Source organism: Mustela nivalis, assembly GCF_964662115.1.
Source record: "Mustela nivalis genome assembly, contig: HAP1_SCAFFOLD_643, whole genome shotgun sequence".
In the NCBI taxonomy this organism is placed as follows: domain Eukaryota; kingdom Metazoa; phylum Chordata; class Mammalia; order Carnivora; family Mustelidae; genus Mustela; species Mustela nivalis.
The window spans coordinates 364096-436184 of NW_028136020.1; positions in this window are offsets into that span (position 1 = coordinate 364096).

A 72089-nucleotide genomic window follows, 5' to 3' on the forward strand; every position below is an offset into this window, starting at 1 on the left:
TGGATTTTTAGTTGTCTTAAGTAGGAGTTTTTAGATCACCATTACTAGAAGCAACAACAAATATACATGAAAATATCTGCAGTAGTTTATCACATCTTTATGGCTTTGAACTTCCATAAGCTGAGGCATCCTTCTCTAATCACTTAGGCAAACTCCAATTTACCCTTTAATACAACCCAAGAATTGCTTCATTTAAGAACATGTTCAGGGATGACTCTTCCCCACTGTTCTTACCAACATTCCCACACACTCTTTGCTACCCACACCTTGTTTATGAACTTTCGTGAGGTATATCAGCGTGACCAGAATTTTGCTCTATTGTATTTTTGTCCTTTAGAGCTTTAATTAAATATGAATTCCATAGAAAGTCTGTCCCTTTTCTTTCAAACCTGGGTTAGTTATTTCTTCTCATTCTTTGTCAGAAGTTACTTTATTAGAGAAACTTATAGCTCTATTGTGACTTTGGAGCCTTTACAGTTTTTCAACTGGAAAAATCACCCATCCCTGAGATTTTTACGCAGCTTCCTAGCTGATATTATTCAGAAATCTGTTCAAAACAGACTTTTTCAGGGAGGCCCTTTCGGACCACTCAGTTAAAAAACCTCTTCTCAATCACTGCTCTTTTAAAAATGTGCTTATTTAGTTCAAATATGCATCTCTATTAAAGAAAAAGCAGTACGATTTTTTTTTTTAAAGTTGGCTTACCTATTATCTATCTCTCCCATTAAAATGATTCCTCTGGCCTGGGGTTTTGTTGTGCTCATTTTAGGCCAGGCACTCAATAAATTGTCTCTGAATGATTGAATTGTTTGACTCCCTTGCTAGATTCTCAACTTCATGAGGCCAAGGATTGTTCTATTCAGTCCTTCTTTATCCTCAATGTCTGTTATATTGCAGTCACTTACGTGACTAATGGGAAAAATCACAGAAAGAAAGAGTTAAAACTACAGAAAAACCCTGTAGGTTCAATAACACAAAGCTTTCTAAAGTTATTTAGCCCAGGAATTGAATACTGGCTTCACTTTTGATTTTTTTTAAATGGTATTGAATTTAATTTAAATGGAAATACTGGAATGGTAGAATAATAAAAAAATTATAAAAGCAACTTGCTCCTTAAAGTAAGAATTATATAGGGCATCTCTTCTAGAAGCAAAATTTTCAAATGTCAAACATCTGAAAGCATAGAAGGAGAAGTAAGAGTGTGAATTGTACTTCAATGCTCTTTTCTTTATATTCAGCAAACAGCTTCATTCACACACCTTTCCAATTTTTTCAACTCTTTTGACAAAGCCTTCAGAGGAGTTACTGCTGATGACAACCATCACAGCCTAACAGGAGAAATTTTATAAAGAAAAATAATAGCATGTTTTTCCCAAATTGTTAAGGATATGGTGAAGCTCTGTCGGATTCAAAGGAGGAATGTGCAATTCCATGCTATATATAATAATAACTTGTTTTAATAGTGGCTTTGCAATTTTTCAGATATATCCATTTACTGAAACCACTATCAAATAAACAAAAACAAACAAATGAACAGGGGTTCGAGACAGAAATTATCTAATCTAAAAATAGCACATGTTCACAGAATACACAACACATATCCCAAGTACTACTATAGGCTTCAAGTAATAGTCAAAACAATAGTAAAAATGATTCAGACCACACCAGTCAAATCATAAATGGGACCTTAACTGTAAATCCTTATCTTTAGATCAAAGCGGGTAATTGGGGGCTGAAGATACATTATAGAACTAATATGTTATAGAACTCCTCTGAAATGAGTCATTTATTCCGTCACTTTTCCTGCACAGCTGCTGACCCATGTTTTGGTTCCTGGAAATAGCTGCTACCCTGTCATACTTCTTAAAAGCACATATATTGATAACTCTACTCATTCCTCCATTCCTCTGTGACTGTCACTGTGTTAAAATGTGGAGTCAGCTGACTCACTTGTGATGGTAATAAAGTAGATGAGTTTGCAAAGTATTTTGTTATTTCTAAAAATGCAAAAACCAAATTACATTGAAATCATAAGGGGTGTTTCAGGGAGAGCTGTAGGATGTGGTTTCTTGTGTAATCCACAGAGATTAGCTCCAACACATATTTAAACTCTCCTCTAGGAGCAACCTTAGTGGTAAAGCAAGAAGATAAACAGATGTAAACACACCCTGGCACAAAATTATCACTTATGTTTGGCTTCCTAGTCTCCTCGTGTTACTTATTTATCTTAACTTCTCTCTGAAATCAGGGAACACAGAATCTCAATCAGTTGACATTTTTCTACTGAATTACCCAATAGTCTGATCATACCCCAAGACTTTTTTAAATTATTTCACTCATAATCCCAAATCTGCTTTGCTTCCTCATCTTAGTACACTGTAATTTGATTTCAAAATGAGGACAGTTGTCAGTAATGCCACATTCATTCATCTATTTTACAATTCCATGTGCTTATAACTATGAAGATATGTTAATAACATCCATTCCAATAAGCCACCCTAAATTTATTATCATGAAACAAGACCTCAAGAAAGAGAATTCAAAATCATCCATGTATTTGCAACTTATTGCAATAAAGACTTTATCAATAGACTTCCTGTGCACATGGTGGTCAAATTGCTGGTGAAAACCAGCCAGATCTATTACAAGCCTTCTCATGGCTTCTAGGTAACCCAAGTGAGCCTTTATTGATACTGGGAAGGGATAAAGCAGAGAAGGGATAAACAGTGCTGTAAGAATTGGCTAGACAAAAGTAATGACTCTCATTACAAAGTGAGTATTTTAAAGCAAAAGAGCCTGTTGGGAATATTGTTTTATAAAATAGTGGTTTTTTTTTATTAACTTTTTAAAATTCAATTAGGTAACATATAGTGTACCATTAGTTTCAAATGTAGATTTCAGTTATTCATCCATAGCATATAATAGCTAATGCTCAGTACTTACTGTGATAGCTTCTTGAAAGCAGAATTTTAACCCACTGAGCCACCCAGGCGCCCTTGAAAGCAGAATTTTAGATCACATTTTCTGATTACTTCCATGTCGTACAACACTTTCCTGCTAGCAACCTTCAAAACATACTGTTTGTTAGAGGAATTTCTTTAATAATAAATAAATAGAAATTTATTTAAATTTATAAATATATAAAATAAATAGGAATTTATTTAAATTTATTTAAATATTGCACACTGTTTCATTGTTCATAAATAAGGTGATGATATTATAGCCATTAGTTGATAGCACTGATATATCACTTTCTTTTTACTTCTCAGTGCATTCTCTTTACACAAAATAGATATATATTTTAAAAGAATCTGAATCTGTGGCAAACTTGTAAAAATCCCTATACAGTAAAGTTTATCATTTTAAGTAATCTCAATTATCTTCCTCAATTGTGATAGTATATCCTTCTATCTAGGCCAGATATTGTATAAGGGATTTGAAAAGACATACTTTTCTAAATTTCACTTTTCTCATCTGCAAAATGCTTATCATATCCTACAATAAAATACACTTACAATTTTTTGATGAAAATTTATTTATTTATTTTAAGATTTTATTTCTTTCTCAGAGAGAGTGGGCGAGAGAGCAAGCACAGGCAGACAGAATGGCAGGCAGAGGCAGAGGGAGAAGCAGGCTCCCGGCCGAGCAAGGAGCCCGATGCGGGACGCGATCCCAGGACGCTGGGATCATGACCTGAGCCAAAGGCAGCTGCTTAACCAACTGAGCCACCCAGGCGTCCCTTTTGATGAAAATTTAATCTGTATAAACAATATATTTGCTGTAATGCGTGGTTCATGGAAAACATCTTATTTAATTATAAGCAACAACAGTATTAGAAATTAAGTAAATGTGTCTATAATATTTAAAGTTTTAACACATAATTCCACTGCTTTGCCTTATTTTCTCAAATCCCTTTACCACTTTCACTGACAGAGTTAAATGTACTTTTTCTACTAGTAGCCAGCTCTTTGTCTTTTGTCAGAAAGATGCCCTTGTGAATTATTTATAATAGAGATATTAGCAATAATAATAATAATAATAATAAATAGCAATGAAAATGTTAAAAAAAAGTTTTCTTAACTAATTAGGGTTCTTAGACATCAATTAGAGGAACCACCTCGGGCAAGCAAATTAATCTGCAAGACATTCCCAGAATTAACAAGTCAGTCAGATACAGGGTTGTCCGTAGACTGAAAGGTGAAGCAAAAGGACTAGGTTTGGAAAATAGGTAAGGACAGTGAAAAAAGTGATCAAATTTTGGGGCAAAATAAATTCTTAGGTGTCCTTTCAATGGAGTCCTGTTCATTATGTAGCAGAAACTCTAGAGATTATCTCAATCCATTGGAGTCACCCTGTTTATTAGCTTGCTATTGACAAAGTTATTTACAAACTGTAGAGCAAGAGGTTATAATGGAGAAAACTGATGGTAATGCACAGGATTCTTGTTAACAATAATGCAAGTTAGTGATTTTTCATTAGAAAACATAAATTCTATAACCCAAATTATGGGCCCAGAGCACTTCTGCTGCACAACTCTGCTTATATCCCAAATAACCATGTGAACTAGTTTTAATATCTGCTTCTCTTATTAATTTTTGAATAAAAATTCTTGACACAAGTATTTTATAATTGTGTGATAACCATGCATTTAATTTCTTGGAGAACAAAACACACTTTAGCATAACTAGGTTCGTTCACAGAACCAGCCTTGATAACACACTTCTATATGTGAGAAATGATGTAATAAATGTAGAATATTGGGCACTTGTTTGGTATTCTTTGCCATGTTTTGCACTATCTAAAAAGAGATCAGTGAACTTGGACTGGAGTTAGTAGACATGGAAGAAAATAAAAAATTTCAGAGAAGAATACTCTGTGGTCCACAACCTAAACGGGCTGGGATTCCCATCATTTGGATCCCTGTAGCTTTACAAAAGTCAATTAAATTTTTGTATCTCCGATTAAAGTTGATTCCCCAGTACTTTTTCAAACATCTCTTGTAAAGTATTGTTTCCCAGAAAAAAAGGGATTTTGCACATGTATCTGCCTTTGTCTCTGGTCATGATCTCAGTCAGGATCCTGGGATCGAGCCCCATTTTGGGCTTCCTGCTCATTAGGGAGTATATTTCTCAGTCTCTCTCTGCAGCTACATCCCCCTGCCCCACTCATGCTCTCTCTCTCTCTCAAATAAATAAATACAATCTTTAATTTTTTAATTAAAAATAAGATAAATAAAATAAAATAAAAAGTCTGGTCTTACTGCCCCATTTAGCTCCTTTTGTTTTTTTGAGTTGTATTTAAAGCAGCATGAGAGAACATGAGGCTCTCAAACTTTAAAAAAAAAAGGGAAAATTGAGTTTTGTTAGGATTTAAGATCTTGTCTGCTAGACAAAAACGTTGGCTTTGTTAACATGTGAAAATCAACAAAAGAGAATAAGATCGAATTCTAATAATTTTTGTAGAAATTAAAAATTTCCTCCAACCCAATTACATACAGACCCATTAAGTAAATTCATTCCAATGTCCCAAACCAACCTTTTCTAATAGTAATGCATCTGTGTAAACAGGGTCAACCCAAGGAATAAATAAATATTATTATTTTTTTCCCTGTCTCTTCCACAGTCACATCTGGGTATATTGGTAGCATGCCAATTATCTATCTTATAAGACATGATATCATAAGGAAGGGTATTCTGTCCATTTGGAACAACTGAAAATCATTGTAATTTTATCTTGGTGCAGTAACTTGAGATGGCACAGTGTGGGTTATGAATATATTTTATTTTTTTTACTGGGAAGAAGAGATTATAGAGATATTGGTTATCCAAGAGAGACTGACAGGTGTTGATAGTTGCCAGGTCAATATCCATCTACTCTTTCCTTTAATATCAGAAAGCACTGAGGGATTGACAACAAGGAAACTTAAAACAACATCAAATATTTTATTGTCTCTTTTCTAGTTACATTGTAACCTTATGACAAAGTATCAGTCGTACAAGATATCATTCTCTTTTACCTCTATCTTTCTGCCAGAAATGTGGGCTTAATAGTGAGAACTCCAACAGCAATTTTTTCAACTGTGAATAAAAAGCCATGAAAACCTCTAAGATAGTTCACTTGACTTTCTTAAGACTCTGAACCAACACCAGAAAACACTCTCTGTAGTCTTCTTGTTAAATGAAAAATATGGTTAAACCACTTTTGACAGTCTACTACCTACAGCAAACTGTAAATCTTAATTGAAATATGTCCTCTCAGCTGTGCTTAAGCAACTGAGTCCTGAGCTTTTTAGGTTTTCAGTCTGAAAGAGTACACCTCGGGTGCTCTGAAAGGGAAGAGAAAGGACACCCTGTTCTCCATATAAATTAAAGAAGAGAAATCTGTGTATTTAAGTGGGCCATATAAAATTTATCAAGCAATTATCTCCTAACTCCTTCCTATCCAAATTACCTGATATGCTCTCCCTACTCCTTTATTCCACGTTACTGCCTTTTCCAGGATTCTGTATCACATCACAGCATGTCTTCTGTTATTTCCTTCTTGCAAGCTAGTTTTGTTTTCTCCATCTAAAAAAATCAACAATCATTGTGTATTTCAATTCCCATTTTCCTCAAATGCATTGATTCTTCTTATCTATTACTCTTTTCTCATACTCAGTGTCTTTGTCTTTATGGGGTTTGTACTTTGCTTTTCCCCATTCTTTACTGCCATTATATAATCAAATCTAATAACTTCTTAGAGAAAGTTAAAAATTCCTGCATAGCCACACGTGAACACAAAGTCACTGATTTTTAGCAAACCTATAAGATAGTCAGACATCCATTCAATTTCTTTTTAAGATTTTATTTATTTATTTGACAGAGAGGGATGAAAAGCAGGCAGAGAGGCAGGCAGAGAGAGAGAGGAGGAAGCAGGCTCCCTGCTGAGCAGAGAGCCTGATTTGGGGCTCGGTCCCAGGACCCTGGGATCATGACCTGAGCCGAAGGCAGCGGCTTAACCCACTGAGCCACCCAGGCGTCCCTCCATTCAATTTCTTAACTGAGTCCCAAATGCATCCTGACTTCTAACCTAAACCTAAGTTCTACTTCTTACACGTTGTTAATATGACCAAATTCTTTCAGTTCAGTATTTTGTAACATTTAAATATTAGTCAATTGATGCTTTGTTTGTGTATTTCTATGAAAATAATTTGAATACTGTAGATTTATTGTTATATTTATAGATTTATAATCAAAGTTTCATCAGTTGAAGTTTTTGGAAATTTCAGATATAATGATTAACCTAAAATGATACTGCCTCAAATCCCTCTGATATCAAGGCCCAACTCCTGATTATAGCCAAACCTGTGGTGGATAGTTCCATGGGAAATTGCAGTTACTTAACAGTGATAGCATCTCATGTTCTCTCTCTCATTTTAGAATGTCTCCAACACAACCCAAAAGTGTAGGAGAGTTAATGTCCTCTGAGGACAGCTCTCAGTGAAGTGGAAATAAGAACCATAGGTAAAATTGTCAGTTTTCAGGTCTTCATGAGGACAACTTAAAGAAGTTTCTCAGGACCTTTCAGTAAAAGCAAGCCTTCATTTTCTATCCACAACAATTATATCAACAATGTACCTCTTTGACAAAGTTGCTTCTTCACTGTATCACTTTCCCATTCTTTTCTACCTTGGATAATCTCCCAGATAAACTAACAGTACTCAAATCCTTTGTCCTACTCTTTGCTCTCAGGATAAATGGAGCCAAAAGACTTAGATTAATATCAAGTTCTGAATGGGATCTTAGAGCTATTTCTGTCCAGATTTTCATAAACATAGGGACCTTTGAATTATCAGGCTATAAATAAGTTCTAAATGGAGGGGGCAAAAGCAAAAAGTAGAAATTTTTATGTTTGATTTTTAATCATGATTAATTGACTTTATTGATTATTAAAAATACTAACATTATAAAAGTGTGGATCTTTGTAAAACAATGTCTTAATGTAAGAAAGAAGTTGCATAGTCCTTTTGAGAATATTAAACCAAGTGTTCAGGTGCCATCTAATTTCTTGTTTAATCCAGAACTTTGGTGTGCATCATCTTGAGGAATAGGATTTTGAAGTCCAGACAGACTAACAGAAAACTGATCCAAATGTGTGTGTTTATATTTCTGCTTTTGTTGTAAAAATCAAAGTGTGATTGCTGGTTTAAAATGGCAAAACTAATAATGTTCATGGACTCGATTATAAATTTTCTAATTGTATGGGAAGAATCCAACAAAGATAGAATTAATTGATTTGCAAATCCTCAAAGAGCTACAGGATCAGGTAGTGGTATGTTCTGATTCAACAGCATCATAATGCACCATTTTATATGTGTGGCTAATGGATATTTTCATGAATGTTTGCTAGCTAGTCAGCCAATACAGAGAAATATTAGGTAGCGTAATTACTCACAGTTGTGTTTAATAAAATGAGAGAAATTATCAAATGACACTAATAATAATAATCCTATAGCAGGCTAAATAATTCAATGATAATTTCAAGTATTAATCTAGCTTTCTTCCCTGATTATGACTCTTCTCTCCTTTATCATAATGGGAGTAGCAGATTGTCTGCAATGAATTGTGAAAACGCAGCAGTGACTTTGGCAGTGAAGGCCTCCCATCAATTTTGATAGGTTAAAATGATTCTGGTTGGTCTTGAGCAAATGTGTCAATTTTTTTTTTCTGTGTGTGTCATAAAAGAAAGAAGCAATAGTAAATTCTTGCTGTTATTCCATGGAGCCAATAAAATCATACTGCCAACAAGAGGCTGTTGACACCGTAAGTGTAGTTAACTGTCTTGAAATACTAGGCCTGGAAATAAAATCCCAATATTTCACATAACCTCTTTTTTATAAAAGAAAAAAACAAAACAAAACAAAACAACTATACTGCTTACATTTAGGGCCCTGCTGTTGTGTAACTATTTTTGAACATGTCTACTGTAAGTGTATATATATATATATATTTTCTGTGCAATAAATTCATTTAGAGATAAATTTTGATTGCAAATTATTTTGGGGGAGGCATGGTATTTGTGGCTAGTCTCACAAGTAAAAAGGACTAAAAGAAAGAAGAAAAACATTTTTTATTACAGCATATTTACATCTGTCCAAAGTACTTATTTACTATAATACTGACTAATGTATAATACTGTACACAAAGAAAGAAGTTAAATGAGTTATAATTCAGTCAATGTATAGCTGGCCATTTTAAAACTTACCACTGAATCTTTCTGGTATGAAATGTGATATCTGGCAATCTGGTCCAGTTCATTACATCAGGTCATTTGTATGTTCTTATTACCATTTTGATAGCATAGCACATTTTATAACCCAGACATTTTACAATGGAACTATGATGCATGTATTTTCAAAAGTATAGACATACATGAAGCTATGAGGTCAAAAAAGATGAATGTCCGTAGTACCATATAGACTCAACAAATAAAAGTGTCCAAGGGTCTGAGTGTGACTTATGAATATTGTATAAGATTAGGCCAACATGTGGTTTTGATATAAATAATCTGTTCTTAAATTAGAATTACAATCGTTGAGTACAGTGTTGAAAATGGCAGATAGATTTTAGCTATCTTTGCTCACTAGGGAAAATGGAAAAATGTTTAGTTTGGTCAGATTTTCACTTAACTTCTGAAAAATCTTACGTTTGAGAGAACCCTTCTGAAATAAGAATCCTTAAAGACATAACCCCTTTGGCACAAGTTTTCAAGAAACTTGTTTGATGTTGTAGACAATTCTATGGCACACGTACTGTTCTAGATGTTTCATGCCAATAATATGTAAGCCATACCAAGGCTACATATACATATAGAGATGTTCCTCAGCTTACAAGGGGGCTATGTACAGAGAAACACATAAAAAATTGAAAATGCATTTAATACCCCTAAACAATCAAATATCATAGCTTACCTTAAGCTTATTTAAACATACTCAGAACACTTACATTTGCCTGCATTTGGGCAAAATCATCTTAAGCAAAGCCTATTTTATAACAAAGTATCAAATATCACATGCAATTTATTAAATATTACACTAAAAAAAGAAGAATATATATATTCTATATATATATTCTATATATAGAATGCTTGTAAGAATATCAGGTGTTCACCCCTGTAATCTTCTAGCTGACTGGGAGCTGTGGCTCACTGCCGCTGCCCAGCATCACAAGATGGCACCATTTAGAACAAGAGTTTCAGGTGGTAGGTGTTGTAAATTTTACCCAAACTGACATTGGTCAAACTCGTTTTTGTCATCATATATATCAAGTAGTTTTCTCGGGTTTATTTTTAGAATATCCTTGTATAATGAATATTTACACTGATATCTAGTATAAAAATCTTGCAATTTAACATTAGAAACATTAAGATATTGAAAATCAATCTATTTCTTTAATTCATTGAAGACATTTTTGGCTTGTTTCCAGTACTTTCTTACTGGTTAAAAAGTGAATTTGAAGTAGTCTGGATTTCATTATTATATGGCACTTTCCCTTTGATGAATACAAAGACGATATTCTATATTAGCTATCTGAGAAGAATTTATTTTTTTAATTTTATTTATTTGTAAGAGAGAGAGTGAGAGAGAGCACAAGCAGGGGGAGCAGCAGGATGAGGGAGAAGCAAACTCCCGGCTAAGCAGGGAATCTGTTGCAGAACTGAGTCCCAGGACCCTAAGATCATGACCCGAGCTAAAGGCTCAGGCGTTTAACTGACTGAGCCACCCAGGTGTCCCAATCTGAGAAGAGTTCTGTATGCTATTCCTATTAATATGCAGTTTAAAGTCTAGGTAATTAACTTAATATTTTAGTGGCTATTGTATAGATAGCACTATGTTCCAGGCAGAGAGTAAGAAAGAAATATTAAATCAACCATATTCTATGCATTCTAAATGAAAATAATTAATCAATCATTATAAATACTTCTATTTATGGAATATCAACTTATAAGCTTTCCTCCATATGAACAATGCCAAATACCAGAATAAAGGGTCATCTAATACAAATAAAGGATAGAATTAAAGAATTCTGGTAAGCCATTTAATTTTGAAAAATGGTGTTCTATTGTTGCTGAGTTGTGGTTTTCCGTTACATAATATCTGATAAGTGTAGAAGTAACATGAGTGTTACGTGAGATGAGAAATGGTATATAATTAAGATATTTTTAAAAGTACAGATAAATACAAATTTGTAAACATAGCATTATGGAGGAGTAAAAATAAATGATAGCTACACACTCTAAAGTGAATAAAACTTGGAAAGCTAATAGAGAAGTAAAACAAGGACAGTGCAAAAAGTATGGTACATTTTTATAAAGTTCAAACAAATTCTGTGAAACCATAGATGGACTTAAAGATACTATTATGTATCAAATATTGTAAAAATTAAGCAAGGAAATAGCAAACATAAAACAACCAAAGCATACAAACTTGGGTAGATACAAGAGGTGTGATCATGTTCTACTTCATAAAGAGATGACTTAATAGATAAATACAAGTAACTAGACTTTTTAGAAGTTCATAAAACGTTGCCTGTTATTTCTTAGTAATATAAAATATATGGTTTTCTAACAAAAATGTTTATCTTAAAAATATTTAAAAATAAATTTCAGGCTACTCCTAAGGTTATATTTACTTTTCCACTGTGGGAAAAGCTGGTTGTTGTAGTTGTAGTTGTTTGTTTGTTTTAGTCTCCTCCTAGTTTTTATTATTATAATGTGGAATGAGGAATGTTAGATTGAAAAGTGAATTATTTTATAGACAAAAATCATTACTTGATTCACCTCCTGGTACAGCAGATGGAACTCCTGAAAATATGCCCTTTTGCCTTATGGAAGAGTAACAGTTATGCTTACTTCTGAAACATACTTGGTGGTGGCCCTAAATAGTGACACCATAGTAAACATTTTGAATATTTGCAATTAATTTTTATAGTCATAGGGCTCCAAAAGGCACTGCAGGTATCTTAGCAGGTATTTCAATAAGGCTAAAAGTTGCCTGACTGTTTAAAAATATTAGCAAGGCACAAAACATGGCAGAAGTATTGTCCTCAGATATTATTTTTTTCCATATGCTCCTGATTTCACACATGACAAGTTATTTTTTCAAATATTTATTATAAAAGTTTTTATTTATTTATTTGACAGAGATAACAATTAGGCAGAGTCAGGCAGAGAGAGAGAGGAGGAAGCAGGCTCCCTGCTGAGCTGAGAGCCCGATGTGGGCCTCGATCCAAGGATCCTAGGATCATGACCTGAGCCGAAGGCAGATGCTTTTACCTACTGAGCCACCCAGGCTCCCCCATGACAAGTTATTTTGATAGATGTATATACAGTGTATTTTCCAGTTATAAGAAAAATGGTTCTGCTATTTTTAACCTTTTTTTAAAATTAAATAATTTTTTTCATTGAAATTTTATTTTTTAATGTTTTACTTCTCTTTTCTTTTTTTTTTAAAGATTTTATATATTTATTTGAGAGACAGAGATCACAAGTAGGCAGAGAGGCAGGCAGAGAGAGGGGGGGGGAAGCAGGCTCCCTGTGGAGCAGAGAGCCAGATGCGGGGCTCAATCCAAGGACCCTGAGATCATGACCCGAGCTGAAGGCAGCAGCCCAACCCACTGCACCACCCAGGCGCCCCAATGTTTTACTTTTCAATATACTACTTAGAATATAAAACCTATTCCATTTTGTAAGATGTTTACCATTTAAAAAATGGTAATTTTCTCATTGTGTCTTCCCCTCACATTGCTTTATTTTGAATAAAAAATTTCACAATAAACATAACTGATGCTTTCCTTCTGATGGTCCCTCTGTTGGTCATATTGTATATGAGCCATGACAATTAGTTTTACAAAATTTACTGATGTTTGTTGATATGTTTTATCATAACTAATTTTCCCTCCCTTATCTAGATTCCCCAGCTTTCAGACAGGTGGACACTTCAATAAACCATACCCAAGGGATGTATCAAGTACTTCTTAGACATTCTCTCAGATCCTTGAGGTCTCATTTTGCCTAGGGATTTGCAATAGGTTCTGCCAGAGGCACCACTGTGACAACTGATGTCCATGGTCTATCTCCTGCTAAGCTCAAGAGGTCACTGGTTTCCAAGTTTATCTATACAATTAATGCATACCAGCAAGTTCTTTTTTTTTAATATTAACAAACTTATTTTAAAGTTTATATGGAGAGGCAAAGACTCACAATAGTAAACATAGTGTTGAAGGAGAACAAAGACTGAGGACTGACTTCAAAGTTTACCATAACGATTGGGCGCCTGGGTGGCTCAGTGGGTTAAGCCTCTGCCTTCCGGCTCAGGTCATGATCCCAGGGGCCAGGGATCGAGTCCCGCATTGGGTTCTCTGCTCAGCAGGGAGCCTGCTTCTCCTCATCTCTCTCTCTGGCTGTCTCTCTGCCCATTTGTGATCTCTCTCTCTGTCAAATAAATAAATAAAATCTTAAAAAAAAGTTTACCATAACGATAATTGTAAGCATGATATTGTAATACAACAGAAAGACTAGATTAAAGCAACAGAATATATATTATCAATTATATTTCATATATAATAGAAAAGCAAAAGCAATACAAGAGAGCAAAATACAATCTTTTAAACAAATGGTTCAGTAGCAATGGTGAAGCTAAATCTAAAAATATAAAATAAAATAAATCCAGGCAGATATCCTACACTCTTCACAAAAATGAACTCAGATTGGATTATAAACCTAAACATGAAACATGTAGAAGGTAATATAGAAGAAAATTTAAATGACCTTGGTTTTCGCAATAACTTTAGCTAAAAAACACAAGCACTGAATTTAAAAATGTCTACTCTGTGAAACACAATGCCAAGAGAATGAAAAGGCAAAGCACAGACTATGAAAAAAAATTTGCAAAATACACATCTGGCAAAGGACTGTTAATCAAAAATACACAAAGACCCCTTAAAACTCAACAATGGGGGAAAAACCTGATTAAAAATGAGCCAAAGACCTTAGCAGATACCTCACAAAAGAAAATATTACAGATGGCAAATAAGCATATAAAAAGATGCTTCACATCAAAGGTCATCAGGAAAATGCAAATTAAAACAAAAAAGAGACACCAGTACATACCCAGAATCCAGAGCACTGACAACAGAACATGAAATGTTGGTGAGGATGTGGAGCAACAGGAATGTTCTTCCATGTGTATTGAGAATAAAGAATGGAAAACAACTTGGCAGTTTCTTACAAAACTAAACATATTCTTGCCAGATGATTCAGCAGTAGCAGCTCTTGGTATTTATCCAAAGAAGATGAAATCTATACCCACAAAGATGTCTATAGTAGTTTTATTCATAACTGACAAAAGCTTGGAAGCAACCAAGATATCCTTCCATAAGTGAAAGGTCAAAGAAAGTGTAGTACATGCAAACAATGGAATATTATTTAATGCTAGAGAAATGAATTACCAAGCTATGAAAAGATATGGATATAAATATTTAATAAATATTTGATTTTAGGCTTCTACCAGTCTATCAATAGTATTAGTATATTTTAACAGTGAATGCTCAGCATTCATGAATTTACCTAATAAAACATTTTGGGTTCAATATTTTAAATACTTCAACCTCTATGATTATATTCCTAATAATTTTGAATTGGGGTAAATAAACCTTAATTTTTTGTAACTTGTTTCTTATTGCAAGAGAGCTCAATGAAATTTTAGAAAATAAAAATTTACAAAAAAAAAGTTTAGTTTACTATTGCCAAATAATTTAAAACTTTATCTTATATTCAAATACATATATTTTTCTAAATTGATTTATATGCTACTAAAACCAAAAACTTTTAGTTATACTAGATTTCATATCCTGCAATCAATGCCAGAAATCCATCTGGCAATGATTTGTCTTAAATAGAGTTAAGATGGGTGTTATTACAATGCAAGATGGAAACAAAGACAGTATAACAATTGGTGTTACATAACTTTTCCGTTTTGATCAAGTTACTAATCTACAAAAGGCTTTTATCAGTGACAGACTTGGGACTTTAACAAAACTTTTAAACTAGCATGTGCGACTCATTCCTAGAAAACAACACAATCAATAACACTTTATTTAGATTAAATCATGACTATTTCTCCATTTGAATAAAAAAGGTAGCAACCCCAATAAGTTTATTGAACATGAAAAGTTGAAATGCTATAATGCTCCTAAGGAATTAAATGATCCAGTCAAGAATAACAAAAAAAGGATATAAATTACCAAAGTGTTTGTATAATTGTAATGTACAACTGCCCATTATTGTTCCATAGTGTAGGCTTGTACAAGAACTCTATAAAAGAACTCCACTACTAACCTGTGGAAAATATGTTCCCTTTCCCCCTATATACAAATATTAAGCCATTCATTTAGCTTTTAAAATATCCACTTAATACAGGCTTTTTACACATTTGAACAGGCAGCAGGGCTCTATTCTTATCGCTTACATCTGAAGGATAGACTTCTAGCGTAAGAGGTAAAGCCCATAAAGGAGCCCAATAATAACAACAAAATACAGTTTAGTGAGCCCTTACAATCTGCCAGCTACCTTTCTGAGAATACTTCAATTAATAAAACATATAAAATACCTGACCACAAAGAGCTTACATTCTTTTGAAATATAATCGTGAAATAAACCAATAATAGAGGGGCACCTTGGTGGCTCAGTCCATTGAGTGACTGCCTTTGGCTTGGGTCATGATCTCAGGGTCCTGGGATGTAACTCCCCAGCAGGCTTTCTAGGCAGTGGGGTGTTTTCTTCTTCCTCTGCGCACCCTCCCAATTCTCTCTCTCTCTGTCTCAAATAAGAAAATAAACCAGTAATAGAATAATGATTGATGGTTGATAGTGATAAGTGATACAAAGAAATACAAGAAAGGTAAAAGCCATTGGAGAATGCTGGGATGAAAGTTAATTTTATTTTGTGTTGGGTGGTTATATCTCATTTATGAGATGTTATTTGCACAAAGACCCAGGAAGTGAAGGAGAGTGTTATACAAATATTAAAGGAAAAGATTGCTCTAGGCAGAGCAAGTAAGTATATAGACTTTGTGTGAACAGCTTGTCTGTTACTTTTGAGGAAAAGCAAGGAGGCCAATGAGGAGTTCATAGTGGTGGAGAGAGGAAGAACGTATTGATGTATGACCTTCTAGTACATTGAAACGCCTTCAGTTTTTATTTAATATGAAAGGGGAAGATACCAAAAGACCCTCAACAGCAGAATAAAATCATTTGACTTGATTTTTAGGTTAAATTGCTGTACCAAAATAAATTTGCAGGGAGAAAGGAGTGCAGTATGTGTGGAAGTGGGGTTATCAATCAAGTCAATAATTCAGGAACATATGATGGTGTTTTTAGCATGCTGGGTGGTAATAGAAGTGGTGAGGTATGGTTTTCATTGTGTATATATTTTGATGGTGAATATTCTGGTGAACAGGATGGGGTATGTGCAGGACAGACATCAACATTTATTTTACCTGCACAAACAGAAGGGTGGAGTCTTCATTCCCTGATATGGAGAGAACTCTGAGTTCAAATGTTCTTTCTCATTAAATGGCATAGTGATGATGAGGATTTAGTCAGACAGTGAAAGAGAGCAGTAAGCATAGTGTTAAGCGGTAAGACATTATAATACATTGGAACATCAAAAAACGTTGTGTTGGATCATCTGTTTATGTGAGTAAATAAATAAATAAAGCTTCCTGGGGTTCTGATAGAGGTAAAGAAGACTGTATATGATCCAAAGGGGCACGTGCACCAAATGTTTATAGCATTAATATCCACAATAGCCAAACTATGGAAAGAACATAGATGTCCATCAACAAATGAAATATATATATATATATATATATATATATATATATATATATATATGCACACACAATGGAATACTATTCAGCCATCAAAAGAAATGAAATCTTGCCATTTGCGTTGACATGGATGGAACTGGAGGGTATTATGCTTAGCAAAATAAGTCAACCAGAGAAAGGCACTATCATATGATCTCCCTGATATGAGGAAATGGAGGTGCAATGTGGGGGGTTTGGGGAACAGGAAAAGAGTAAATGAAACAAGATGGGATCGGGAGGGAGACAAACCATAAGAGACTCTTAATCTCACAAAACAAACTGAGAGTTGCCGGGGGGGGGGTGGGGAGGTTAGGGAGAGGGTGGTGGGGTTATGAACATTGGGGAGGGTATGTGAGTGCTGTGAAGTGTGTAAACCTGGTGATTCACAGACCTGTACCTCTGGGGCTAATAATACATTATATGTTAATGAAGAAGAAGAAGAAGAAGAAGAAGAAGAAGAAGAAGAAGAAGAAGAAGAAGACTACTATAAATCAAATGCTATGGTTTTCAGCATAGAGTGTGTAATCAGGCATATTTTATTAAAGTAACCAAGTAAAATGATGGTCGAAAACTGGAATAACAGAAAACATAACAATCAGAGATTTTAAAAAGAGATATGGGACAGTGTAGAGAATATAGTCAATGATATTATAATAGTGTTATATGGTGACAGATGGCGGCTATATTTGTAGTGATCATAGAATAATGTATGGAGATATTGAAAACCTGAAACCAATGTAACACTGACTATCAACTACACTCAAATAAAAAAATAGTAAAAATAAAACATTTTAATTTAAAAAGATAAAAAGAGGGACAAGAATTTGAAAAGTGAATTTCAAAAAGAGTAAAGATGAGGCTAAGACATACTCTGAACCTTGAGGAAAACACCATTTTGAAAATTCTTCCCATTTTGAGAAAACTCAAATGAATCAATACCATAAAAGAACCCATTTTAACTGAGAGATGTAATGAATGCTCAAGAAATAATTTTATGACAGGATAATTCTTCCCTATGAAACAGCATACAGAAACCCGGGGAAACACCTGGAAGCCAAATAAACTATACTGAAAATAAGAATTAGGAAAAAGATAAATGATGAAAGATAAGAAAATTAGACCTGCGACAGAGACCTAGTGAAGAGAATTTTTAGCTTGTGGTTTAATGTTTTTGAGGATAATCTAGAGTTCATAACTGCCTTGAGGCAGGCTGGTTGTAGGCAGTTTAGGCAGACCCCTAAGAGAGGCCTACTTTGGGCAAGTGGTGTTGGAGGAGGCCATTGGGCTGGACAAAGACAAATCCAACCATTTGACTAAAGTGTCTGTGAAGATGTTGAAGTCAGATGCAGAAGAGAAAGACCTGTCAAACCTAATCTCAGAAATGGAGATGATGAAGATGATTGGACAGCACAAGGACACCATCAACCTGCTGGGTCCTGCACACAGGATGGTCCTTCGTACACTATCATGGAATATGCCTCCAAAGACAACATACAGGAGTACCTGCAGGCCCAGAGGCCTCCTGACCTGGAGTACTGTTACAATATCAGCCACAATGCAGCAGAGCAACTCTCCTCCAAGCACCCGGTATCCTGTGCCTACCAGGTAGCCTGAGGCATGGAGTACCTTGCCTCCAAGAAGTGCATACACCAAGACCTGGCCACCAGGGAAGTGCTGGTGACAAAGGACAACATGATGAAGATCTCAGACTTCAGCCTTGCCAGAGATATCACCACATCAGTTACTATAAAATGAGAACCAACAGTGGACTGCCTGTGAAGTGGATGGTCCCTAAGGCCATGTTTGACCAGATCTACATCCACCAGAGTGACTTCTGGTCTTTTGGGGGTGATCCTGTGCAAAATTTTCACTCTGGAAGCCTCCCATATCCTGGAGTGCCTGTGGAGGTGGTTTTTAAGCTGCTGAAGGAGTCATTTGATGGATAAGCCAATAAGTGCACCAGAGAGTTATACACAATAATGAGGGGTGGCTGGCATGTGGTACCTTCAAGCTGCTGGTAGAAGACCTGGATCATACTGTGGCCTTGACCTCCAACCAGGAGTACCCGGACCTGTCCTTGGCCCTGGAACAATACTGTCTATGCTTTCCCAACACCCAAAGCTTCACCTGCTCCTCAGAGAAGAATTCCACCTTCTCTCATGTGCCGTTGCCCAGGGAGGCCTATCTGCCCTGACACCCAGCCCAGCTTGCCAATGGTGGACTCAAATGACTAGTATCCCTATTACTCCTGTCCAGATTCCGTCATAAGCTGTAACCCTTACCCCTCACCCTCCCTGCAAGACTCACTGCCTTCTCCTTTGTCCCTTTCCTACTGGCAGGAGCCAGCTGCCTACCTGAGGCCTTCACCCCTTGAAGTTCACCTCTCTTCCCCTTCCTCTTCCTCCTCCTTACAACCTGCTCATGAAAGAAAGGAACAGAGAGGCAGGTACTTGCTCGTGGCTACTTCCTTCCCTCCCATATGTTGGACCAAGACCCCTCCCTGTCATCTGGTACTGCCTAGACGTCGAGAGAGTTGGAGATGAGGCAGGCCAGTGAAAGCTGTTGGAGCTTTCCTGGTTTGGTTTTGTCTGCTTAGCATAACATGTAAGACTGAGTTCTGGTGGCAGGGACCTAGTCCTTGGGGCTATAGCACTAGCGAGGGGAGGTCAACTGCTCTGGGCCTTGGCTAAGAGCAAGCCCTGCTCCAGAGATATGGTGCCAAGGGCTTATTAATTTTGATACTAATTTGCTTTGCTGACCAAATACCTGGTATCAAAAGATGGGAAGGCAAAGACTGGAAGCAGTGTTGTGACCATGGGGTCCAGCCCCAAACTATGAAGAAAACACAAAGTGTATAAATCTGAGTAAGTATATATTTACACACCTTTTTAAATAGGTTGTTATCAAAGATTTAATCAATGGGTAATATGCTCCTCGTGGCTGGGAAGCATCAGTTGCCATATATTAAAAACAAAGAAAAGAGGTGTCTGGGTGGCTTCCTCCAAGAAGTGTCCCTTCTTTTCAGGTCATAATCCCAGGGTCCTGGGATGGAGCCCAACATCAGGCTCTCTGCTCAGTGGGAAACCTGCTTCTCCTTTTCCCTCTGCCCTGCTTATAGTTCCTCTTCCTGTCTCTCTGTCTGTCAAATAAATAAAATATTAAAAAAAAAACAAGAAAGAAACAAAATGTTTTTAAAAGGTCTTTTTTTTTTTTAATTTTCTAGGGGTGCCTGGATGACTTAGTTGTTTAAGCAGATGTTTGCCTTTGGCTGAGGTCATGATTCCAGTGTACAGGGATCCAGCCCTGCATGGGACTACTTGCACCCCAAGGAGCTTGCTTCTTCCTCTCCCTTTGCACATGATTCCCCCTGTTTGTGTGCTTCTTCTCTCTCTCTCTCTCTCTCTTGCTGTCAATAAATAAAATAAAATCTTTTACTAAATAAATAAAAAAATAAATAAATTTCTAAACCTACTTTCAGTTTAGGTCCCTTAACAAAAATTGCTACTGCTTCATTAAAAAAAAAAAAAAAGATAATTTAGAAAGATGCTTCCAGAGTTAAAAATCTGTTTTGTTTCTTTGTCAGGATTCAATATAGAAGTGCTTTAAAAAGTAAAAGAAAAAATATGCTATATTAACTCTAATCACACTATAACTTTGGTGGTTATATCAAGATAATGAAAAGTGATTTTAAAGCAAATTTCATTATTAGACATAAAGATCAAGTCAAAATTACAGAAGAGTAAAAGGATGAATTCATCAGGGAGTATAATAATTCTTTTTTTTTTTTAAGATTTTATTTATTTATTTGACAGAGAGAGATCACAAGTAGGCAGAGAGGCAGGCAGAGAGAGAGAGAGAGGATGAAGCAGGCTCCCTGCTGAGCAGAGAGCCCGATGCAGGACTCGATCCCAGGACCCTGAGATCATGACCTGAGCCTAAGGCAGCGGCCTAACCCACTGAGCCACCCAGGCGCCCCGGGAGTATAATAATTCTTGAATTTTAATACGTAACAACAGATTTGGGGATATATAGGGAAAAACTAAGAACAAAAATCATAACTTCTACCTTGGACGACAAATGGAAAATAATTTCAACACCCTTATTTTAAGATTACATAGACAAATGGTCATCATATTGGTAAGATATGTAAGACTTGAACAAAATGATCAACTAACTAGATATGCTTGATATTACATTACAGTAATGGAACTAACTGAGGTCAGTCTTTGGTGAATCACAGAAACAGGTGGAGTTGTCAAACAAAGGAATCTTTGTTTACAACATACAAGGAGTTCACAGGGAATAAGTTCCAAAGCCTTGACTGTTTGAACAGGAGAGAGATTTTTATTTAGTATTTAAAATGAATACTCAGAAGGGAGAGTTTTATTATCCCATGTATGGTTGGTCATAAGGTTGTAGATACATGCACATCCACATATGTATTTGTGCAATATGTATTGCATGTTCACCTGAATGAAGCTTGTATTCCACCGAGGGCAGAAACGTCAATGTTAGAATAAAGCAGAGGTAACTGTTGGACAAGGGAAAGGAACTCTGCAGGCTTCAAGAGCAGATAGAAACTAGATGGGGTCTTGGGCTCATTTTCTGGGACAAGGAATGAAAGGCCTTGATTGCTTTTGAAATAGCACTAGGAGTTTTACCACTGATTTATTGTCTCAATAGCTTAGGCTATTTCCTGGTCTGGTGGTGACTGTTAGTTTTCCCATTGCCTTGTTCCCTCAAAATCCTTAGGAGTGAGGTTTTTGCATTTCTTTGTAAGAACCTCCCAGGAAGTTTTGGAAGAAGTGTGCTTGGGCAAGTACACAGGTGGGGTATAGATCATTGAAAATAGCTGGGGACAAAAAATGACTTTTCTTATGTCAGGAAAACTATATCTCTTCTTTAATTTTCTAGGAACCTCTAACTCTTTCTGCTGATGTTACCAGCAGGCATCTGAGATATTACTGATTGTTCTCTTGAACCTAAGGAAAAGGAAATGTAGAAAGCAAAAGACAAAACTTTAAAATCTATCCTGCAACTCATCAATTCACTGCAGCCACCTCTCTGTCTTTCCCTTTCTCTTTTTCTCTCTTTCTCTTTCTCTCTCACTTTCTCTCTCACATACGCACAACACACACAAATCGACTTAAAGCAATTTTTAATTTTTCCTATTCCATTTTAATATACTTGAGGCATGATCATTTTCTTAGTAAATACAAGGAAAAAAAATCTAGGATTCCATCATTCTGTGTGATTAAAGTATTGAGGAATTTACTTCCAATAGCACTTATAAAAACATATTTTATTTAAGGAATATTATATAATCAGGTGCCTGCATTTTTCTTATTCTCTAACTAGTGTTATTTGGCAATTAATATTTTGTCAATCAATATTCCCCTATACCTGAATGTGTGGGCAGTGAGAGATGAGTTAGAGGCAAGGATGGTGAACACTCCCAACAACTGCAGACTACATATATCTTAAGCCATGATTTTCTTTGCAAAGGTCAACATTGATAATGTTCTAGTCATACCTCCGTGTACCAGGAAAGAAGTAGCATATTTCTTGAAAGACACAGCTATCAAAGCTCCATTGAGAAACCATAAAGATGGAGAAGGGATTTGCAAATTAAATATCTGATAATGGACATCTACTCTGATTATTTAAAAATGAATAAAAATAAAAAACCTTACTAATAACCAAACAGAGTATCCAATTTTACATGTGAAGGAAATAATGGAAGAGACATGTCACCAAAAGTATATGGATGGCTTATAAGCACATGGCCAATTTCTCAACATTTAAACATTAAAGAAATAAAAATTAAAATCATAATGAGACATGCTTACATATCTATTAGAATGGCTAAAATTATAAAGGCTAATTGTACTTGGTCTGAGCTAGATTGAGAAGCAACAAAAAATCTAAACTGTTGTTGGCATATATCATGATACAACCACTTTGGAAAATAGTTTCAAAAATTTTTAAATGAAAAATATGTTGCAGTTACACAAATAGCCATTTTATTCTAGGCATTTAACCAAGAAAAACAAACCCTATGTTCATACAAGGACTTGTATGTGAATTTCATATCAGCTTTATTTTTAAGAATTGAAAACAGTGGAAATGTTCATCAATGTCCATCAATAGAGCAAAGACAATTGGAGAATCTCAAAGTAATGATGCTGAGAAAAGAAAATCCAGGCAATGAATAGTATATACTGTGTGATTCCATGACTACAAAAAATCTAGAAAATACAAATTTATATATAGTCACAGTCATCAAATATATGGTGTGATTTTAGTGCCTTCTTCTGTGCTCCCATAGCTTCCTACACTTGTATCTCCGAGCATTTGTTACACCATGTGAAAATATGAACTCTTTCTCTTTATTCTGTCTTACTAGAATAAGAATCCTTGAAAGTTTATGGACAATTGAACTCTCAGTTATTAGCAGAAATTCTATCACACAGTAAGTTTCCAAATATAAAAGCCAGAGTTTTACAATGACTTCTAAGCTTTTACATGATCTAGCCACTCATTTAACCTCTGTGACCTCTTTCCCTGCTACTCTTCAGTCACTCACAGTGGCCTCCTTGCTATTCCTCAGATATGCCAGGCATGATCCAACCTTATGGCCTTCAAGATAGCCAATTCCTTTGTCTGGAGTGACCTTATTGCTGATAGTTCTGCGCAAATTCATCACCTTTCCATACATTTGTTCAATTGTCAGCTTCATTGTAAGTACCCTGATCTTTCTATTAAAAGATTTAACTCCCCATCCCCTGCCTAGCAACCTTGATTTTTCTCACCCTGATCGAATTTTTCTTTTTCCCCATTGTACTCTTCCTTTTTGAATGCACTATGCCATTTTTATTAAGGTTTATAGCTTTGAATTGTCTCACCCATTAAAATAAAAGTTCTACAAAGCCAATTATTTCATTTACCAGTGTAGTCTGAAGTAATATCTGCCATATAATAGTTCAGTAGACAACTGGTAAATTTCAAAATAAATTAATGTTGAGAGTATACTGAATTTCATAAGTCATTTCAATATTTTTTTCCAAAAAATAAACTACATAAAACATACTTTAAATTTACTTTCAAAATATTTTATAGCATATAATGGACAATATACATAAGCCTAAAGAAACAATCCTATAATTAACCATTTCATACGTACTTAAAAACTGCATAATACCACACTCTTAGATCCTCTTTGAATGCTCTAAAATAACCCTTCAAATGAAATACATTTTAAAAACTCACAGATTTTTTGGCAAATAATTTAATAAAATAAAAGTTTCATTCATCTATGTAGATCAAAATAAATGTTTTTAATAAGCATGAAATTATAACTCTGAAGTGTGATAAAATGAAACCACCTGCTAAGGGTGAGAGAACAAAAATAAACATCCTTTTTCCAAATAAGAGGAATTTATTACCTTTGAATCAAAGCATGTGGATTTGTTTTAACTGGCAATAAAGCAATATGGAGACACAAACCATAGGAAGTCATATTTTAGATTTCCAAAAGACTTCTAAGTGAAGAGTATACATTTTTTAATTGCTACATAATGCTACATAATGACAAGATGACAGGTTGTGGCAAATAGCATTTTAAAAGCTCTACTCATAATGGAACGGAAGATGTCATTTCCCTATAATTTTATATATGTCTTTAATTGACTATATCTGGATACAACATATTACCAAACAGATGTTCATCAAAGACTAAATCATTTTTAATGGAACATAATAATTTGAACCTACATCTATTAATCATTTTTTTCGATCTAAAATTTATAGTCTCGCTAAACATTTTATCAGTTGTTGACAAAATTCTAAATAAATAGGATAAAAAGTCGTGTTTGGAAAAGTAGATTTCTTTTCAAATTGGCATTTAAATGAAAATATTTGCTGATATTTTTAAAACTTTAAATGTAATTTTATATATATATCTGACCTATCAGATGATATAAAATTTTTGGAGAAAATATGACATATTTTTTTATCTTGGTTGAAGGTATTAATAAAGAGCAACTGTTTGTATTATTTGTATTGTGATATCTTAGTTAATAAACATGAATAACTGGTATAAAATATGTTTTTTTAAAAATTTTATTTATTTACTTGACAGAGATCATAGGAAGGCAGAGAGGCAGCCAGAGAGAGAGGAATGGAAGCATGCTCCCAGCTGAGAAGAGAGCCCACTGTGGGACTCAATCCCAGGAACCTGGAATCATGACCTGAGCCGAAGGCAGAGATTTTAACCCACTGAGCCACCCAGGCGCCCTAAAATATGTTTTTTTTTTTTTAATATAGAAGTATAGTTCTTGCCAAAATATGGAACTAGCTGGAACTGAATGCCTCCTTCAAAGTCAGCTCTGGAGAAATTATCCAAGTGTAATATGGAACTATTTCAGATATTAACCAAAAACAAAGAAATGATGATAAACGCCTTAAAATACTCAAAGTTGCCCTTGACTGGTATGTTTCAAGCTCTATTCCTGGTTTGAAGACAGGTTTTAACAGGCCTGTCACTGTAGAAATCCGCTGGATGTTTAGAGGCTATCAGAACTGTACAAAACCTTGAAGGGGTAAAGACTTGAAAATTCTTTAGAGAGATTAGCTCCCTAAGGCATTATTCCTCCACACATTTTCCTCCAATCAATTAAGACTGATGGATGAGGGGCACCTGAGTGGCTCTCTCATCACGTGGGTGGTGGGTTAAGCCTCTGCCTTCATCTCAAGTCATGGTCTCTGGGTCCTGGGATCCAGCCCCACATCGGGCACTGCTCAAAAGGAAGCCTGCTTCCCTCCCTGCTTGCCTGCCTCTCTGCTTACTTGTGATCTCTCTCTCTCGCTCTCTTTCTCTCTCTCTGTGTCCAATAAATAAATAAAATCTTTTAAAAAAGGCTGATGGATGATAAATTATGAAAACTGCTCCCTCCAAATGATGCTTCTTCATAAGGATTTAAGAATTTAAAATTGAAACTTGACCGTAGGATTTATCTTATAGAATAACATCAAGTGAAGGCAGTTATTATTAGTTCTGAAGTATTGGTGATTCTGAATTCTTGGCCTCATTAGTAAATTTATTTTTAAATTCTCCCATGGAGTGGTGATTGGCCTTCAGTCTTTCATTGATATACATCATTGGGTCAAATGAGATGTGTGTGCCCAGAACTATATATAATCTTTTTTGTATTTCACTGGAGATGGCATTTCTGAGTTTTGTTCAATTGAATTTGAAAAAATGTTTTAATAGTCACTTCTAGAGTTGGCCCTGGAGAATATCTTCCTTTTTTTCTCTTCCCGATTCTCTGAAAAACCCTGACTAATTCACATTATCACAGTAATATCATAATTCAAGTTTTTCCAAACACTATAGCTGCAAAATAGAAGGAAGCTACTCAGAATGGAATACTATTGTGAATGATTGAGAAAGAAAACATTATTATAATTAAGCTACCAGGTTTCAATGTATTTTATTGTTGCTTAGAAAATCCTAGCATACCCAGACTTTACAGAGATTTGATGATCCTAAGAAGAGCTGAACTCATGGACCAAAATAACTATGCACATAAAAAGTACAATTACTTACCTAAAAAATATGATGTGGTTAACTTTATATGCCAATCCAAGTGTTATGGGAACAGGAATTAAAAAAATAGCTTAGGGGCGCCTAGGTGGCACAGTGGATTAAGCCACTGCCTTCAGCTCAGGTCATAATCTCAGGGTCCTGGGATCAAGTCCTGCATCAGGCTCTCTGCTCAGCAGGGAGTCTGCTTCCCTCTCTTTCTCTCTGCCTAACCTCTGTCTACTTGTGATCTCTCTCTGTCAAATAAATAAATAAATAAAATCTTAAAAAAAAAAAGAATGACTGTACTTTTAAAAAATAGCTTAAAAGGAGCGCCTGGGTGGCTCAGTGGGTTAAGCCGCTGCCTTCCGTTCAGGTCATGATCTCAGGGTCCTGGGATCAAGCCCCACATCGGGCTTTCTGCTCAGCAGGTAGCCTGCTTCTCTTCCTCTCTCTCTGCCCACCTCTCTGCCTACTTGTGATCTCTCACTGTCAAATAAATAAATAAAATATTTTTAAAAATAGCTTAAAAGTATATGATAAAATAATGATATACTTATACAAGGAAAAGAAAGATACTATACTGTGAATATAAATTAAGTGAAAATTGTTGAAATAAAGAATACAATAAATGGAGACTAAGATGAATATAGCTGTAAAATGAATAAATGAGTTGGGAAAAACAAACAAACAAATTAATGACTTCTGCCCAAATACAGCAGAAGAGAAAAAAAAATAAAGAAAATATTTAAATAAGTACTGAGATAAATTTTGGAGAATTAAAGAAAGATAAAAGATACCAGACTTAAAATGATGCCAAACACGAGATATCAGAAACAAAACAAAACAAAACAAAAACTACACACACTAAAAACCACTCGTATACATTATGGTGAGTTTTAAGAATATCAAAAACAGAGAAGAGCATAAATGATGCCCAAGAGAAGAACAGATCACCTAAAATGTACAAGAATAATACTGACAGCACAATTCTCAATAGTAATAGCATATAAAGAGACAGCTGGGAGTTTTTATAGATGGAAAAGATATTTGAAACTAGGTATTATACATCAATCCAAATTATTGATTAAATTTGAGAGCACAGTAAAAATACAATGAAGCATGTTAGGTCTTAGAACATTTATCACACAGAGACACACATTTTGGAAAACTTCCTTGGAAGACAGCTCAATTTAGATCGAGAAAACAGAATTATGTACTCAAAGGCACATTTTGAAGGAAGGATTGAATATAGTCTGCACTGCAAATATTCTTTAATCGTATGTTCTGAATTTCCTAAATTTAAGAAGTATTTGTTCAAATATTTACCTTTAAATAAATCCTAGGAGACTTTTTCTTGGATTCTGGAAAATCAGTCCATTTGGATACAAATCTTTTTGTCACTGATGGAAATTTTGATAGCCCTTAACTGTGGAATGCCTAATGTATTGTTACAGCAATTGTGATTTGCCAATACATGGGTGATGTGTGTGTGTTGTGTGTGTTTATTTTTATTTTTGATGGTTTAACTCTTCTATGAGATTTTTAAGTAGACATGATTTTAATAAATTATGATTTGTTGAAATTTATCTGAGGTTATATATAATAAAATGAAATTTGTGTGAACTAAAGAAGTGCATCTCCATTTTTTTTGTTTTAAGAGTAGACTGGTCTTTAAAAATTGTCCAAAGAAGTACATTATATTTATTATTAAATTTGATAATATACTATAAAGTATTTATGGTCATATTGGACCATATCAAATTCTACTATTAATTCATATTAATAATTACCATAAGAGGAAAAAGGGATATTTTTCAAAATAAAAATTAGCATATTTTTCAGAATATGATATAGTGTTATTCACTGAACTGAGGGAACAAATGTCAAAGTCTAACACAGTTTACAGAATGTTTTAACATAAATTGAAATTTAAATCTGACCAAATTTCACAGTTTTAAGTAAAATGATAGCACTTTATATCCTTGAAAAGTGGTAAGTGACCCAAAACATGGCTTAGAAAAACAAATTTAACACTACACTAGTCTGAGATGGTTAAGTTATGGTACAACTTGCCATTGTGTATCATCAAATGGTATATTTTTTTCTTTTGGGCTTGTCATTATATTTTATTTTAGCCATTCTGGTAAGTGTGTAGTGATATCTCAGTGTCATTTTTTTTTTTTAAAGATTTTATTTGTTTATTTGACAGAGAGAAATCACAAGTAGATGGAGAGGCAGGCAGAGAGAGAGAGGGGGAAGCAGGCTCCCTGCTGAGCAGAGAGCCCGATGCGGGACTCGATCCCAGGACCCTGAGATCATGACCTGAGCCGAAGGCAGCGGCTTAACCCACTGAGCCACCCAGGCGCCCTCTCAGTGTCATTTTAATTGCATTTCCTTGATGTCTAATTGTGTCAAAATATATTACTTTGATGTTTAATGCTCTGAGCTTTCTCAGTTCAGGACCATGAAGCCACTTAGGAAAAATACAGTTGCAGAGGCACTCATAGACCAACTCTTATTTCGAAATAAGAAGAAACATTACTACCCATTCCAACAAAAAATAGATTTGTTATGCAGCAGGGATTTTATAAATTACCTGACACAACTTATATAGTAAGATGAAATGGGACAGGCGGCTTCTTGCAGCTATATACAACATCAGTTTAATTTCAATTTTCAGTATAATTTTTCCAAGGTATACACAGAATATATATTTAATGTAAATTGTGAACATTTTAAACTCTGTATATGGAAATTAATCAATTTTAAGTTTATAACAATCAAAATTAACGGAAGTTTATTTTAAATTAGTTAGCTTTCTCTGAATTGCAAGACAGAATAATCAAGAATTGGTAAGAAAAAAGTAATCTCTGTAAAATTACCGGGGGTGCATTATAAAGTGTTCGGTAACTGATCAAACTCACAATTTGGATTGAATGGCAAGTGATTTTTAAAATCTGGAACTCATTGTCAATTTTTTTTTCTTCATTGTGTCTTAATAATTTACTGTGTTCATTTGCATGGAAGTGAAGAAAAATGCATGGCATTTCATCTCAACACTAACACCTTTAACTGGCAACTCTAAATGTACTTTACAGCAGTGTAACAAAGTAAAGATCAATGATGTTTCATGAAATATCTGTTATAATTCTCAAGGAGATAGGGAGTTTGTGCAAAAATGCAAATCACTTTGCGACTAAACACATTGTTTATTTCAGCTAATTTTAAGAAAATATGCTGAGAATCTCTCAAAAAAGGAAGCAATGATTTAGGTTTGCCTTCAAACTCCTTATCTAATCCTGAACCAACAGCACATAGTTCAAAGAGCAACTAATTTGAGTAGCTCCAATTTACACATTTCCTAACAATGCTTAATTTAGTGGAATTTCTGTACAATTATGTTAATTTGATGTAATGAAAGACAAAAGTTCAAAAAGATCATCCTTAATTTATATAGATGCCAAACTCTGCATTTTCTGAATGACGCCCAGGAACGTATTTTCAAAAACAAACAAACAATGCCAGAACCACTATTAGGTCATCTCTAGGCAGAAAGTGACTCAGAGCTTACATTACTCTCTCCCTGAAAGTATACTGTAGGCACTGAAACTACTACCCTGAGTCTGTGCTATCAAATTCCTTAAGTTAGAAAGTTTTAAAACCCGTCTGTGTGGGAGTATTTCATTTACAGATAGAGATTTGGTTGTTTATACATTTTCATACTTGATTTTTAGGGTGTAATAACTATGTTTTAAAATTCATGGTGGTTTTGAATACTGTTGGATAATTGAGCTAAAATGGTATATCCATTCCTCCTAAGAAACAGAAATTATAGAAAGGTAGTGCTTTTCAAATCTGACATCTTTGAGTCATTGCAGTTTCATATAAATGCAATAGGAAAAGTGTCATTCATGTTTATGATATTTTCTATAAATAAATTAGAATGTACTGGAGGCCTGATATAAAGTGGGATGCCTAAACTTCAGTAAGATCTTGTTTTCAATTCAAAATAAATTTTATTTTTTATTTTTTTATAATGTCCCTCAATTTCAGATAAGCACCCCCATAAGGTCCACTCCGTTTTTTTTAAGATTTTATTTATTTTATTTGACAGATAGAGATCACAAGTAGGCAGAGAGGCAGGCAGAGAGAGAGGGAAGAGGAAGCAGGCTCCCTGCTAGGCAGAGAGCCCGATGCGGGGCTCGATCCCAAGACCCTGGGATCATGACCTGAGCCAAAGGCAGAGGCTTTAACCCACTGAGCCACCCAGGCGCCCCCAAAATAAATTTTAAATTGAATTATGCACCTCTAAGTTCAGAGACAATAAACATCAACCAACACAATTAATAAGTTCTATTTCTTGAAATTTCGGGAACATTGATAGTCTCATCTCCTGGAAGAACAACAGCTAAAATTTTTGGTCATGGATTCCTGCTAAAATATCACTTTCCCAAAGAAAATTAATGTTATGAATTTTCATTGATTGTTATTGATCATGAAGAATATAACAACCACGATAAAAAGAGTAGGAAAAACATGATATCTCATCTGTAAGGGCATGTGGAAAGTAGGAAATGCTAATAAAAATAACTACCATTATTTCCTAAGTTAACATAATACAACAGAACAAAAATATTTCAAAACAATGTTTTCTTTTTTTTTAAGATTTTATTTATTTATTTGACAGAGAGAGATCACAAGTAGGCAGAGAGGCAGGCAGAGAGAGAGGAAGAAGCAGGCACCCTGCTGAGCAGAGAGCCCAATGTGGGACTCAATCCCAGGACTCTGAGATTATGACCTGAGCCGAAGGCAGCGGCTTAACCCACTGAGCCACCCAGGCGCCCCCATAACAATATTTTCTAGGCTCATTCTGATAACTCTTTTCTAAATTCAAATTTAAAGGTTGAGGCATGTGATATATATTACACAAAAAACATCCCAAGGCATTCGTTAAAAAAAAAAAACTCTTAATAAAGAACAAATCCAAAGGAATTTCTTTTCTAATTTAATTAACAAATTATGAATTGACTTACCTATTTTATCACAGTGTATCAGGCACCAATAATATTTTTTAATCGTCACACCTGATGCAATAGTTACCATCTTTCAAACATACTGATCACGAACAAGCAAATAAACAAGAGCACCGTAGCTTAAGATCTACCTGCATAAATATAGGCTACTTCAGACAATCTCTTCACCACAACATAGCAATGAATAGAAATCATACATGCTCTGTATGGACATACAGATGAGATAGAATGGGATGATGTTAATATATGCAGAATCTTTATTAATTACATTGTAAACCATAGTATGGAAAAACAGAATACAATTTTAGAAATACCCAGGTCACCATCATTGTTTTATTTTTATATGTGTAGATAAGGAGTTTAATAAACAATCCATGACTATTCAACTCCTTATATTTTGAAAATTTTAGCAAAAGTAACAAACCTAGCACCTAGAAAATTGTACCTATCTGCAATATACAGCTTTGCCAGCATGGTAGAAGAAAAGCAAAACAAAATAAGTAAGAAAAGTTTAACATTTCACAAGAGATTTGCTTTTATATTTTTATTTTTTAATTTTTATTTTTCATTTATTATTTACTTCTATTTTCTACTTTATTTTAATGAAAATGTCATGACCATAACATAAGAGCAGAATTAAACCAACATGAGAAATTATTTTTTCATAAGTTAAAATAAACTAGCTTGGTGATTAATTCAAAATTATATTACAAACTTCAGTGTTCTTGCAGTAAGTATCACTGCATAAACAAATCAGTCAGGAGTCATAAACTAATGATGATTCTAAATGTTATTTAGAGAGACATTCTGTTCTTAATATATTTCAAATATTCTACACAAGGCAAAGTGGATCCAAGTAATCTGTAGGCAAAATAAGATTTTAGAGAAGTATATATTTCCAACAGTATTTATAAAATATTACCTTTATGTAAGGCATCATCCTGGACTTTGTGGAAAACACACAAAGGAGTAAGAAGTGGCCCTTCAAGAAACATATACAATATCAAGGTTTAACATGAAGCAGCATGTCTTCTCTAATTAAAAAAAAAAAAAAAACATTGTACCAACTGACTTTACTGAAACTTTATATTTATTGCTCTCATTTTAGGTCATAGTGTCCTTCTGCATGCAGGCTGCTATAACGGACATGATATAGACTTAATAGCTTATAAAGAACAGGAATTTATTTCTCACAGTTCTAGAACGGAGAAGTTCAAGATTAAGGAATGGGCAGATCCAGGGAGAGCCCACTTCCTCATAGATGGCTATCTTCTCACTGTAAACGTACATGATGAATGAATCAAGAGAACTCACTGGGGTCTCCTTTAAAAGGACTGTAATCCCACTTATGACCTAATCACCTCCCAAAGGCCCCTATGTTTTAATACTAGCACTTACAGAGTTAGATTTCATAATATGATTTTGGGAGACATAAACATTCACACCATAGTATATATAAACAAAAAAAGACACAAAAACAACAAACAAAAAAATTATTTTAACTACCTATTATTTTCAACTACATAAACTTTTAATTTGTTTCTATATAATATTAAATAACTCATTTGAGTGATTCACTTATATCCAATGCATCTGAGTGCAATTAAATTTGCTTACCCAGCATATCCAGAAGCATATTTCTTCAGACTATCCCATTCCCCACCTCACAGGATTTACCACAATTAGAAGACATGGGATAGAGGATAGATAGATAGATGTATACATAAACACACTTGTACATACATATATGCATATTTTTTCCTGTTAATGATACTCATGCAAATAAAATTTAAGCTCAAGGAAACCTGTCTTGTGTGTTACTTAATATCCAGTTTTTAGTCAACATCCAAAAACAAATAATCCAATAAAAACATGGATAGAAGACATGAACAAGTGTTTCCCCAAAGAACACATTCAAATGTTCAGTAGATACATGAAAAGATGTCCATCATCATGTATCATCAGGAAATTGCAAAGCAAAACTAGAAAGAGATACCACCTCACACCTGTCAGAATGGCTAAAATCAACACTACAAGAAACAAAAGGTGTTGGAGAGGATGTGAAAAAGTAACACTTGTGGGGGCTGCCTGGGTGGCTCAGTGGGTTAAGCCTCTGCCTTCAGCTCAGGTCATGATCTCAGGGTCCTGGGATCAAGTCCCACATCGCGCTCTCTGCCAGGCATGGAGCCTGCTCCCTCCTCTCTCTCTCTCTACTTGTGATCTCTCTCTGTCAAATGAATAAAATCTTAAAAAAAAAAAAGAAAAAGTAACAATTGTGAACTGTTGGTGGTGATGCAAACTGATACAGCCATATTTGAAAACAGTATGGAATTTCCATAAAATTTAAAAATAGAAGTCCTTTGTGATCCAACAATCCTGTTGGTGTGTATTTACCCAATGAATATAAGAAAACTTATTCAAAGGGATGCTAGCACCCCTATGTTTATAGCAGCATTATTTATAAAGCTAAGATATGGAAAGCGCCCAAGTATCCATCAATTGATGAATAAATAAAGAATAAGTGGTATCTATATACAATGGAATATTATTCTGCCATAAAAAAGACTGAAATCTTGCCATTTGCAATAACATGGTTGGAACTAGACAGTATAATGCTAAAAGTGAAATAAGTCAGTCAGAGAAAGACAAATACCTTTACTCATATATGGAATAAAAGAAACAAAACAAACAAGCAAAGGGGAAATAATAAGACATAGAAAGAGAAACAAAGCAAGAAACAGACATTTCATTACGGAGAACAAACTGATGGTTACTTGAGGGGATCTGAAAGGAGTGATGGATTAAATAAGTGATGGGGGTTAATTAGAGCACTTGTCATGATGAGCACTGAGTGCTATATGTTATATTGTACACATGAATCTAATACAACCATATATGTTAACTAACTGGATTTCAAATGAAAATTTTTTAAAATCCCAGTTTTTAGCTCACATTCTGGCTTACAAAAGGGATTTAGTCAGGAATTTGGAGATTAGTTAATGAACAAAAAAGGGGTGAACAGGCAGTTGTTAGATAAAATTACTATCCTTTCTGGCATGATCTTATACCTTTTATCTAGAAGTATTTTTAGCACTTTAGACTCTTCCTATTTTATTTTGAATCATTAAACAAAAATTTCCTCAAAGGACCTTAGACTCCATCCAATTTGAGCAACAGTTTGAGACAGGAAATGGTGTCCAGGAGGAAAAAAAAAAAGATGAAACTACTATTGTTTACTAGTGAATGCATAGTTCTTCCAAGAAGAAGCTCTAAATGGTCATGGCTCCAGCTTTATATGTGCTCAGTCATATGTTCAGAAGTAGGTAACACTATCAAAAAATATAAAGCATCTGAGATTATTTTCCCTTATTTGAAAGCTGGTGTATGAGTCTGCCGTAGTTTCTTGGGGGTTGATAGAAGACGCAGACTCATGTTTCAGAAATAATATAGTTTATTATTCACAGCAATAGAGGTAGCCAGAATATTAACATTATTTGTGTGTGTGTGTGTGTGTTTGTGTGTGTGTGTGTGTGTTTGTGTGTGTGTGTGTGTGTTTGTGTGTGTGTAGGGATGGGAGTTATATATCAGTTCTGAGCCTCAGTTCCCACAAGAAGAATCAAAACAGAGGCAGATAATATTTGCAAACACAACAGGTTAAGTTAAAAAAAAAAGATACTATTTCTGTCTTCCAAGTCTATTCAATACAACCATCTTCAAAGGATGGCCTAGAACAAATAATAAATGCAGAAATGTAAGCAACCAATTGAAAAGTGTCTCCCAAGAAACACACTTTGAGAGTCTTCATTTGACAAAAATACTATAGGATATTACATGGATCAGGTGCATTGAATACTGGAAGGTTAAAATTACAAGGGACCAAATATTTTTAAGCAGTTCTGGCATCCAGTAGAGTTCAAATAGGTTTTATAAGATTGAGGAAAGAAGCCATCAAAACCTGGGCCCAGGGGCCCCTGGGTAGCTCAGTGGGTTAAGCCTCTGCCTTCGGCTCAGGCCATGATCTCAGGATCCTGGGATCAAGCTCGGCATCAGGCTCTCTGTTCAGCAGGGAGCCTGCTTCCCCCCCACCCTCTGCCTCTTTGCCTACTTGTGGTCTCTGCCTGTCAAATAAATAAATAAAATCTTAAAACAAAGCAAAACAAAACAAAAATCCTGGGCCCAATTTTCCCAAAAGTATGATTCTGATTCTAGTCTCTATGATGTTATCCCTTGAAGACAATGCCTCTAATTGAGTTGAATTAGTTTACTAAAGAGCATACCCCCATTTGTTGTAGGAGATGAACAATATGCAAGAGGCAAAATGCCACATGGAAGCCACCTGGTCTTCAGTGGAATATAGAATCAGTTCCTTTGGGATGAATTTGTTCCACATTTGACTTCCCACTTAAGGGAAAATAAGAGTGCCTTCTAATAGATTTTAAATAGGAAATGACAACGGAAGCTTATACAAGATTATAAAATGGGAAATTTCATTTAGATAAGCAATCATTTCAAAGTCATCTTCTTAATATTACAGACTCTTCACATAATCATAATTTTATTTTGGTATTATATGGTAATTTCAAATATAGTAAATATAAAGAATTTACCTCTGTAATTATAGCGAGTCTGGTCATAGTTTAATGGCAACAAAACTTCAATTTATAAGTATGGTCTACCAATTATTAATACATTTGGAAATGGTGTGTCATCTTCACTCCACTTGTCTCACTAAAACAGTGAGCCAAAAAAAGTAGGTCCAAGCTGTTTACTATGGTCAAATGGGTTGCTTTTGCACTTGGTAAAGAAGCAGTCATATTTTGGAAGAAGAAACTGAGGCTATTAATATTTTCAACTTATTTTCAGAAAAGGAAAGAAAGGATAATCTAAGCTAAAGCCAAAATCTTACACAAGGTGGCAGGAGAATGATCTTTTCCCAGATAAAGGGTTTTTCATCTTAGCCATGTTAGGAGGAAGAAGAGATGAGACATTGTGGACTTGACTAACGTTTGTACACTGTTCAAAAAGTTTTCAAAATAATGTGTATTATTTTTCTTCTTTTAGTTGAGACAAAAACAAACAAAGAAACAAAAAACACTAATGAGCTTACTCTTAAAAGGAGGTAAACAAGAAACTAGCAAAGATTGAGTGTTAGGTATTGTCCCCCTCCTTTTTTTTTTAATTATGTTATGTTAGTTACCATACAATACATCATTAGTTTTTGAAGTAGTGTTCCATGATTCATTGTTTGTGTAAAACACCCAATGCCCCATGCAATATGTGCACTCCTTAATACCCATCACCAGGCTCACCCATCCCCACATCCTTCTCATCTTTAAAACCCTCAGTTTGTTTCTTGGAGTCCATAGTTTTTCATGTTTCATTTCCCCTTCCAATCCCCCCACTTCATTTTTCCTTTCCTTCTCCTAATGTCCTCCATGCTATTCCTTAGGTTCCACAAATAAGTGAAACCATATGATGATTGACTTTCACTGCTTGACTTATTTCACTTAACATAATCACCTACATTCCCATCCATGTTGATGCAAAAGTTGGGTATTCATCCTTTCTGATGGCTGAGTGATATTCCATTGTATCCATAGATCTCATCTTCTTTATCCATTTGTCTGTTGAAGGGGATCTTGGCTCTTTCAACAGAATGGCTATAGTGGACATTGCTGCTATGAACACTGGGGTGCATATGGCCCTTCTTTCCAGTAAAATAGAGCTAGCCTATGACCTAGCAATTGCACTACTGAGTATTGACCTCAAAGATACAGATGCAGTGAAAAGAATTAGGTATTCTTAAAGCACAAATGCAGGGGATAGAAGTTATGGTACAGAAGAGGGAAGGGCAACCATATGGCAGAGTAGAATAAAGTAGCTCAGGAAGAAATTAGTCATATCCAGATATTGTAAGGCATGTGGGGTTGGCAGGGAGAGCATGAGAAATCATGAGAGAAGAGAGAGAAAATGGACCAGGCAGGAGAGGTTTATAACATTTTAACATCTAAGGTAAGCATATGCAAAGCAGAATAGGGAAAGAAATAAAAGTTCTTATAAGAATCAATACATAAGGAATAACGTGGAGGACACTGGGAGATGGAGAGAAGTGTGCTGGGGGAAATCGGAGGGAGAGACAAACCATGAGAGACTGTGGACTCTGAGAAACAAACTGAGGGTTTTGAAGAGGAGGGTGGCAGGTGGTTGGGTGAGCCCAGTGGTGGGTATTAAGGAGGGAATTTATTACATGAAGCACTGGGTGTGGTGCATAAACAATGAATTTTGGATCCCTGAAAATAAACTAAAAGAAAAAAAAGACTGACTACAGACATGGACCTCAGTGTAACACAGATATGGAACTCACTGTAATACCAGCCACTTCCCACCGACACACACAGACTATGATAATAATAAATAATAATGCAATTAAGAAAATTGCCTGCCAAATAATTTTTCCTCTTTTTTATTTTTATGATTATTATTTTTATTTTATTTTTAAAGTTTTTATTTAAATTGTAGTTAGTTAAAATAAGGTTAATATTAGTTTCAGGTGTACAATATAGTGATCAACACTGCCATACAATGGCTTAAATAAAAAAATGAAAAAAAAATTTTTTTAAAGATTTTATTTTTAAATAAAACCTCTACACCCAAGGTGGATTTCAAACGTACAACTCCAAGATCAAGATTTATATATTTTACTGACTGTTCCAGCCAGGCACCCCAACAAATAAAAATTTTATAAAATTGTTGAGTTTGTGGGAGTCTCATTTGCTTAGTCAGTTAAGTGTCTGCCTTTGGTTCAGATCAGGATCTCAAGAGTCCTGGGATCGAGCCCCATATTGCTCATGCTCTCTCTCTCTCTCTCTCTGGCTTTTGCTCTTAAATAAATAAATAAAATATTTTTAAAAAAATTGTTGAGTTTGTTTAACTAGTTTTAAACTAGTAGACAGAGATGAAGATAAAGTATGATGTAATGGCACGGAAAAATACAACTTACACGTTTTAAAAAAAAATGTGCAATGCAAGTTACCTCACTTCTTTTATCACCACACTGGGACTTTCCCTACTGAGTTGTTGTAATGTAAGGACCTATTTTATATTTTTATATTTTAGCAAGAGGCTTTCATTGAGGTTAACCCTTAAACTGTCCTTGTTCCCCTTCCCCCAGGGGATTCACTTAAAAACAAGTCCTGGAAATCAGCTCCAGGTAACAAAGCCCATATACAAGGGTGGGTCAGGCCAGGTGGAGACATCAATCAGCGGGAGGGGGGCGGTGTTTGCATATTGTCTCCCTAGATACTAAGGAGTATGCCCCACTCCTCCGCCCTTTGGGAACCTTTTTTGCACCAATCCTAATCAAGGTGTAATAGGCTGGGTCAAATGTCTATACTAGGGTAAATTGAACCTCAATTGGTCACCTAGCCTCACTGTGGAGTTTCCTGTGTGTGTTAAAATCTCATTGGTCACCTGTGCGTGGCCAGGCCTGACTGCATGGCCTTTGCCCTTAAAAGCTAGACTGTGAAACAGCAAAGGGTTTCCTTCTCTCATAAGAGGTGTGGCCCCGAACGTTTGGTTAGATTCTTGATGCTTGGCATGAAATAAAGCTTTGCTTGACCTTTGCTTTACATCAGTCTCGCTCCTTTAATCATAGACCCATTATTGGGGCATAACAGTATTAATCTTAAAGTTATAAGTCCACAATGCATCCATCATCCATTCTACCCCTTAACATTCCCCTTTGGACAGACCCATGATCTAGAACAAGCCTTATTTTATAGTGCCTTGTAGGAGATTTTTGCTGCTGCCTAAATTGCCTACTTTCCTCTCACCATTACCACGGAAATTGGGTCCACTGAAACAAAGGGGTAGTGTAAGAAATTAAGACTTCCATAAATCTCTTTAAATAATAAAGTATAAGATAGTGATACCTTTTTTTCTGCCACATAACCAATTCTTGCAAGAATAAGGTCATATAAGAGAATTTACAACACATGCTAGCATTATCCTACTGGACCCAGACCATTTGTATGTTTCTCTGTCTCTGAGAATTGTAGTTATTTACATGACTGAAACCTAAAAATTGTTTGATATGACCACTAATATCACCTACATTATTTTAAAGCCTGTTTAAAGCTTCTGTAATACATAGGCTTTGTAAACACTTATTAAGCATCTTGTATATATCAAACACTTTAAAAATCTCTGCTTAAAAAAAAAAAAACTCTACCTCAATGGAACTTTGAGTCTGAAAAAGATACAGGCAATATACAAGGCAACAGATAGAATAATTACATATTTGATTATATACTCTGAGGATGTCACCTTAAATTGATATGAAAATGATCAGAAGGATCTGGATTTCTTGTCAAAATTTTTTGCCTTAAAAAGAAATTGATATTTAGGGAAAGTTGTTACTGAAAGAGGTCCTGTGTCAACCAAAAATGTTAAACCATGATCTCGCTAAATTTTCCAGTTGTGATTATTGCTTTGTTTAGCTGTCTTCTATTAAGACTGAATTTAGTAATTCAGTCTCAGATTTCAGTAAGTCTTTTTTTAAAAGATTTTATTTATTTATTAGAGAGAGAGAGGGAGGGGCAGAGGGAGAGGAAGAACCAGACTCCTTGCTGAGCAGGCAGCTGATGCAGGACTGGATCCTAGTACCCTGGCATCATGACCTAAGCTGAAGGAAGACACTTAACCAACTGAGCCACCCAGGCACTCTAGACTGTAAACTTCTTAAAGGTAAAAAAGTTTATTCTTCTAGTAGTTCCACAGACATTTCTAACATCCATAAGAAAGCATGTACTGATGTAAAATGCCAGCAAATCAAATTATTTAAAAAAGAAAGAAAGAAAGAAAAGATATATCTGGATAAAGAGAAAAACAGAAAATCTAATAATACATTGAATTATTAGAGCAAAGAGTGGAGGAAGAGAAAATAAATATGAAATAGAGATTTCCACTAAAAGAAAAAAATTGAAAAAGGCAGGAGATTTAGAAAATTATTATGACAGACTTGAGAAAAAAATAAAATAGGAATTTTTAGAAAATAGCAATGAATGAAAAGGTAAATTGTTCCTACCTCTATAATATTAGCTGTTTGTTGTTGTTGTTGTTGCTAATTTACCTACTTATGCTAATAAACAAAGAAAGGTTTCATTTAGGGATAAGGTTTCTCTCTCTATATATATATTTTTTCCATAGGGATAAGGTATATATATATATACATAGATATATATGTATATATATATTTTTTAATTTTAATTGTTGGAAAATGTGTCACAGAAAGTGTTTAAACTTTAAGATACAGATGCAACATGTAATGAACTGCATTGTTTGAACGTCTAATTTGTAAATGCTGTTAGAGGAAACTTGGTGGAAATGTTCTTATGTGCTTGTGTTTCTGGAACTAAGTATATTTATTAATAAGGAATAGTTTAAAATTATGAAATGACCAGGAGTGGACAATTTTCCTAATTTTATCAGCTCTTTGCAGCTCTTTTATTAGCCCCCTTCAGGAATATCAGCTTTTTTATCTAATTAAATTTTATATTAATGTGCTTTTGACTTTTGGCCTTTCTCTTCCTTCTGTTCTTTTTTTTCCCCTAAATTACATGTTTCTGTTTAACAGCTACTATCAATTCTTTGATATGAATTCTCAACATCAATTTACTAACTCCAGAGATGAAGGAGCATCAATATTTAGAAGCGAAGAATACAAAGCCTTGGGCATCTGGATGGCTCAGTCAGTTAAGCATCTGCCTTCGACTCAGGTGGTGATCCCAGGGTCGTGGGATGGAACCCCAGGTTGAACTTTCTACTCAGCTGGGAGCCTACTTCTCCCTCTCCTTCTGCCTGCAGCTCCCTTTGCTTGCGTTCTCCCTCTCTTTGTCAAGTAAATAAAATAAAATAAAATAAAATAAAATAATGTAAATAATACATTTATTTATTTATTAAAATGCAATTATTACACAATACATAATGTATTGCATAATTATAATAATGATTAAATAATTTATTATTTATATTAAATATATCAATTTAATTAAATAAATATTTTTAGAATTTAAAATATTTCAAATTTAGATTATTAAATATTAAATCATTAATTTAATAAATAAATATCTAAACATAATTAAATAAAATAATTTATTTATTAAAATGAATAAAATAATGTTGTCATTATCTCAGCATGTATTTTTAAATAGTCTAAAAAAAATCTAATAAAGTCTAAATACATTGAGTTCAGATATTTATACAAGTTAACCCAGACACTGAACCCACAGTTTCAAAACTTTTGTTTTTATCTACTACTCAAAATACGATTTTAATGTATTTATTTGTAACTTTGACATAGCAAGGAAACTTGGAGGAAAAGGAGACATTTGCTTTTAATATTTGAAAATTATTTTGTTGATTTAAAAAAATAAAAACCTTAACACGTGAGCATTTCTTCTTAAATAACACTGTGAAGTTTCTGAGTCGCATTCTATTAAAAGTGCTGATAAAATGGCCTCAGTTACTCATTTAAATTATCAGCTGAATGGGTAACAAATGAAGTAGAGAGCTTTTTAATTATTTATGAATGTATTGCTTGTGGATGGAGTGCCACATAGAGTTACCTCTCTTTTTGGCTTTGTTTTGTGAGCAGCAGTGGAATCTATGAATGAGATTAAACATAAGGACATTCACAGAAATTCTTAATGAACTTCTGGGGAAGGGCAATAAGTGCAAGGAAAAACTGCAGCAAGACTAATTACAAATTTCAAGTGGTCATCGCTTAATTATAGAAGCTTTTAAGTTCAAGTAATATATCTTTTTCATGAGCCTATCATATTGTATTAATTACCACAAACTGCACTCTTGAACACTTATCTTTTCACATATTTCTTATTCTTAGTACTTAAAATTACCCTTATGATTGATAAGTAAATGGATTTTACAGACAATGCATTTATTTACATAAATAAATAATGCTGTTTATATATATAAAAACAATTGAATATGTGTATGTGTTCAATGAATTTTTTTTCAAATTAACATCTTAATTCTACCACATTAGTTACAAATAGATATAGACTTTATAGATTCATCAAATATTTTATTCTCAAATTTATATGTCCTTTGTGAAGTAAATGAAACTGTATATATTAAATATAATCCTATCACATGTAACAGTTACTAGTGCATCCCAGGACATACATAGGTCAGGTCCTCCTCAAGGCATCACGGATAACTGGATTTAACTTTCTATCCTAGGAGTCTTCTGTATATTTCTGTGGCTTTTATACTACAATCAGGAGGAAGAATTCTTTTGCTAAAAGCTTCCAAATGACTATGCGAGTAGATTATTTGTAGACTAGTGATATAATATTATTGTTTAATATGTGAAGCATGATAAAATAAAATGCTATTGCCATATTTAATTTGTTCAGTAAAGCATTCATTTAGTTATCAAGCATTCATTTTCTTTTTTTAAAGATTTTATTTATTTATTTGACAGACAGAGATCACAAGTAGACAGAGAGGCAGGCAGAGAGAAAGGAAGGGAAGCAGGGTCCCTGCTGAGCAGAGAGCCTGATGTGGGGCTCTATCCCAGGACTCTGGGATCATGACCTAAGCAGAAGGCAGAGGCTTTAACACACTGAGCCACCCAAGAGCCCCAAGCATTCATTTTCTTTATACAGAAGAGATAGAACAATATTATATAGTAGAAAATACAGTAAATAATCTAGAAACCTTGATCATTTTGTTTTGGCAATTTTAGAACATAAAATTAGCTAAAGCTCAAGTGCAAGTTATATTTGTATCATAGGAGGAAAAGTTAATTAAAAGTTTGTTTATTACCATAGTTTAACACTTCAACGAAATGATAACGAGTCCAAAATCAATGAATATATGAAGTATACAATAAAAACAATAATCTTGAGTGTATGTGACTCACTGTAGGTATTGATAGGCTAGAAATCAAAGGGAAAGTATCTATAGGGTTTGTTCAGTTCCATGCTCATCAGATTAATAGGCTTTCTCATATTGCTTCCTTCACCACATTAATTTGTCTAATGAAGTTTTCAAGAGTTAAAGACAGTGATAGGTTCATGGCTGGAGAGAAGGTACAGAATCTAAGATAGTTCAGCAGTGCTTATTATTTAAGAGAAAGACAGCATGGGAGGTGAGGGGTATATCATGCATCCTGTTTTCACTCCCTTTGTGGAGCACCTACCCTGGAGGTCATGTAATAATAACCAATGACCAAAAAACAATAAAAAAACCCAAACATCCATGTGGAAGTGCCATCCCTGCCTGGAGATGAGTAGACTGCTCAAACAGATCCTGGGCAGGCATCTCAGCCCAGGCCTGTGTTGGGGAAGCTGGTTCCTGGCTTTGGGCGCAATCTGGAAGCCAGCAAACTGACGGAAGAGTGCAGCCAGGGTTAACAGGACTGATGATCTTTTTGCAGCCAGGCCGCGGGTGGACACCCGCTCAAGGAGCCAGGCTAGGAGGCTGCCCAGCGCCAGCGCTGGTCAAGCTTGCAGCCCCCAGGGCTTCCCCCGCGCCCCAGCCAGGGCGGGGCCTCAGGAGGGAGGGGGAGGGGGCGGGGGCGGGGCAGAGAAGGGGCTTTGCTAATTGCCAAAGCGAAAAGGGAGCTCGCGGAGGACTCAGGAGGGAGGGGGGCGGGGGCGGGTGGAGGGCGGCGGGGAGAAGGCGCTTTGCTAATTGCCTAAGCTGGAAGTGAGCTCACAGAGGATGTGGCTGAGAGTCTGGGAGGAGGTGGAGGGGCTGGCGGAGGAGGGGCGGGCAGCGCCGCGGTGCTGTGCTGCGGCTCAGTCGGGACTGCAGGACCCACCGGACTCGCCCCCCGTACGCTCCCATGTGAGGCTCCGCTGTCCCGCTCCTGCTGCCTGCTGCCCCTCCCCGCCCCAAGGCTTCTCCGGACCACCCTCTGCACAGGGGTAAAGTGACACCGCGCCGCGCCCTCACCTGGAGCAGAAAGCGCGGACCCGACCTGGGGGCGAAGAGGGGGGTTGTGGAGGCCCAGCCTCCCGCGAACCCCAGGGCACCGGGACCACCCCGGACGCTGCGCCAAACCCGGGTCCTCATGGGGTCGGGCTGGGGACAGCGCCTTGCGAGGTGCCCCCCGCCAGCAGGCACGCTAGCCCCCATCTTTCCGCAGCCCCATGCGCCCGTGCTGAGGACCCCCTTCCCTCCCCCGCCGTGGCCCCGCTGCTTTTGTTCTGGACTTGGGATCCCAGGTGGAAACTAGTCCCTCAGACCTCCCTGGCAGCAAGGAGGGCAGGGAGGGATTCTTGGTTTCCTGCCCTGGGTCCTCCTCTCTCCCCATTCACAAGCCTTCTGGCTTCCCTTTCCTCTCCTCATTGTCAGTTTTCTGAAATGGTTTTCTTCTGCATGTTGACCCAAAGAGCTATTTCATGAATGAATATACACGAAACTGAGTTGGGGCCCACCTGTAGAGGCCTTTCATTAGAATGGTCTCTGGTTCTAGCCTCAGTTCAGAATACTGCATGTACCTGAGGACCAAGTCCAGATGTTTCTTTCATCTCTGACTTGAATTTGAAATCCTCCTCAACTTCAGCTTCCAGGATTTCTCCAGTCCTTGCTCTCCCACTGTCTTGCTGGGGATCCGCCATGAGTGTTGAACACAGGAATGAATGAATGATATATACCCCAGACTGCTGGGGCTTTGTCTTCTTTTGCTGAGGTTGGAAATGCTTGGGAGAGACCCCCTGTATGCAGATAGAGAGCTGCATGCAATTGCTTAGATAAACGTGTTCCCCACTTAATTGCTTGGGCATTGAACATTTCGCCCTTAACCAGTGGCTTGAGCATTTAGGAGGAGACAATCTGGAGGTGAATCAGAAGATGGCTGAATCCACATGGTGGTGGTCTGGGTTTGGGAGATTTTCCTGGAGATTCAAAGGAAAGATATAAATTCTTCCAGTGTGGAGTGGTAAACATTTTATCGATGGGAGATGGAAAATAAATGGTCTGGTTAAACTTTCCCGCCCCCTCAAAACCCATTATTTGAAAACACAAAAAGGGAAGTGAAGGGAGAAATCCTCCCACTCCCATTCCCACTCACCTCCATAGCCATCTCCTCTTCCAAGAACCTAACAGACAAGGTGCCAAGAAGTGTTAGGTACCAGCAGTGGTCTCAGATCTCATTCAAGAATCATGGTGAAAGGCTTTCAAATAGATTGTGGGGGCACAGGGATCCAATTAGGGGGGACAAGTTTAAGGTTTGCCTGGTCCCCTAAAAACTAATGGCACTAGAGAAGATGAGCTTTGGGAACTATAGCTTAATGGATACAATGTGTTAAAAGCTTCAGTGAGTCATGGTGGGAAGAGGCCAAGAGGGCAGCAAACACAGTCTTAGATGATGTTATTAATAGCACTACAGGCTCTAGATTTCCTGTGGTGGTGTTCTTGGCAAGACCAGCCCGGCCAAAGTGGATACTCTCAACCTGGAACAGAGGGTCTTGGAGATGCCAGCACGTGAGGTATGATGAGAGGGTAAAATGATAGGAGGTGTCCTTTGGAAGGACTGACTCCTTGACTTTAAAAGGGAGAACCCAAATCTGTAGGTGAAATCTTTCTGGCTACAAAGAGGGCCAAGGCCTCCTAAGGTCAAGGTCTCCTCGTCACTTGCAAAGATGTCGAAGAACATATTCAGACATTTCAAAGATGTCCTCATATCATTGGTTCCCACTCTGGAATTCTATCAATAAGGTGAGAGTTCCTCTAGTTGAAAAAGAGATCTAAAAAGACTTCCCTTTCTCATGTAATTTCTGTAACCTCCAGGACACACCCACCTCCCCCTTCCAGCTCTGTAATGAAGCCACAGCTGGTGCCAATTTGTGGAACTCCTTAAAGGCTATTCTCCCTTATATACCCCGGGACCAAGTTCCCATGCTCCCTCACCCGATTTCCTGCACTCACCTCCCACCTGGTGTGTTCACACCTGCAAGTGCCTTTTACCAACCCCTTTGCCAAAAGGCAGCCAGAGTGACCTTTCAAAGACCTATCAGTTCCTGGCATTTGTCTCCATAGAAATCTGCACTGATCTTCTAACAAATTCTCAGTTCTCCAAAGGCACCCATAATCCTCCCATCAGTCTATTCATACCCCTCCAACTGACTGATGCCTGTTCTGCCCCATCTCTCTGCCCTTCAACCACACGGCCTCCTTCTTCCTGTGGAGACCTCTCATGGCACCTGCCTCCAAGCACAGGTGATTCCCATTGATGGGAAGACCCTCTTCTCTCCCCCATCTCCCCACTCCAGTTACTCCCACTTATTCGTGAGCTCACAAGCCCCATGGTACACACTCTCCATGCAGCCTGCTCTCTCTTTTCTAGCACTGGCCTCCGTTTCTAGCTGTGCTTGTGTCATGGATGTCTTTCCCCAGCCAGCCTCCAAGCTCTCCTTCCCTTTAGCTCCAACACCTGACACAGTGCCTGGCACGTAGTAAGCCCTGGCTAGCTTCTAAGAGCCTCACTGAGGGACTGAAAGCTTTTTAAAAATGTCACCACGTAGGCTCCAAACTGTAGGCAGAAAAAGCTTTGCCTGGATTGACATTTTAGAGACGTATTGGTCAAGTTGGATGTGTTCACTGACTTTACCTTGTAAAATTTAAAAAAAAAAAAAAGGACCTCTGTATCGCTTCGCATCTAAGGAAGGCGCATGTATACTATTAGACCACGTTATGAGCTTAATGGAAGGAGACAAGATGTTTTCGCTAAGAAAATGTATAAGACTGTTGAGGTCAAGTGGGAGGAAACAGTCCGTTTGTTGGAGCATTGCTATCTTACTCTATCACAGCCACTCATAAAAATCTGACACAGGGTGAGCCAGAATTGTCTGTCGGAGATGAGTTAGATCTGGCTCATGTTCCTACAGACATGAAAGCCAGAAACGAAAAAGGAGGCTTTAAAAGCGTGGGTTGAGGAGGCGGTGTGGTTCACTGCGATGAGCTAAGTGCCCAGGGCCACCAGCAGACATGCTGGCCTGTGTCCGTCCTTTGTTCTGGGGTCACTCTTTCACCATATGGTGAGGCTGGTGGCTGGGAGAAGCTCAGGACAGGACCCGGTGGCATCTTATTTCTCCCACCCTCCTGTGGGCTCCAGTGGGCTCCAGTAGGTCCCAAGGGACAGCCTGCCTTCCGGGAAAAGCCCAGTAGCACTGGGAGCAGAAACTGGGGCCAAAGAGTGAGCACCCTGTTTGACAAGCTGGACCAGCCACCTCTTCTTCAGATGCAGGGGGAGCCCTGGCATGCTGACTCCTCCCTTCTCCCTTTCCCCTTTCCTCTTTCCTCCCTCTTTCCTTCCCCTCTCTCCTTCCCTGGTGGTGCCCTTTCCCAATGCCCACTTCATCCCTTTTCCTTTCTACATACCTGTCTTCTAGAGTTTCTTCTCTTTCTTCCCCATTACTTCCCTTCATCTGAATCTCCTCTTTGGTCCCTTTGTCCCTGCTCTCTGCTCCTCCTCCCCTTCCCTGGCCCCTGTTCAGCTCCATACTGAATGCAGGCAGAGCTGGACTAACATGCTCACTTGCTTGCTCAGCCACCCTCCAGAGAAGTCACTCTTCGGTGGCCACCTTCCTGACCCCCTGGTCGCTTCTCCACTTGTTCAGATATTGCTCTGAAGTCTGAGGAGGACAGAGCGGGGCTGCCACAGAAGCAGGCCAGAGGAGAAACCAAACCATGTGTCCACACTGTCCCCCAGCACTGCTGCTCTGAGAGCTTTCGGAGTCCTCAACAGGGTTAGGATTTAGGGGCTTCTTCAGAACTGGGAGTGAAAACAAGCATAGTCAAAAGAAAAGCGACGGCCCCCACACAAAAATAATAATCACAAATGAAAACTATGTTAACTCTGAAGTCCCAAAGTCGAAGAATTGCCTTGAATCTGTCACTAGAAAGCACCCAAGGCCTCACTCTCTGGGTTCTGGGTGCCCTGGGAATGGCAGGAGGCTCTGACCTGCACGTGGGGGTGCCGAACTATGAGGGCTAGCCTGCCTGCTGGCAGGGGGGGGGTACCTCCTGTGGCGCTGTCCTGGCACGACCCCCTGCGTAGGGGGTGTGGCGCGGCGTCCTGGGTGGTCCTGGTGCCCTGGGGTGGCCGGAAGCCTGGGCCCCGACCACTCCACCCCCCCCACCCCCCCCCCCTGCTCCTGTCTGGCGTTTTCTGCTTCAGGTGAGGGCGCGTCGAGGTGTCACTTTACCTGTGAGCAGAGGGTCCTCCAGAGAAGCCATGGGGCAGGGAGGGGCAGCAGGCAGCAGGAATGAGAACGGGACACCGTGGCCTCTGGGGCTAAGCTGGAGCGTGGGAGCGCAGGGGCAGCGAGAATGGTGGGTCCTGCAGTCCCGAATGGGCTGCAGCACAGCACCCTGGAGCTGTGTGCCCCTCCTTCCCGCCTGGGCAATTAGCAAAGCCCCTTCTCCTGGCCCCCCCCGCCCCGCCCCCGCCCCCCTCCCTCCTGAGTCCTCTGAGAGCTCACTTCCAGCTTTGGAAATTAGCAAAGACCCTTCTCTGCGCCGGCCCTGCCCCCTCACTCCAGGGGCCTGAGCCCTGGCTGGGGTGCAGGGCTATGCCCTAGCATGCTGCCCCATTGCCAGCGCCTGCGCTGGGCAGACTCATAGCCTGGCTTTCTGAGCGGGTGTCCACGGGCAGCCTGGCTGCGAAAAGATCATCAGTCCTAAAGGCCAGCTGCACTCTTGGGTCAGTTTGCTGGCTTCCAGTTTGCGCCCAAAGCCAGGAACCAGCTTCCCCAGCACAGGCCTGGGCTGAGATGCCTGCCTGGGATCTGTCTGAGCAGTCTCCTCCACTCCAGGCAGGGATGGCACTTCAACCTGGATGTTTGGGTTTTTGGTTTGTTTTTTTGGTCATTGGTTATTACATGACCTCCAGGGTAGGTGCTCCACAAAGGGAGTGAAAACAGGACGCCTGATATATATGCATATGGCCATTCTAGAAAAATAGCTTGTGGTTCTCTCAGAAACGCGGCATTGGTCCTTGCACTATGGTTTAATAGAAAAGGGATTATGCACCAAGTTACTTAAATGAGCATAGGTTGAAATCGTTTACTGAGAGTAAATATTTTAAATAGTTATATTTTAACTAAATCTATCATCAATCATAAATCTATTACACGAAGGTTACAGGCAATTTAAAAGCAAGAGCACTCTCTTCAGGGTTTTAAATAATCCCTGTCTGTCTTGGCACATGAGAAGGCAAAGATAGGAAATGGTTTGTAAAAGATCATATAATAGTTTTTACTAATTCTATTTATTTGACAGACAGAGATCACAAGTAGGCAGAGAGGCAGGCAGAGAGAAAGATGGGGAAGCAGGCTCCCCGCCAAGCAGAGAGCCTGATGAAGGGCTCGATCCCAGGACCCTGAGATCATGACCTGAGCCCAAGGCAGAGGCTTAACACACGGAGCCACCCAGGCGCCCCCAGATGAAATACATTTCTGACTTAGAAACTTCAGATAGAATTATTTTGTCCATGATGACAACTGAAGAAAATGTGTCATCCCTAAACTAACCTTAAACCCTACCAACACTGAAACCTAAGCTGACCTTAAAGCCCAAACTAGAACCCTGAATCCCAAACCTGGAATGGAACCCAAAGCCTGTACCTGAGCCCTGGATCCAAGCCCTGAACCAAGAACCCAACCCTAAACCAGACCTCCAAGTCATGAAACCTGAACCCAAATCTCAGCATGAAGTCAAACCCCAAATTTGACCTTGAACTTTATCCCATAAACCCTGAGTCTTAAAGCCTAAATCATAAACTTAAAGCCCTAAACTATAACTCTGTTCCCTTGTCCTTCACTCTAAACCCTCACCCTAACACTAAACCCAAAGCCTGATTAGAACTCTGACTAAAACCTGAACCTGAACCCAAATTCAAACCCTTCACCACACTTTGCTTATGCACTTGCCATTGATGGATATTTGCAGTTTGTACCTCTTGATTCTTGTGAACATTGTTTGGGTTGGGGGCTAGGGTTAGGGTCTTGGATTAGGGTAGGGTCCAGGCTTGAGACCAAGTTGAGGTCAGAGTGTGGGTCTGCATCAGGGCCATGTTCAGTGACACTGTTTGGGTCAAGGACTGTTGTAATTCCACATTGTTTCCAATTCATTGTTCCTTAGCTATTTGGGGGGAAGTTGGGGGGTATTGGGCTCCATGCAGCTTGAATTTCCGGAATGAAATGGCATCAGCTGGACCCGGGGAGGGAGCAGGACCTTCCACTGAAGGGTGAGCTCCCACAGTCCTGCACTGCCTTGCACCGCCTGCAGAGGGTGCCAGACTCCAGCACCAGCCCTGAGCCCAGGCTGCACAGCCACAGCTGAGACCTGAGCCCTGCCTTTTCAGGACCCACTGTGGAGACTTCTGGAGAATGTGGGGCGCCTCCCACCCTGACAGGACAAGCTGAGGAGGGTGTGGCTCTGCATCCACACTGACCGGACCCGTTGTGGAGGACGCGCCCACACTGGCAGCAGTCCAACCTCCTAAGGACCAGACGCTGGAGGAGGTGAGGAGAAGTCCCTTAGTGGACTGTCAAGGGGTTCGTGGTCTCAGGACCCCACAGAGAAAGGGCGCCCTGTTTAGACACTGGGGCTTCCGTCGTTTTGTGTGAGGAGACGTGGCCTCCTGCTGTGCTGTGCGCGGGGCTGTGGGGTCCCCCCTTTCTGGGCTCGGGTGATCCTTGGTCCTTGTCTGTGTTTGTGTGCTCGCGGATTAGGTTCCTTGGGCTCCTCAGATGGTCTGCAGTCAGGGAGCATCCCCCTGCTTTGGTGCTCGTGCTCTCCCCACCTCAGCCCTGCGGGGTCCTTCCCGTATCCACACCCACTCCAGGCTTGCGCCTAGTCCGGAAATTCGGGAGCCAAAGTGAGGACTCTGTAGCCGGTTTTGGGGAGAGTAGGTATTTTCCCAGTGTGGGTTCTTCCCTGAGCACAGTGCCTCACCATCTCCGTGTGTACCCCTCCCTGTCTGTCGTCATTGTTGCAGGGCTGTCAGAGGACAGGTCTGTCACCTTCTTGGTTCAGGGGCCTCCCAGGTATCTTGCTGTCTTGGATGCAGGTGTAAATGAGATTGTTCTCCGCAGTCTCTTTCTGATGGTTTCTTCGGAGCACCTAGGAGTGCCACTAATTTGTGCATATTGATTTTGTTCCTTGCAAGTTCTTGAATTTATTAGTTCAATTGGCCTTAAACTCAATCTGCCAGTTATTTGACCAGCAGCATGGGTTTAATTGGGAAGAGCAGAGAATGGCAGTCTGGGCTGAGCAAGCTAAGGTCCCAACACAGGCAAGTGCGAGAAACAAAGGAGAGGAACATTATTTCATGGAGGAGGAAGAAGTTGGGAAGGGTGCTTGAAGAAAAGTCCCTTGGAGAAAGGCAGGGTGATGGAGAATTCTCACCAGCTGAGCTGCAAAGCTCCTACAAAAAGTCAGGAGATGAACCTCCAGCTTCCCCTGTGGGGCCTAAAATTGGTGAGTCTCTCCTGTGGGGGATTGCAATGTGGGGTCTGTAATGGGCACTGAGCACCAGGCGCCCCCTTCCAGCCTCCCCTTCTGGCATCCCCAGTCCACTTTACTGGGGCTTCCCTTCCTGCTTTTGCACAGTTCTAACCAGCTTGTGGTGGAACGTTGTGGAAAAACTGAAATTCCAAATCCACTGCTTCTACTGCACCTGAGATACAGGGGCCCATGATTTAATCCTCCCACGAGTCTCTTGCTAGCCCCACCTGTCCGTTACTCATTTTGAGAGTTGATATTACCAAAGTACTGTAATTCTAAAAATTTCTGAATTAGCTGTATTATTTCTTTTTAGGTATGAAGTTAACTTCCAATTATATGAATTTAATATTTTGGTCATTGTTTTCTAATTTTATTGCCTTATTCTTGGAAAATATAGCCTGATATTTAACTCTAGGAATTTATTGGCATAGACTTCTGGCCTAAATAATGGCCTGTTTGTGTAAATGTTCAACTTATGCTTATATACTTACTGAAGACTCTTGTTTTGGGGTTAGGATGGCTACATTTATTAATAGATCAGGACTATTAGATTCTCTAAATTTTGATGTCTCTTAATTTAATCTAATTAAATTATCAGTTAATGAAAGAAGTTAAATTTTTTATGTACTACTGCATCTAAACTTATCAAAGTCTTTGCTATAATTAGACAAGTATGTCATCCTGTTTTTATACCAAGTCTTACATTAAAAAAATCATACTATCTGAAATATTATTTATTTTTATTATTATTTATTTTTTTTAAAAGATTGTATTTATTGGGGTACCTGAGTTAAGTGTCTACCTATAGCTCAGGTCATAATACCCGGGTCCTGGGATAGAGCCCCACAGGGGGTTCCCTGCTCAGTGGCGTGCTTCTCCCTCTCCCTCTGTTATTCCCTCTGCTGTGTGCATGTTTTTCTTTTCTCACTCTCTCTCAAATAAATAAGTAAAATTTAAAGATTATCTCTCTCAAATAAATAAGTCAAATTTTTTTTCTCAATGGGAGGGAGAAGCAGACTCTCCACTGAGCAGGGAGCCTGATGCAGGGCTCAATACCAGGACCCTGGGATCATCACCTGAGCTGAAGGCAGACACTTGAACCGACTAAGTCACCCAGGCACTCCAGCTGTTTATTTATTTATTTATTTTTATTATGCATATGTTTTATCTCTCTTTTCTACAAGTCTTTTTTTTTTTATCTTTTTACTTTTTTCATAAAACTGAATTATTTCAAGATGACTTGGTCATCCTCTTTTCCCCAACCTCAAAGATCATAGAGTATATTTTAACTGTTAAAATAATATTAGTATTTAAGTACTGCCTACACAAATTAAGGCAAATTATCTGTGATCTGTATTCCTGAAAATATTTTTTTTATTATGCCTTCCTATGCCAATGACATTTTATAAGGATCTAAACGTTTCCATTTGTGATTTTTTTTCAAGATAATAAAGCTATTACTTCATTCTTTTTTATATCTGATGTTATTTAAAAAATTTCTGTCAGTCTGATTCTTGTTTCTTTATTAATGAATTATTTTTTTTCTCTCTAACACTTGTGATTTTTTTTGTGTGTCTTTGGTATGTATGCCCTAGTTTGGGATTCATAGAGTCAACTCTAGTTATGAATATTTTCTTTCTTTTCTTGTATGTAAGTTTTAATCCAGTGTCTTGACTATTTTATGCTTGAGAAATAGATGTACATTAATATTCAAATATTTCTTTCCTTTTTCTTCTTTCATTTAAAAAAAGTCATTTATTTTATTTTATTTAAAAATATTTATTTATTTATTTGGAGTAGAGAGAGAGGGTCATGAAGAGTGGCTGATTATATACTTTCAATTTGGGAGGAGGTTAGGGATAGCACAAGCCTCCAAGGTATTTTATAAACAAGGTTTCCAGGACCTTGAGGGGGCTAGCTATTGTTAGGGAAAGGTCATTTATTACTATTTAGTAAAAACTCAGGGAAGAGACTCTTCTGATGTGTATCAGTGGGTATATGCTTGGGAGATGATTGCCAATGTATATCTTGAGGGCAGGGGTGGGGAGTAGAGATAAAGAAGTTTCCAAAGTAATTTTTACATGTGAAAGTAGATTTTCAGTATCCTGGGGGGTGGACTAAGAATGCTTTTTGCCCTGAGTGGATGTGTCCACATGGAAGCAGCTGAGTCCCCAGAGGAGCTTCAAGGACTTGTCAACAGGCTATGAGTAGTAAGGAAATCTAATTTCTTCTCTAGCTTTTGTTCCACACACATCACCTACATCTTACACCTCTTTTATATTGATAATTTTAATGCTTTGCTGGTATCCAGATGACTATATCCTTAAGTGACTTCTTATCTCTATTGAAACCATTACGTATTCTATCCATTGTATTCTTAATTCAACTAGATTACATATATTTAATCTATTAGTACCACTAGGTTCTTATTCTTGTTTTTATTTCAAAATCTTTCCTTATTTCCTTACATTATTTATTGGGTATATTTTAAATCCCTGAAATACTCACTTATTATATATAAGCTGTCAACCGTATTCTTATTTTGAGGTAGCTATATCTTTTTGGGTTTTAGGACATCATACCAACAATGCCAAATAATTTTCAGACAACAGCAGGATCTCCAAGAATTCAACTAAATTCTGACACTATCTACCTGAACATAGTGTAAGATTTCATCAGTTAAGGGATCAGTCCTCCAAGACTATCTCCAACCCCACCTCAGATGCCAGTCTCACTGTAGGCCCCAGGTTATTACCTGTGCTTGTGACTGAGCAACTACAGGTTGGAGGTCCCAGTGGCCTACTTCTTACGTTCTTTTAATTTGCTACAGGGACTCACAAAACTCAGAAAAATACTTACTTTATGTTTGCCAGCTTATTAAAAGATAAAATAGAAGATTTAAATCAATAGATAGATAAAGAAGTGCACAGGGCAAGGTATGGAGAATGGGCACAGAGCTTCTATTACCTTCTGTAAGACTGCCACTCTTCCTGCCTTTTCATACATTTAACAAACTAAAAGCTTTCTGAACCCAGTCCTTTCAGCTTTTCTGTGGAGGCTTCATGACATAGTCATGACTGACTAAATCATTGTCATTTGCTGATCTAATCTCCAGATCCTCTTCCCTCCCCAGATAATCCTGTATTGGGAGGAAGGGGAGGCAAAAAGTTGTGAAGGCTTTCACCAAGTGGTTGGTCCTTCAGGCAAACAGCCCTTGCCTTGAGTGAGGTCTGAAGGTCACTTCATTAACAGAACAAAACACACCTCTCTCACCCTTATCACAGGAAATCCCAAGAGTTTTAGGAGCTGTGAGTCAGTAGCCATGGTTGAAAACCAAATATTCAGATGACCAAAATATATTTCTTGTAAACCACTATATTACACTACATGCTTAAGTATTTAATTATGTGATCTTTTAAACTAATATTTTTCTAAGAGTATAAACTGTTCTGGCAGTAATCTGGATTGGGGAGTGATGTATTGCCAAATTTCTGTCGTTTTAGTCCAGGAAGTCAAAGAGAAAGAACAGGAGAGCCCCGTAGGGCAGGAAGTTCAAAGTAACAATGTTAACTACTACTACCTTTTCTTGATTTTTTTTTTTAAACAAGCAAATCTTCTCTTCAGAGTTGCAGTTTAAAGCCAAGAACATGCAGAATTGGGAGAAAAAATAGTTAAATTTGGAGACTTGCAGAGGTAGAATCAGAGTAGTGAAAGCCATTACAGCAACTGAACTAACTGAGGTCAGTCTTTGGTGAATCACAGAAACAGGTGGAGTTGTCAAACAAAGGAATCTTTGTTTACAACATACAAGGAGATCACAGGGAATAAGTTCCAAAGCCTTGACTGTTTGAACAGGAGAGAGATTTTTATTTAGTATTTAAGATGAATACTCAGAAGGGAGAGTTTTATTATCCCGTGTATGGTTGGTCATAAGGTTGTGGATGCATGCACATCCACATATGTATTTGTGCAATATGTATTGCATGTTCACCTGAATGAAGCTTGTATTCCACCGAGGGCAGAAACTTCAACGTTAGAATAAAGCAGAGGTAACTGTTGGACAAGGGAAAGGGACTCTGCAGGCTTCAAGAGCAGATAGAAACTAGATGGGGTCTTGGGCTCATTTTCTGGGACAAGGAATGCAAGGCCTTGATTGCTTTTGAAATAGCACTAGGAGTTTTACCACTGATTTATTGTCTCAATAGCTTAGGCTATTTCCTGGTCTGGTGGTGACTGTTAGTTTTCCCATTGCCTTGTTCCCTCAAAATCCTTAAGGAGTGAGGTTTTTGCATTTCTTTTTAAGAACCTCCCAGGAAGTTTTGGAAGAAGTGTGCTTGGGCAAGTACACAGGTGGGGTATAGATCATTGAAAATAGCTGGGGACAAAAAATGATTTTCTTATGTCAGGAAAACTATATGTCATCTTAATTTTCTGGGAACCTCTAATTCTTTCTGCTGATGTTACCAGCAGGCTTCTGAGATATTACTGATTGTTCTCTTGTACCTAAGGAAAAAGAAATGTAGAAAGCAAAAGACAAAACTTTAAAATCTATCCTCCAACTCATCAATTCACTGCAGCCACCTCTCTGTCTTTCCCTTTCTCTTTTTCTTTATCTTTCTCTCTCACTTTCTCTCTCACATACGAACAACACACGCAAATCATCTTAAAACAATTTTTAATTTTCCCTATACCATTTTAATATACTTGAGGCATGATCATTTTCTTAGTAAATACAAGAAAAAAAAATCTAGGATTCCATCATTCTGTGTGATTAAAGTATTGAGGAATTTACTTCCAATAGCACTTATAAAAACACATTTTATTTATGTAATATTATATAATCAGGTGCCTGCATTTTTCTTATTCTCTAACTAGTGTTATTTGGCAATTAATATTTTGTCAATCAATATTCCCCTATATCTGAATGTGTGGGCAGTGAGAGATGAGTTAGAGGCAAGGATGGTGAACACTCCCAACAACTGCAGACTACATATATCTTAAGCCATGATTTTCTTTGCAAAGGTCAACATTGATAATGTTCTAGTCATACCTCCGTGTACCAGGAAAGAAGTAGCATATTTCTTGAAAGACACAGCTATCAAAGCTCCATTGAGAATCCGTAAAGATGGAGAAGGGATTTGCAAATTACATATCTGATAATGGACATCTACTCTGATTATTTAAAAATGAATAAAAATAAAAAACCTTACTAATAACCAAACAGAGTATCCAATTTTACATGTGAAGGAAATAATGGAAGAGACATGTCACCAAAAGTATATGGACGGCTTATAGGCACATGACAAATTTCTCAACATTTAGACATTAAAGAAATACAAATTAAAATCATAATGAGACATGCTTACATATCTATTAGAATGGCTAAAATTATAAAGGCTAATTGTACTTGGTCTGAGCTAGATTGAGAAGCAACAAAAAATCTAAACTGTTGTTGGCATATATCATGATACAACCACTTTGGAAAATAGTTTGAAAATTTTTTTAAATGCAAAATATGTTGCAGTTACAAAAATAGCCATTTTACTTCTAGGCATTTAACCAAGAGAAACAAGCCCTATGTTCATACAGGGACTTGTATATGAATTTCATATCAGCTTTATTTTTAAGAATTGAAAACAGTGGAAATGTTCATCAATGTCCATCCATAGAGCAAAGAAAAATTATGATCTATTCATTAAAGAGATTACTATTCAACATCAAAATGAACTATTTACAATTGGAGATTCTCAAAGTAATGATGCTGAGAAAAGAAAAGCCAGGCAATGAATAGTATATACAGTGTGATTCCATGACTATAAAAAATCTAGAAAATACAAATTTATATATAGTCACAGTCATCAAATATATTGGTGTGATTTTAGGGCCTTCTTCTGTGATCCTATAGCTTCCTACACTTGCATCTCTGAGCATTTGTTACACCATGTGAAAATATGAACTCTTTCTCTTCATTCTGTCTTACTAGAATAAGAGTCCTTGAAATTTTATGGACAATTGAACTCTCAGTTATTAGCAGAAATTCTATCACACAGTAATTTTCCAAATATAAAAGCCAGAGTTTTACAATGACTTCTAAGCTTTTGCATGATCTAGCCACTCATTTAACCTCTGTGACCTCTTTCCCTGCTACTCTTCAGTCACTCACAGTGGCCTCCTTGCTATTCCTCAGATATGCCAGGCATGATCCAACCTTATGGCCTTCAAGATAGCCAATTCCTTTGTCTGGAGTGACCTTATTGCTGATAGTTCTGCGCAAATTCATCACCTTTCCATACCTTTGTTCAATTGTCAGCTTCATTGTAACTACCCTGATCTTCCTATTAAAAATTTTAACTCCCCATCCCCTGCCTAGCAACCTTGATTTTTCTCACCCTGATCGAGTTTTTCTTTTTCCCCATTGTACTCATCCTTTTTGAATGTACTATGCAATTTTTATTAAGGTTTATAGCTTTGAATTGTCTCACCCATTAAAATAAAAGTTCTACAAAGCCAAGTATTTCATTTACCAGTGTAGTCTGAAGTAATATCTGCCATATAATAGTTCAGTAGACAACTGGTAAATTTCAAAATAAATTAATGTTGAGAATATACTGAATTTCACAAGTCATTTCAATATTTATTTCCAAAAAATAAACTATGTAAAACATACCTTAAATTTACTTTCAAAATATTTTATAGCATATAATGGACAATATACATAAGCCTTAAAGAAACAATCCTATAAATAACCATTTCATACCTACTTAAAAACTACATAATACCACACTCCTAGATCCTCTCTGAACGCTCTAAAATAACCCTAAAGGAAATACATTTTTAAAAATAACATATTTTTTGTCAAATAATTTAATAAAATAAAAGTTTCATTCATCTATGTAGATCATAATAAATGTTTTTAATAAGCATGAAATTATAACTCTGAAGTGTGCTAAAATGAAACCACCTGCTAAGGGTGAGAGAATAAAAATAAACATCATGTTTCCAAATAAGAGGAATTTATTACCTTTGAATCAAAGCATGTGGATTTGTTCAAACTGGCAATAAAGGAATATGGAGACACAAACCATAGAAAGTCATATTTTAGATTTCTAAAAGACTTCGAAGTGAAAAGTATACATTCACTTCTCACTTATTGCTCCTACATATTCATGAATTTGAGAGAAAATATAGGCCCTGTGTGTCTTAGCAACTAATGGGATATTTTTTGATATTTACATGCTTACACATAGTATGTGTTATAGTCTTCTCTTTTACATGCTGTAAAAAGGTTAACTCCTTTTCTGCAGAGATCTGAAAATGTGAAACAGTGCCTGAGTAGCTGAATTCATCTAATTCAAATTTCTTGCAGGTCTAAGACCTATTGATTTTCACTTGACTGCCTCCTTTTTCATCTGTCAATTGGTTACAAATTCTGGTACTGAAGAGAATGCATTGGGGCTGGTGGCTCAGTGTGTTAAAGCCTCTGCCTTCAGTTCAGGTCATGATCTCAGGATCCTGGGATCGAGCTCCACATCGGGACATAATGTAACGACAGATAGTTTATATGGGAGCCCTTTGGGTACTCTGGTGGATGAATGTTTTTAAATTAGTTTTTCATGGACATGGGGAGTTAGAGACGAGAAGGGAGGTGGGGGAAATTGGAAGGGGAGCTGAATCATGAGAGACTATGGACTCTGAAAAACAATCTGAGGGTTTTGAAGGGGCGGGGGATTTGGAGGTTGGGGTACCAGGTGTTGGGTATCATAGAGGGCACTGCTTGCATGGAGCACTGGGTGTGGTGCAAAAAGAATGAATACTGTTATGCTGAAAATAAATAAAAATTTAATTTAAAAAATATTAGTTTTTCGTAAACTACAAAAAAAAAAAAAAAGAAAAGCGCTCCCATTTATAGCGTACACTTTATGGTTCACAAAGCACGTGCCAACAATAAAAATAATAATGGGTTACCGTTACACTTCATAGAAAAGGAGGTACAGGGAAATTGAATGAAAGGAAATAACAAAGTAGGTTCATAAGTCAATCTTCCTTGTAAAAAAATTAACCTGAAAGTGCGTTTCTGCCACCTCTCTCCTGTGTGACATTTTATCGATGGGAGATGGAAAATAAATGGTCTGGTTAACCTTTCCCTCCCCCTCAAAACCCATTATTTGAAAACACAAAAAGGGAAGTGAAGGGAGAAATCCTCCCACTCCCATTCCCACTCACCTCCATAGCCACCTCCTCTTCCAAGAACCTAGCAGACAAGGTGCCAAGAAGTGTTAGGTACCAGCAGTGGTCTCAGATCTCATTCAAGAATCATGGTGAAAGGCATTCAAAGAGAGTGTGGGGGCACAGGGATCCAATTAAGGGGGACAAGTTTAAGGTTTGCCTGGTCCCCTAAAAACTAATGGCACTAGAGAAGATGAGCTTTGGGAACTATAGCATAATGGATACAATGTGTAAAAAGCTTCAGTGAGTCATGGTGGGAAGAGGCCAAGAGGGCAGCAAACACAGTCTTAGATGATGTTATTAATAGCACTACAGGCTCTAGATTTCCTGTGGTGGTGTTCTTGGCAAGACCAGCCCGGCCAAAGTGGATACTCTCAACCTGGAACAGAGGGTCTTGGAGATGCCAGCACGTGAGGTATGATGAGAGGGTAAAATGATAGGAGGTGTCCTTTGGAAGGACTGACTCCTTGACTTTAAAAGGGAGAACCCAAATCTGTAGGTGAAATCTTTCTGGCTACAAAGAGGGCCAAGGCCTCCTAAGGTCAAGGTCTCCTCGTCACTTGCAAAGATGTCGAAGAACATATTCAGACATTTCAAAGATGTCCTCATATCATTGGTTCCCACTCTGGAATTCTATCAATAAGGTGAGAGTTCCTCTAGTTGAAAAAGAGATCTAAAAAGACTTCCCTTTCTCATGTAATTTCTGTAACCTCCAGGACACACCCACCTCCCCCTTCCAGCTCTGTAATGAAGCCACAGCTGGTGCCAATTTGTGGAACTCCTTAAAGGCTATTCTCCCTTATATACCCCGGGACCAAGTTCCCATGCTCCCTCACCCGATTTCCTGCACTCACCTCCCACCTGGTGTGTTCACACCTGCAAGTGCCTTTTACCAACCCCTTTGCCAAAAGGCAGCCAGAGTGACCTTTCAAAGACCTATCAGTTCCTGGCATTTGTCTCCATAGAAATCTGCACTGATCTTCTAACAAATTCTCAGTCCTCCAAAGGCACCCATAATCCTCCCATCAGTCTATTCATACCCCTCCAACTGACTGATGCCTGTTCTGCCCCATCTCTCTGCCCTTCAACCACACTGCCTCCTTCTTCCTGTGGAGACCTCTCATGGCACCTGCCTCCAAGCACAGGTGATTCCCATTGATGGGAAGACCCTCTTCTCTCCCCCATCTCCCCACTCCAGTTACTCCCACTTATTCGTGAGCTCACAAGCCCCATGGTACACACTCTCCATGCAGCCTGCTCTCTCTTTTCTAGCACTGGCCTCCGTTTCTAGCTGTGCTTGTGTCATGGATGTCCCTCCCCAGCCAGCCTCCAAGCTCTCCTTCCCTTTAGCTCCAACACCTGACACAGTGCCTGGCACGTAGTAAGCCCTGGCTAGCTTCTAAGAGCCTCACTGAGGGACTGAAAGCATTTTAAAAATGTCACCACGTAGGCTCCAAACTGTAGGCAGAAAAAGCTTTGCCTGGATTGACATTTCAGAGACGTATTCGTCAAGTTGGATATGTTCACTGACTTTACCTTGTAAAATTAAAAAAAAAAAAGGACCTCTGTATCGCTTCGCATCTACCAAAGGCGCATGTATACTATTAGACCACGTTATGAGCTTAATGGAAGGAGACAAGATGTTTTCGCTAAGAAAATGTATAAGACTGTTGAGGTCAAGTGGGAGGAAACAGTCCGTTTGTTGGAGCATTGCTATCTTACTCTATCACAGCCACTCATAAAAATCTGACACGGGGTGAGTCAGAATTGTCTGTCGGAGATGAGTTAGATCTGGCTCATGTTCCTACAGACATGAAAGCCAGAAGCGAAGAAGGAGGCTTTGAAAGCGTGGGTTGAGGAGGCCGTGTGGTTCACTGCGATGAGCTAAGTGCCCAGGGCCACCAGCAGACATGCTGGCCTGTGTCCGTCCTTTGTTCTGGGGTCCCTCTTGCACCATGTGGTGAGGCTGGTGGCTGGGAGCAGCTCAGGACAGGACCTGGTGGCATCTTACCTCTCCCACCCTCCTGTGGGCTCCAGTGGGCTCCAGTAGGTCCCAAGGGACAGCCTGCCTTCCTTGAAAAGCCCAGTAGCACTGGGAGCAGAAACTGGGGCCAAAGAGTGAGCACCCTGTTTGACAAGCTGGACCAGCCACCTCTTCTTCAGATGCAGGGGGAGCCCTGGCATGCTGACTCCTCCCTTCTCCCTTTCCCCTTTCCTCTTTCCTCCCTCTTTCCTTCCCCTCTCTCCTTCCCTGGTGGTGCCCTTTCCCAATGCCCACTTCATCCCTTTTCCTTTCTACATACCTGTCTTCTAGAGTTTCTTCTCTTTCCTCCCCATTACTTCCCTTCATCTGAATCTCCTCTTTGGTCCCTTTGTCCCTGCTCTCTGCTCCTCCTCCCCTTCCCTGGCCCCTGTTCAGCTCCATACTGAATGCAGGCAGAGCTGGACTAACATGCTCACTTGCTAGCTCAGCCACCCTCCAGAGAAGTCACTCTTCGGTGGCCACCTTCCTGACCCCCTGGTCGCTTCTCCACTTGTTCAGATATTGCTCTGAAGTCTGAGGAGGACAGAGCGGGGCTGCCACAGAAGCAGGCCAGAGGAGAAACCAAACCATGTGTCCACACTGTCCCCCAGCACTGCTGCTCTGAGAGCTTTCTGAGTCCTCAAAGGGTTAGGATTTAGGGGCTTCTTCAGAACCGGGAGTGAAAACAAGCATAGGTCAAAAGAAAAGCGACAGCCCCCACACAAAAATAATAATCACAAATGAAAACTATGTTAACTCTGAGTCCCAAAGTCGAAAAATTGCCTTGAATCTGTCACTAGAGAACACCCAAGGCCTCACTCTCTGGGTTCTGGGTGCCCTGGGAATGGCAGGAGGCTCTGAAAAGCGCGTGGGGGTGCAGAACTATGGGGGCTAGCCTGCCCGCTGGCAGGGGGGGGTACCTCCTGTGGCGCTGTCCCGGCCTGACCCCCTGCGGACAGGGTGTGGCGCAGCGTCTGGGGTGGTCCTGGTGCCCTGGGGTTGGCGGGAGGCTGCGCCCAGCTCCTGGACTGCGTTTTCTGCTTCAGGTGAGGGCGTGTCGTGGTGTCACTTTACCTGTGAGCAGAGGGTCCTCCAGTGAAGCCATTGGGCGGGGAGGGGCAGCAGGCAGCGGGAATGGGAACAGGACACCATGGCCTCACGGGCTAGGCTGGAGCATGAGAGTGCAGGGGCAGCGAGTATGGTGGGTCCTGCAGTCCCGAATGGGCTGCAGTACAGCACCCTGGCGCTGTGCGCCCCTCCTTCCCGGCTGGGCAATTAGCAAAGCCCCTTCTCCCGGCCGCCGCCGACCCGCCCCCGCCCCCCTCCCTCCTGAGTCCTCTGAGAGCTCACTTCCAGCTTTGGAAATTAGCAAAGACCCTTCTCTGCGCTGGCCCCGCCCCCTCACTTCTGAGGCTGGAGCCCATGCTGGGGTGCGGGGCTAAGCCCTGGCATGCTGCTGCATTGCCAGCGCCTGCGCTGGGCAGCCGCCTAGCCTGGCTCCCTGAGCGGGTGTCCACGCGCAGCCTGGCTGCCAAAAGATCATCAGTCCTAAACGCCGGCTGCACTCTTGGGTCAGTTTGCTGGCTTCCAGTTTGCGCCCAAAGCCAGGAACCAGCTTCCCCAGCACAGGCCTGGGCTGAGATGCCTGCCTGGGATCTGTCTGAGCAGTCTCCTCCACTCCAGGCAGGGATGGCACTTCAACCTGGATGTTTGGGTTTTTGGTTTGTTTTTTTGGTCATTGGTTATTACATGACCTCCAGGGTAGGTGCTCCACAAAGGGAGTGAAAACAGGACGCCATATATAGCATACAGCCATTCTAGAAAAATAGCTTGGGGTTCTCTCGGGAACGCGGCATTGGTCCTTGCACTATGGTTTAATAGAAAAGGGATTATGCACCAAGTTACTTAAATGAGCATAGGTTGAAATCGTTTACTGAGAGTAAATATTTTAAATAGTTATATTTTAACTAAATCTATTATCAATCATAAATCTATTACACGAAGGTTACAGGCAATTTAAAAGCAAGAGCACTCTCTTCAGGGTTTTAAATAACCCCTGTCTGTCTTGGCACATGAGAATGCTAAGATAGGAAATGGTTTGTAAAAGATCATATAATAGCTTTTACTAATTCTATTTATTTGACAGACAGAGATCACAAGTAGGCAGAGAGGCAGGCAGAGAGGAAGATGGGGAAGCAGGCTCCCCGTAAAGCAGAGAGCCTGATGAAGGGCTCGATCCCAGGACCCTGAGATCATGACCTGAGCCCAAGGCAGAGGCTTAACACACGGTGCCACCCAGGCGCCCCCAGATGAAATACATTTCTGACTTAGAAACTTCAGATAGAATTTTTTTGTCCATGATGACAACTGAAGAAAATGTGTCATCCCTAAACCTAACCTTAAACCCTACCAACGCTGAAACCTAAGCTGACCTTAAAGCCCAAACTAGAACCCTGAATCCCAAACCTGGAATGGAACCCAAAGCCTGTACCTGAGCCCTGGATCCAAGCCCTGAACCACGAACCCAAACCCTAAACCAGACCTCCAAGTCATGAAACCTGAACCCAAATCTCAGCATGAAGTCAAACCCCAAATTTGACCTTGAACTTTATCCCATAAGCCCTGAGTCTTAAAGCCTAAATCATAAACTTAAAGCCCTAAACTATAACTCTGTTCCCTTGTCCTTCACTCTAAACCCTCACCCTAACACTAAACCCAAAGCCTGATCTAGAACTCTGACTAAAACCTGAACCTGAACCCAAATTCAAACCCTTCACCACACTTTGCATATGCACTTGCCATTGATGGATATTTGCAGTTTCTACCTTTTGATTCTTGTGAACATTGTTTGGGTTGGGGGCTAGGGTTAGGGTCTTGGATTAGGGTAGGGTCCAGGCTTGAGACCAAGTTGAGGTCAGAGTGTGGGTCTGCATCAGGGCCATGTTCAGTGCCACTGTTTGGGTCAAGGACTGTTGTAATTCCACATTGTTTCCAATTCATTGTTCCTTAGCTATTTGGGGGGAAGTTGGGGGGTATTGGGCTCCATGCAGCTTGAATTTCCGGAATGAAATGGCATCAGCTGGACCCGGGGAGGGAGCAGGACCTTCCACTGAAGGGTGAGCTCCCACAGTCCTGCACTGCCTTGCACCGCCTGCAGATGGCGCCAGACCCCAGCTCCCGCCCTGAGCCCAGGCTGCACAGGCACAGCTGGGACCAGAGCCCCGCCTCTTCAGGACCCACTGTGGAGACTTCTGGAGAATGTGGGGCGCCTCCCACCCTGACAGGACAAGCTGAGGAGGGTGTGGCTCTGCATCCACACTGACCGGACCCGTTGTGGAGGACGCGCCCACACTGGCAGCAGTCCAACCTCCTAAGGACCAGATGCTGGAGGAGCTGAGGAGAAGCCGCCTGAGTGGACTGTCAAGGGGTTCGTGGTCTCAGGACCCCACAGAGAAAGGGAGCCCTATGTAGACACTGGGGCTTCCGTCGTTTTGTGTGAGGAGACGTGGCCTCCTGCTGTGCTGTGCACGGGGCTGTGGGGTCCCCCCTTTCAGGGCTCCGGTGATCCTAGGTCCTCATCTGTGTTTGTGTGCTCGTGGATTCGGTTCCTGGGGCTCCTCAGATGGTCTGCAGTCAGGGAGTGTCCGCCTGCTTAGGTGCTTGTGCTCTCCCCACCTCAGCCCTGCGGGGTCCTTCCCGTGTCCACACCCACTCCAGGCTTGCGCCGAGTCCAGAAATTCGGGAGCCAGAGTGAGGACTCTGTAGACGGTTTTGGGGAGAGTAGGTATTTTCCCAGTGTGGGTTCTACCCTGAGCACAGTGCCTCCCCATCTCCGTGTGTACCCCTCCCTGTCTGTCGTCATTGTTGCGGGGCTGTCAGATGACAGGTCTGTCACCTTCTTGGTTCAGGGGCCTCCCGGGTATCTTGCTGTCTTGGATGCAGGTGTAAATGAGATTGTTCTCCGCAGTCTCTTTTTGATGGTTCCTTCCGAGCACCTAGGAGTGCCACTAATTTGTGCATATTGATTTTGTTCCTTGCAAGTTTTTGAATTTATTAGTTCAATTGGCCTTAAACTCAATCTGCCAGTTATTTGACCAGCAGCATGGGTTTAATTGGGAAGAGCAGAGAATGGCAGTCTGGGCTGAGCAAGCTAAGGTCCCATCACAGGCAAGTGCGAGAAACAAAGGAGAGGAACATTATTTCATGGAGGAGGAAGAAGTTGGGAAGGGTGCTTGAAGGAATGTCCCTTGGAGAAAGGCAGGGTGATGGAGAATTCTCACCAGCTGAGCTGCAAAGCTCCTACAAAAAGTCAGGAGATGAACCTCCAGCTTCCCGTGTGGGGCCTGGAATTGGTGAGTCTCTCCTGTGGGGAATTGCAATGTGGAGTCTGTAATGGGCACTGAGCAGCAGGCGCCCCCTTCCAGCCTCCCCTTCTGGCATCCCCAGTCCACTTTACTGGGGCTTCCCTTCCTGCTTTTGCACAGTTCTAACCAGCTTGTGGTGGAACGTTGTGGAAAAACTGAAATTCCAAATCCACTGCTTCTACTGCACCTGAGATACAGGGGCCCATGATTTAATTCTCCCACGAGTCTCTTGCTAACATGTGTCCTCTCCATGTTGGGTGACCTGGATTTGGGAGGGCTTGGCCTCCATCCCAAAGTCTGATGTTCTCTCTGCTTCCGTGTCATCGTGCTAACATGGATATTTGGAAGATTCATTTCCTCTGTGGTGATTTCAAAGTGCAGTCAGCTTGTTATAGCAGCACAAATACGTGCTGTCTCCACACTCAGATTCCCCAGCCGTCATTTCTTTACCACGTTTGCCACTTCACACGGGATGCTTCAGTGTGTTTGATCCCACACCAGGACAATGTCCTGCAGAACCACCACATAACCTGAAATGAGGAGATCATTACAGAAACCATCCAAGGGTTAGTGTTAGGAACCAGGGACATGGCAGGGCTGATCTGAAGACCCCATGGAGAGCTGTCTGGGTGGCTGAGTTGACAGTGGAGGTGAGGGTGAGTGTCTGGCTCTGGCTTTGTGTCCAGGAGTCAGCTCTGTGTGGGTGTTTCCTCAGCTAGGCATGCAGATTTCTGCTCCTCTGAATCCTTTCCGGAGTTCCAAATGGCACAGTTTCCTTCTGGGCAGCAGGCTGAGTCCTCTGGGATTGCCCATGTGTCCCCAAATTGTAGGGCACCTACTGCAAGGCCTTTGGGGTCAGAATCTTGAAAAGCAAACCAAAGGTTATGGTTAGGGACCACAACATGGCAGGCCCGATCTGCCAGCACTCTGTCCATCTTTCTGGGGTAGGGGGCTGTCGAGGGATTTGTTCAGGTTGAGTGTCAAGCTCCAGGTTTGCATCCAGGGGCCTGCTGAATATGGGGCTGTCCAGAGGTAGGAATGCAGATTTCAGTTCCTCTGAATCCTTTCTGGAGTTCCAAATGGCATGGTTCCTTTCAGGGTGGCAGGGTGAGTCCTATGGTGTTCCTCACTGTCCCCAATCTCTGAGGCTTTGGAGCCAGGCCGTCGGGGACAGACAAACACAGGCTGGAGAGCTTTAATGTCAGAAATGTATTTTTGCACAGATCTGGAGGCCAGAAGTTCCAGATCAAGGTGCCAGCAAGGTTGGTCTCCAGTGAGCTTTTTCTTGTTGTTCTATAGATCACTACCTTTTCAACTGTGCCCTCTGATGACCTCTTCTCTCTGGGCCCCCAGAGGGGAGGTAGGGGGAGTGCTTTCATGTGTTACACCCTTATGAGGACACCAGTCCTAGCAGATTAGGACTCCTGTGACCTCACCAAGCCTTCAGTACCTCCTTCTAGGTAGGCCCTATCTCCAGATGCAGTCACACTGGAGATTAGGAATTCTTCATATGACTTTTGTGGGGACACAATTCAGTCCATAACAATTAGTACAGGAGAAAAGCCATGGAGAGAATTCTAGAGGAGTCACACGTTGATGTTATAAGGTAAGTGGGTATAAAAGAGCACCTCTGAAGTCCAATAGGTCATTAGAGCTAGAGGCCGACAGGAAAGTCCTGTACGTGCCACAGTTTTGAGTTTGATGCAAGTGCAACTCTGAAGGGAAGATATTTGGGAGGCCTTGGCCAACCACTACTTCCAGCCAGGGGTGATTCTGGAGGGAGTATCTCTCGGAGTGCTGCCTAGAATCAAGACTTTGGGGTTGGAAAAGTGCCACTTCCAAAGCTGGAGAAGGATGGTGCTGTAAGTTACTTGAAGAGTACTGTTCTGGGAGATAGGAGATCTGGGGTGTCTTCTTTGTTCTGCTGCTGACCAGATGTGAAAATGCAGATTAACTCCCTAACCATCTCAGTTCTACCACCATGTGCTGCTGTCATGTGTCCCAAGCCCCAGAGTTAGTTTGATCCATAAGCAGAAGCCAGTCTTTTAGTTCCCAATCTCTTAATCGGGCTGATCGTCACAATATATAGTGGACACGTGACAGCCACCGGGGAGAAGTAAGGGTTGTCTTCCCCTCAGGGAGAGTGGAAAAGCTCTAGGAGAGGGCATACCCGTAGACCAAAGGCAGCCAGTGCTGGGGAGTGGAGCCACGGGGAAGAGTGTGCTGATGACAGCCTTGTGGAGGGAGGGCAGAAAGAGCCACCACCATGACACTTGAGTTACAGATCGAGCTTGGGGATAGAGAAGGGATCAGGGCATGGTAGAGCAGCAGCTGGCAAAGTGATTCTATTGAGCTTAAGCTCATAGTGCCTTAGCGAATTAGAATGGGAAATGCCTTGCTATTTTCTGTGACTCTGTGATTGTGTGAGTATGAGTGACAGAGTGGGGACAAAGAGAGAGGGAGAGAGAATACATTAAATTTTAAAGAAGGACAATAAGGGACGCCTGGGTAGCTTACTCAGTTAAGCATCTACCTTTGGTTCAGGTCATGATCCCAGGGTCCTGGGATTGGATCCCATACCAGGCTCTAGTGGGGGGCCTGCCTTCCCTCTGCCTGCAGCTCCCCTTGCTTGTGATCTCTCTCTTCCTCTGTAACAAATAATAGTAAAAAATAAACAAGGGCGATACGTTATGTTTACTTTTGTTTCTGATGCCAGACATGGGTTCAGAGGATTGAAGAGGGAGATCCAAGGAGCTAGCCTCTCAAGAGGAGTGAATACCTAGTCACTGGTAAGACCCCTGGTCCTGCAATACAATATGGCTCCTGTGATCTGGGTCCTGTTAAATGCCCCTCGCCATCCTTCACCCGATAGTTTGATTCTTCATTGCGTTCAGTGTGGGGAACTGGGAGAAGCTATGACACTTGGCCCTTTGTGGAGGAATGTTAGTAGTATAAATAGCAATAGTTATCAGTTCTGGAGCACTTCCATGACTCTGCTGCAGGCACTCTGCTGTGACCTGGGTTTATAGCAGTGAGATAAACATAGAAATAGATGTGGGCTCTGTTCCCAAGAATCTGAAACCCACTATTCTCCTTGTCCCCTTCCCATTCTGTCTTCTTCAGCCCTTGTGCAATCCCACCAAGCAGGAAGCTTGCTTCTCCCCTTCCCTCTCCTGCTCCCCCTGCTTGTGCTCTCATTCTCTCTCTCTGACATGCAAATAAATCAAATGTTTTAAAAAATTATAAAAAAGGCAAAACAAATAACCATTTTTGGAGAGTGATTTTCTGAATGCAGTTATGGGCAGTGCTGGGTACTGAAGAAGACGCTCTGCTGACCAGAGGAGTGGGGAAATTACAGAACAAATTCCACAGGTCATTGAATATATCACATTCATCACCCCACCCATAGCACTCATTAATCTCTAGCCCAGCCAATATGTTGGTTATAAAAATGAGCTTTCTCCAAACTGACAGGAAGTTCTCGTTTTAGCAATGTAAATCATTCTGATCTTTATCACTAATGTGATCTAATCCTGTCTAGTAAAGAAACTTGAGAGTTCTATATCTCTGTAAGCATTTAAGAAAAACAATGGACTCTACTCTAATTACTTTTTAACTAACTTGACTTGCCAAAGGAAGGAGAAAGTAAATATCAGAAATCTTACCACTAAGCACAAGTTGCAAGTTATACCTGCCAAAATGTGGTTCAAAATATAAGTAACCAGTCTCCTTAGAAGCCTTTTACCTTCTTATATCTGTTATGTTGGGTAAATGAGTAGTTACTAGAATACAGCTGGCTCAGTGATCACAATTCAGCTTACCCTCAGAAATATAAATAGATTACATGTTTAGCCCGGTAACTGGACACTGATATAGAATTATTCACTGGCTGATTCCTAGATCAGAAACCACAAAAAAATTTTCTTTTTTATGGAAGTATGGCTGTTACAATAGTCTCACCTGTACCTCATAGTGATTGACTTAACTACTCTATACGTTACAACTCTAGATGTAACATTTTAATAAAACAACAATATCTTTGATGGTATCATGGAAATGTAAGTGCCTTGTGCACTTTTCTTAATGTGTATAATTACCTAAACATCATAGTAAGTAAATCAAGGCCATTGTCAAGCTTCCGTCAAGGAGAGTCCTTAACTAGAGGGATTTCCCATTGCTCTCAGGATGATAACCTCTGAGTTACAGGTTCCGTTAGTTGGCCACACACATTTGGAGCCTTGTGGACTTTCTGACAGCTGAGCAGCATATCTGTTTCAAGCATTGTGATCCCTGTTCTTACTGCAAGAGTGACAGTTGTCACTTTTCCTTTGACCCCTGTCTTTAGGAAAGTGTCTGACTCAGAAAGTCGAGTCAGTACCCCCCAAAAATATTTTCAGGAGAACCACCTCAAAGATGATCACCTGAGATACTGTCAAGAAAAAAAAAAAACTGAAATTCTAAGCAACATCCATAAAAAGTATTTTCATGTTGATAAGGAAAGATTTTCCCCTAAATACCAGAGAGGCTCCAGGAAAGTGAGATTTTTACCTATTTTGTTCACCGTGTCACCAGTCCCTAGAAGAGCGCCTAAGACATCACTCAAGATTAGGTTGCTTTGAATGAATCAAATGAATGAATGAACTGTAGCCTTTGATAGTGAGGTAGTTTATGGTCCTTAGGCAAGAGATGTGATTTGTGTTGGGATTTCAAGAATGGGAGGTGCCGAAGAGAAAATTGAGAAGCTAAATGTGAAAATATGCAATTTACTGACTGGAGTAGTTCTGAATATATTTCAAACATAATTAAACTATGGCTGTGGGTCTATATGCGTTTTCATAATTTTCCCTTGAAAATGTGAGGCATACAGATGTCATCTCCAATGAATTCTCCTTGTCCGTATACAGAATCACCAAAAAAAAAAAAAAAAAAAAAGGCATTCTGACAGTCTTCAGACCATCCACTCCAGGATTGTGACTCTTTCTTCTCCATGTTCTTTCTGACATCATGGACTTTCAGGTTGACCTCTCTCATCTTGGGTCCCACTCTCATTAGCTGTAGAAGTCATGCGATGTTTGTGATGTGAGGGTGGCAATACTCTCTGACTTTTGGTTACAATATGTCTTTGAAAGCCAGTGTTTATTCTGCTTTTACAGCATTTCTCCATTTGAATTGGCCACCTTTTAAGTGGTCATTAGCCACATGTGGCTACTAGCCATGGGACTTGGACAGCAGAGGTGTGGAAAGTCCGCACATTCTTCCACTCAAAGGATATTGTGAGTTATGCTACATCTTTTTTTTTGAAGTGCCTTTTTTAGATATTTAAATTCAATTAGCCATTAGATAGTACATCATTGGTTTCAGAGAATTCAGTAACTCATCAGTTGTGGATAACCCTTGGTGCTCATCA